The 70,838-nt window shown below is 50.7% G+C and overlaps 1 protein-coding gene across 8 annotated transcripts; it reads left to right on the plus strand.

Moving 5' to 3' along the window:
* The first annotated feature begins 19,013 nt into the window (after positions 1–19,013).
* Positions 19,014–59,052, plus strand: LOC117015735 (tyrosine-protein phosphatase non-receptor type substrate 1). Of its 8 annotated transcripts, none has more exons than XM_033094458.1 (9): positions 19,014–19,032; positions 20,337–20,424; positions 38,738–39,103; positions 41,181–41,501; positions 42,074–42,403; positions 44,505–44,615; positions 47,657–47,681; positions 53,879–53,930; positions 56,457–59,052. In XM_033094458.1, exons 2-9 carry the CDS (start codon positions 20,346–20,348, stop codon positions 56,709–56,711), a joined length of 1,539 nt encoding a protein of 512 aa, XP_032950349.1. In that variant the 5' UTR covers positions 19,014–19,032; positions 20,337–20,345; the 3' UTR covers positions 56,712–59,052. The 8 variants fall into 8 exon arrangements, with proteins under 8 accessions (XP_032950349.1, XP_032950344.1, XP_032950348.1 ...); XM_033094453.1 differs by lacking the exon at positions 19,014–19,032 and adding an exon at positions 19,055–19,323; XM_033094457.1 differs by lacking the exon at positions 19,014–19,032 and adding an exon at positions 19,434–19,452.
* The last annotated feature ends 11,786 nt before the right edge of the window (positions 59,053–70,838 follow it).

The raw sequence follows: 70,838 nt of genomic DNA on the forward strand, positions 1-70,838 counted from the left end.
CCAGGCAGGCTGCTTGGTGCTGGGGACCCAGACATGAACAAGGCCAGCCGAGTAGGAGAGCACACAGCCCAGAGAAGCAGACAGATGCTAAACACATAATTACAAGCATGATGGATGCCACAGAAGAAAAGCAGAGAGAGCCCTAGGAGGGGACAAGAGGGGGGCGCCAATTTCTCCCACTTGTACAACGTTTTATAGAAGCCTTGACGGGGGCGGGCAGGGAGGGTGCGGTTCTTCCAGCCCCCTGCATCAGAACCCCCTGGAAAGCCCGGTCCAGCTCCCAGGCCTGCAGACTACCCGGGCATGCTTCCTCCTGAACACATGCCCAGGGAAGGCCACTCGGAGGTGTAAGAAACACAGCTTTAGAGGCCTGGAGGGGGTGGGGGTAAATGTCTAACCATCCACCATGTCCTGAGCTCTTGCCAGACCTCTGCGATAGGGAGAATTAGCCCCAGTTTATAGGCAAGCAAGCCACGGCCCAGAAAAGCCCAGTGACCAGTGAGGGCAGGGCGGGGAGAAGAACCCCGGCCTGCCAGACCCCAGATCTCCAGGAAGGTCCTGGAGATGGCCCCGCTCCCAGTTACCCAGCACACAGCCCCGCTGAATGTGAAGGGGCAAACAAATAACCAGCACCCAGTGAGCCCAGGGCTGCTGATTATAAGGTGCCTCCTTACATGTTACATGTTACATCTTGGTAACATGGTGATAAGAGGCTCCGGCATCAGAACGAGTGGGTGTCTGGCCAGGTACCTGCGTTATCAGCCGCATGGCCTCAGGCAAGCTGTCTAACCTCTCTAAGCTTAGTAAGATGAGGATGATGTAGGACCACCAGCGGCAGGGTTGTGAGGAGTTTCACCCCCCTGGGCTTGTTGGATCCCTCTATGCCAATCACACTGGCTTCCAGGATCTTCTCAAACGTGCCAGCTCCTCTCCCGGCTCACAGCTTTGCACAGGCTGTTCCCTCTGCCTGGACACTTTTCCTCCAGATAGCCACATGTCTCTCTCACTTCACCCGGCTCTTTGGGTCTCTGCTCAAATATCACCTTTTCCGAAAGACCGTCATCCTGGCAAAACGAGCTCCTGCACCATCACCTTGTGTCCCTGCACGCTGCTTTATTTTTCTCCCTTGCGCTATCTCCAGCTTTTACTCCCATCTCCCTGCGCAAGAACAGGCTACATGGGTGCAGAGACGTTGTTTTATTCACTGTTGTTTCCCCAGCCAAGGCACTTGACTAGGGCCACACAGGCCTTCTGTATCCCTGTGGCAGTGCAGTCCCCTAGCAGCCCAGGGAATGTGTCTGTGGGGGGCTAGTTCTAAGCGTTCTGCTCTTAGCCTGGCAGAAGCAAGGCCTGGGCAGTGCACGTCCCCTGCTCTGCAAACCTGCTCAGGCCTCCTCCTTGACCACAGCCAAGACTCTGAAGAGAGGGGCAGTGAATGCCTCTGGCCCCTCCCCGAACACCCTGGAACTGGCAGGCAGTGGAAAACCAGACCAGGCTTGGCAGGGGCTTGGCAGGGGCTCAGTGCCGAGGGGCAACAGCTTGCCAACCTCCCTCCCCCAAACAGCAACCAATTGTTCCAGCAACTCCCAAGTGCCCTGAAGACCTCCCAGCGGCCACTCTTTTGCAGAGACTATCACTCTCAAAGGGCCCGGCAGCCTGGCTGCTTCCGGCCACGACAGGGCATGGTGGTCCCGGCCTCGCAGGAGGCCCTGGGACTTCCGGGCCTGTTGGGAACTCACAGCCTGGTGCTTGGCGGAGAGCAGGCGAGGACAGATCCTGAGGGCCGCCTGTCCTCTTGGCATTTGTATGCAGGTGGAGGCCCCGAACATGAGCTGGAATCTATCATGAGAAAATAAAACACTCAGGGAGAGCAGGCCTCAGAAGACAAACGGCTGCAGGCCGAGGGTAATAGCCACGCTTGCTGAGCCTTCACTATGTCTCACTCTTGGGGGCAGATCCACATGGGGACTTATGCACCCCTCACAACAGGGAACTTGGGGGTTCTCCACTTCTCAGAGAAAGGAATGGGGCACAGGGAGGGGAAGCCACCTGCCCAGAAGAGAGAAATCAGGGTTAAGACCGAGGCCTCCTGGCCCCAGAGGCAAGGCCCTGCCTGTTCTGTCACATCCTGAACCTTCCTTGCAAGGACAGCTGATGTGGGGGAGCAGGCCGGTCACCGGAGTCACGTTTCCATGGCAAAGCCCTTATTTGATGCACCCTCCCCACCTCCCAGCTGTGAGTATGAGTCTGGCCTTGGACCACCCACATCAGAAGGGGCTGCAGGGAGCTTGCTAGAAAGCTCGTTCCCAGGCCCACCCTGGACCTCCTGGGGCTGGATCTACCTTTTCCCATGAGTCTAGTTGATTCTGATGCTCACCTGAGTTTGGGAGCTATTGGCTTAGAGACAATTCCGACCTATACAGAGCTAGTTTTTTGTTTGTTAGATGAATAGGCCTTTATAAGAGCTGTCAAAGTGGGATCTGCAGATGATAATACGAACTGTTTATTGATCATTTTCTGTGTGGTACGTAGGTCGTCTTCTAAGTGGCCCATGTCCATTTCATCCTCAAAACAACCCCATAGAGGAGGTAATATAATTGTTTTGCCCATTTCACAGATGAGAAACCTGAGGCATGGGGAGCCTAAGTTCTCTTGTACAAGATCCCATAGCTAGAAAGGGGCAGAGCCAGGATTTGAACCCAGGTGTGTTCAGGTGAAGGTTCCAGAGCCTGTCCTCTTACTGCTAAACTAAAGTCAGGGTCCTATCTCTACCCACTCAGCCCACCCACCTTACCCCCATTCTGGAACCCCCAGTCTAGCAGGAAAGGAAGAAGCGTGCACAGGTTGTGAACTTCATGGGGACGTTCACTAAGGGAGGGGCTGAGGAGACACAGGAAAGGGACACCTGACCCAGAAGAAGGTGCTCGCTGGAAATGCCTCCTTAGAGGAGGCCCTTTAGGGTCGGGCTCTGTCTGACAATTAAACAGGAGTATGCCAGGCAGACACCTGGAAGCATGTTCAGAGAATTGTCATGAGACAGCCACATAGGGCTGAGGGAGCACTTGGTGACCAAGAAAGGCCTTCAAGTCCTGACTGAGGCGTCAGATGGCATAGGTGCCCCTGAAGGGCGGAGGACACTGTCTTTGCATTTGGAAAGCCCATCCTGTGGCATGGGCGGGCTGGGTTGGAGGAGGAGACACTGGAGGCAGGAACGTCCATGGTTCAGGTGACAGGTGAAGCTGAGAGAGGATAACAACACTGAGAATGGGAGCAGACCAAACTGACGGGAGACACACCTGTGAGAGAGACCAGACAGGACTAAGGCTGGGTGGCTAAGGAGAGGGAGGGAGGGGGAGGCAGGCCAAGGGTGTGTGAAAATTCTGGGAACTGGTGGGATAAAGGCACCCAGGAGGAGGAGAGCAAGTAGGGAAGATGAAGAGTTTCTTTACAGGCACGTTGAGTCTAAGGGCCAGCGGGGCATTCAAGAAGGGTGTCCAGGAAGAAGTCCTCCGACTTGGGTGGGGGTCGTCAGGGTGGGGTGGAGCTTCAAGTCTGAGGGTGGCTGAGGTCACCTGCTGAGAGGTGACGTGAGAGGGACAGCCCCTCCATCGCAGGCTCCCAGGCTTTGACCACACTAGGTGTCCTTCCTTGACCAGACCTCTCTCCTGCCTACGGCACACCCATTCTCTCCTCCCCACGTCCTCAGCTGGGGGGTGACGGGGAGCTGCCACTTATCCTCCTGTCCTCTGAGACTCAAATAATCACTTGGGGGAAGTCCGTCTTCCCTCTGAGTGACCCCAGCTCCTTCCGGGTGCCCTGTACATGTTTGAGGCACCACACGTGAACTAAGCCAGGCACGTTTCGGTGGTGTGGGGTCACGGGTGGAAGCTTCCAAGGGAGCGAGCTTTGGGAGCTCTCTACTTTCAGTGTACCCCCCGCCCCCACACTTACATATCCACCTTCCTGGGCTCCCTGGCAAGGGCAGAGTTCCACTTATCGCCAGTGTGGCTGTAAGCAAATCACCACCCTCCTCATCTTCATCTGTAAATAGAGACGTTAATATGTAACTAAGAGGGAATGAGCGTCTAAAGCAGGGGTGTCCAAACCTTTTTCAACAGTTTTCACCAAGGGCCATATGCGGTAACATACACAAACAGCCGGGCCGCTCACTCGAGGTGAAGTACGTATTGCCTCACCTGGTTTATTTAAGTAAACTGAATATATTTTTGGAATTTGCTGCGGGCCAATTAACAATGGATCGCGGGCCGCAGTTGGCCCGCAGGCCGCAGTTTGGACACCGCTGGTCTACAGGGATCACATGGACGAAGCCCTAAGGAATGGCTAGGGGATGGGTCAAACCCTGGAGTCTGTGCCCAGACCCCACTGGACCCCCATTTGAGGGCAACACAGACTTCCATCTCCATGGCTGCACGAATGGGGATCAAAATTGAACACAATCATGTAACAATTAAATATGCAAAAGGTCTGCACACAGTGGGCAGTGCTGTAAGGAAGGTGGGACAAGGACAGGGCCTTCCTGGGCCCCAGGACAGCAGGGGCTGCTGCTGAGGGTGGCCAGTGCCCTGGCCTGGCCCGGGCTGGAGCCTGGGTTGGGAGGTGGCCAGATCTCAGGGAGATCTGAGCTGTGGGCTGGCGCTGGCAACAAAAGGTATTTGCATCAGACAATGGGTAAAGTGTCTTGTTATTCCATTAACTTATGTAGCAACGACTGACTGCCGCAGAGGGAAGGGAGCACTGGAAACCCACAGGGTGGCGGAGGCTGAGATCGCTGACCAGCAACCAGACTGGGACTTCCAGGGGGCTTGGCAGCCTGTACAGGAGCTTCAGGGGGTGGCCTTTGGGTGGAGGGGTGTGGGTGAAGCCAGGCTTTATCGTAGGTCCCTAGTCCCCAGCCTCAAGGCAGGAGATACAGCTGGGAGCAAAACAGAAGCACATCCCTGGCACCATGGCACCAGCCGTCAGAAGAAGGTCTCAGGAAGAGGGAACAGCAAGCACAGAGGCCCCAGATTGGACTTGACCACACACGGAGGACAGAAAGGAGGCCAGTGTGGCTACAGCAGAGTGGGCAGTTGAGGATGAATAGGGAGGGAGAGCAAGGAGGGACCGGGCAGATAGAGCAGTGTCAGCTGTACGATTTGGGTTTGATTTTAAGCGCCATGGCAGCCCCTGGAGGTGCAAAAGCAGGGGAGGGACATGGACTGATGTAGATTGTTTTCAAAGACCTCCTGGCTGCTGGCTGGAGATGGTTTGCAGGGGCCAGGATGGAAGCAGGAGAGTTGAGAGGAGGCTAGTCCAGTGTCCGGGTGCAAGCACGGATGGTGGTCAGTGAGGGTAGTCCTGGGGGAGGTAGAAAGAGATAAACGGACTGGAACTGCGTTTTAAAGGTGCTGTTGACAGGACTTGAGAATGGATAAGGGGGTGAGGGAAAAAGAGGAGATGAGGATGACAGAGATGACATGGGATTATCTATGTGGGTAAAGGGTTTATTTAGCACAGCACCTTGCACATGCTCAGTAAATACTGCCCCTCTTAAGAGCAAAGAATTCTGCACCAAGGCCAACCGTCTACTAGGATAAGCCCTGAAGGTCTTGCAGGGTGCCGTTTCTGGTCTCAGTGTCCTGGGTTGGGCCAGATGACCTCTGCGGGGAGAACAGGGGACTCTCCACATGGGGAGGGTTGGGCAGTCATCCTTTTCAGTGTGTGCAGTGATAGCATGAGCACTAGGCAGGGACACGCCCGGCGTCCCTGGGCTTGTCAGGAGCAGAGCAAGAGCCACGAACCAAGTCCCTGGGGCTGTAAAATCCCCTTGGGGATGTGAAAGTCTGATTTCCCACATGGGAATTCCAGCAGCACCTTCCTTCAGCATCCGCTGTGACACTGGCTCTGAAGTCTGTTTCCTGACCCTTCTCGGGAGCCCTAGGCTTCAGCAGTGCCAGCAGTCCAACCTCATAGCCTTTGCACTTGCTGTTCCCTTTTCCCGAACCTTCCCAGGACTGTTCCTTACCCTCTTGCCTCAGCAGTCCTGCAGAGGTCAGCCTGCAGAGTTGACACTGGCCTCCCTGGGCCTGCAGGATTTCCCCCCGCTGGGCAGCAGCTTAGGCAATCCAGAGGGTCAGGTCATTAGTATTGTCTCACTTGGAAAGCCTCCCAGCCCTCTGGCTGCCAGCACCCATTTTGTGGCACTTCAGGCCCCCACGCGACTGCTGCTGGCTCCTGGGGGCCAAGCCATACAGGATAGACCCACCTTTCCTGCTGGGACACTGCCCAGGCGGAATCTCCCTTTCTTCCTTCTCTCCCAGCTCGGATGTGAGTCAGGGAAGATCCCACTGACATTTTTCCTCTCTCCTTCTCCCCAGCGCACAAGGGCATGCATAGACACAGCCTTACATGGCAGGGAGCAGAGGTGGCACCAGCTGGAGCCAATGCCCAACCTGCCTTGCCTGGTAAGGCCATCCAGGAGCCTCCAGCCAGGGTATTCCTCCCTCGTGTCCCTGAGGCTCCAGCCTTATACTGGCCCCAGACTCGGGATATGGGTTTTATACTTAACCTCAGTGTGGTTCCTGCCTCACTCAGGGCCAAGTTCAGACAAGAGGCAATCAGGGGCTTAAGTGGCTGCCAGAGAAGGCTAGCTGCCTGGTTATTAAATATTAAGAGGCAAGAGCTTGGGAACGTATAATTGCAAATGAGACTTTGAAGCAGATGTTGCCAACAGCTTGGACCAGCGTTCACAGTTGGGACCAACAGGAGATTTCAAGTCCCCAAGCTGGACTGCTGGCAACCACCCTGCATTTGCTGGACACCTGCTGGGTGCCAGGCTCTGAAACGGATGCTACAGGTACAAAGATTGACCAGACATGGTCTCAGCTTCAAGGGGTTCCCAGTCTGGTAAAGAGGACAGATTAATCAAGCAAAGACCCATGGCCTAGGGCGGTAAGTACTGGCTCACAGGTAACCCTAGGGGTGGTGCAGGCCCCAGGGAAACACCTATGCGGGACTGGGGAGCAGAGGCTTCATAGAGGAAATTTTGAATCTGTTCATCACTCAACAAGCATTTATTGAATATCTATTATGTATCAAACATTATCATAAATTCTAGGAAATAAAGTATTAAGTAGTCAAAACTCTTCTCTCATAGCTCTTACAATTGAGTGGAAGCTTGCAGTCTACAGATGGACAAGAGTTTGCACCACAGAGAAGAGGTAGAAAGGAAAAGCCCATGCAAAGATTTGGAGGCACAAAGAAGTGAAATATATTGAGGTGAGTGGGGAGTTCAAGTGTGGCTGGAGACATGTGAGGGAGAGGGATGGGATGGCTGGTAGGCAAGGCCTGAGAAGCTGCCACCCTGAAGAGTTTGGGTGAGTCCTGGCAGAGGTCAAAGCACGGTGGACTGACCTCTCTCAGGGACAGTCCATGGCTCCTAGGATCCCTGGGATAGGACGAGTCTGGCCTTTTAAGCCACCAACCTGAGAAGCCGTGAGAGGAAGGAAACACCCCGGTGGACATCCTGGGGGAGGTGGCTGCCTGGTTAGACGCCTACCCCACCCCAGGATGGGTTACTATACTTCCTCTGCTGAGGGCCTCGGAGGAGGCCCACCCCGTGGCCGTCCTCACACCTGCAGTCTGTTATGCCCGCTCCTGAATGGCTGAAAACATATCCTGGGAACATAAGCACCTTTGTCTCCGTCCCTGCAGAAGGTAGAGTGGGTAATATGAGAGCCTAGACCAGTCCGGAGACAAGTTTTTGCCAAGGAAAGATTCCAGGTCAACATCCCCAAGAATGTCCCAGCTGACTGGGCCTCTCTCTCCACTGCCCTGCCCAAGCCAGAGGGTGGCCGGGATGAACTTTCAAGGTCATTCCCCGGCCATCATTCTATACAAAGAAAGGCAAGAAAAGGGGGAAGAAGAGAACTGCATTTGAAGATGTTAAGAGCACAGGAAGATTTGAGGCCTTGGATGTGGTCCTAAAAGTCTAGAGTTACAGGAGGCTGAGATTCTAGAGTTCTCTAGATCTAAAATTCTAGGATTCTAGAATCCTGCGATTCTAAGACTAGTTTGACTGGGGAAGAAAAACATCCCGGCCATCACATCCTCTTTGTAGAATTCATGCCTCTGGAGAGAACCTCACACCCTACCTCCAAAGACAGCCAGGCTTGTGTCCCCCTTTTCTGCCTCCTTGTCTTCTCGCTTCTGGGTGTCAGTTCATCTACACACCTCTCCCAGTCCCTCCTCCAAGCTTGGCAGCTGCACATTTGCCATCTGCATATAACCCCGTGATTAGCACAGCCGAGCAGGGGAGGAGGCGTATGGAGCCCTTGCTGCCTGCTAGTCAGACGGCCTTAAGTCAACCAGGCTGCAAGGAGTCACCCCCGAAAGGGCTGAGCAGGAAAGGGGAGACACACTCATGCAGATACACACACACACACACACACACACACTCACACACACACACACAGAAATACACAAAGAAAGGCCCCTGGCACACAGACATACAAAGACATACAAAGAGAGAGAGACGTGTACACCACACATGGACATCTGTACATAGCACATGCAAGCAAACCAAACACATACAGGCAGACACAACCCCACAGTGACACCCCCAAACACACCGACATGCAAAGACCCAGGGAAAGACATGCACAGTACACATGAATATTTGCGGTCCAACACACACAGGCGCACACACACCCATAGAGACAAAGCCACATGGAGAAACACACAGTGGCATGCACACATACACATATGTACAGACAAGCACATGTAAATAAACCCAAACAAACAGATGCATGTTACATAGACTAACACACTTCCAGGAGGACACAGCACTGAGTTGTCAGTGTATCTTCCAAATGAGAATTGGCAGGAAATTCACCCTTTTCATCCCCTTCTCATCCTTCTGCCACCCCACTCATTATTGAAGGCCTACTATGCATACAGCCTGGTGTTAGGCCCTGGGGACATCCCAGAGCTATGACACAGTGGAGTGGGAGGGAACAGTTCAGTTAGGCCATGGCAGTTCAGAAGCAGCTGCAACACATGTAGGCAGTGAGTTCAGGAAACCGTTCCCAGAGCTGTACAAAATGGATTGCCCTGAAAAGTAGTGAGCTCCCCATTGCTAGAGGCAATCTAGTATAGCAGAGAGGTTCACTCCTTACATAAAGAGGGAGTACTGGAGGGAACTGAAAGTCTTTAAAATCCCTTCCAGCGCTAACATTCTTTCTATCAATTCCACTGGGCTTCAAAAATTTTTTAATCATGTTCCCTATCAGCAAAAAATTGTAAACATGCACTCCCAGTGTATGCTTATTTGTTTTTTTATAAATGTATTATATACTTTGGGACTAATATGTACTTCATAAAACAGACACAAAAATTGAAAAATTTAAAATAATGAGATGAAAATACATAGATGGCTCCCTTAAACAGGGGGGAATTGGAGGGAGAGTGATCCAGTGTTTACTGAGTACCTCCCATGTGCCAGACTTCTGATAAATATGGTTTCCTGCATCTTCAAAATAGTCCTGAAAAGAGCTGTTGTTTTTTCCTTCTTAAAGATGAGAAGCACAGAGTGGCAAATGTTGTTTCCCAAAGTCACACCGCCTGCAGCTGGCAGGGCTGGAATCTGGATGGAAGCAGGCTGGTGCCACACCCCATGCTCCCAGGTTTTGCAGGGAAGGGGTGGGACTTGCAAGAGGGTGGAGTGCGGGGAGACTCCTTCGTTTCTCTGGCAGGCAACCTTTGCAAGGTTCCAGCCCTCAGTTGAGTGGGAAGGGCTGCAAAATTTGTCGAGAGCCACTCACGACATCCCCAAGGATTTGGGCTTGAAACTGAGCAGCAGGTAGGGTTCTCAGGCCACAGGCACAGTTGGGCAGGACACAATACCTTGCTACTCAAAGTGTGCTGTGTGGGCCAGCAGCTTCAGCTTTACCTGGAAGTTTGTTTAGAAATGCATGAAATACGGTATGGCGAATATAATCAATAATGTTGTATAGATTATGTAAGGTGCCAGATGGGTACTGGGCTTATCAGGGGGATCACGTCATAGATTGTGTAGATGCCTGAGCACTGCACTGTACACCTGAAGCTGAAGTAGAATAATATTGTATGTCAACTATAATTACATATATATATGTCACAGGATATAAAGTACAGCATAGGGAATATAGTCAATGGAATTGTAACAGCTATATACGATGTCAGAGGGGTAGTATTGGGGGGGTATCACTTTGTGAGATGTGTAAATGTCTAATTATTATGCTGTTTTGTACACCTGAAACTACTTAAAAAAAAAAATAAACAAGAAACGCAGAGTCTCAGGCTCCACCCCAGACCTACTAAGTCAGAATCTATTACAGAACAAAGTTAAAGTTTGAGATGTCCTGGATTAGGTCTGTGATCCGATCTCTTTGGGATGAAGGGAAGCAAGCCCAACCTTGGTCATTCTGCGTTTCCCTCATCTCCAGAGTTTGCTCAGTTCCAGAGTCAGAGAATCCAGCAAAATCTGCGGTGGCTTCCAGGAATCTGTCTACACGGTTTTCCCTGTAGCTCCTGGGCCCATCTTGCTCTAAGAAAAGTCGAAGGCCGTGCCTTGGCCTGTGAGGCTGAGAGGACTGGGCTGTGTTTCCTCTCCTAGCTCGCCTGCCCCCACACTCCCCTCGCTCTCTCTGCTCTAGTTTCCTGGATGCTCCGCTGTCCTTGAACAGGCCACCCCAGGGTCTTTGCACGAGTTGTTCCTTTCGCCCATATTCCTGTGACTCTCCCTTTCACTTCCTTCGGGAAATACCATTCCCTGAGCAAGACCCTCACTGTCACCCTGTACAGAACAGCAGCCTCCCCTCACCCGCCACCATCCATCTCTGTCCCTCACCCTGCTTCCTTTTTCTCAGCAGCTATCACTGCCTACGTAGTATATACACCATGGTGCATAACTCGTGTTTATGTTTTCATCGCTCCCACTAGAATGTGAATGCCTCTGGCACCCAGCACAGCCCCAGCCCATAGTAAGTGCTCAATAAATATCTGTAGACTGGATGAAGGCTGTGCCCATTGTCCCCCCCGTGGGCTCCCACTGGCTCAGCTGCACTGCAGAGGCTCTGGGGCCTGTGGTGAGGCAGAGGCCTTGGAACCCAGGTCTGATTCCCTGGGGACACCATGAGGCCTGACCCAAGGCCATGTCCCCACGCCTCGGTGGAGGGTAAAGGGCAGCATTTCCCTCCAATCTGGGACCCTCCGGCTTCTCCAACATGTGCTGCCTCCCACCAGCCTCTCCCAAGTCTCACCGATAATTCCTTCGGTACCAGACTTGACCAAAAAAACTAAGAGGGCCCTTCTGCCAAAATCCCCACAGCACCTATTTACTAAACACAGTTAATTGCTTGAAACTGAGGAGAAAAAAACACTAGGAGAACAAACACACTAACATGTTCTGATTTGGCCAGTCACGCTTCTAGGCGGTGAGTCTTGGGACTACCTTCTTTCCTTCTCTGTGCCTCAGTTGTCTTACCATTCCAGGGGACAGTTACTGCTGTTTATGCAGGGCAGGGAATGAGACTCAGTGAGAAAGAACTCCAGTGGTGGGATGGTTGGTGTAAACCACCCAGAGCCCCCAGGCATTTGTGGGGTGGGCCAGGGAGGAATGAGGATTGAGGATAAAGAGGAGGAAAAGGAATTTGGTATCAAAAGATCTGGATTCATCTCCCTTGCTTGCCACTGGCCCAATATGTCACCCAGGCAGCCCCTGTCCCTCAGAAGCCTCTGTTTGCTCATCTGTACAATGGGTGGACGTGAGTGGCACAAACTCTAGCCAGGCGAGGCTGGCATCCAAGCCCAGGCTTCACACAGCAGGCTGTGAGGCTCCTTTGAAGTAACAGACCAAAGAGCTCTGGAAATGAGCTCAAGGGAGAGGGGCACTCCACCTTCCTCCTTTCCCAGTGGCAGTGGCAGCATAGAGATAGGCCTGGCCGCCCACTGCCCCCAAAGCCCCAGTGCTGTCTCCTCAGAAGCTGGGTGCAGAGAAAGTGGTTTGTGTTGCTTTGGCTTTCCCTAACAGCCAGGCTGGTTGCTGCCCTGGGATAGATACTTCCTCTCAGGAACAGGAATGAGGCCAAGTGGAGTCCTGGTCTCCCTGCCTGGGAAGGAAACCCAAGTTCAATGAGGACGTGTATTCCTCCAAGAAACACAAGCCAAGCCGAGCCATCAGGGCAAAGGTGCCTGCACCCTCAGTCCAGCTGCAGGCACCTCCTGGACAGAGCTGCTCCCTCTCAGCTCCTTCTTTCACCCTGTCAGCAACCGTTTACTGAGCCTCTGCTCTGTGTAGGCATGGCTGCAGGTGCTGGAGAACAAAGACATTGCATGAAGCTCACATTTGAGTGAGGAAAGCCACAGCAACCGAGAAGTATATCATATTTAAATGCCATCAAGAAAATAAAGTAGGGTAAGAGGGTAAGGAATGACAGGCCACTTTTAGACAGAGTGGTCGGGACAGGCTTCTCCAAGGAAGGGACATTTGAGCAAAGATTCAAAGGAAGGGACAGGACAAGCCATGCAGCAGGCAGCCAGCTGGGAAGAGAGGGTTCTGGGCACAGGTTGCAGCAAGTGCAAAGGCCCTGAGGTGGGCACCTGCTAGGCTTGTTCAAGTAGAGTGAGCTGGGGAAAGAGTGGGGAGGAAAGGTCACAGAGGGCGTGGTGGGTAGGATCACGCGAGGCCCTGTGGGTCACATTGAGAGCTTGGGGTTTTATTCCAAGAGATGAGAGGCAAGGCTATTGGGAGGTGTAGGCTGTAGGAGGGACAAAATGGGAAGTCCTGTGAGGAAGCAGGAAGGTAGTGAGGAGGTGATTGCACTAATCCAGGTGAGAGATGGAGGTGCGTGGGATTAAAGGGGGATACAGGTGGTAAGGGGTGGTCAGATTCTGGGTTTATTGCGAAGGTAAAGCCAAGAGGATTGCCTGGCAATACTGTGAGTGGAGAGGAAGAAAAAGAGAGGGCTCAAGGAGGATACCAAGCGATTTTGCCTGAGAACTGCAAAGGCGGAACTGAGATGGAGAAGATGGGACAGAGGCAAGCGTCAGCCATGGTTCTCAGCTGTTGTCTGCGTCTCTCTCTCTCTCTCTCTCTGTCACTCTCTCTTTATCTCTATCTCTAGCTCTCCCCTGCCACTCTTTTTATCCATTAATCCTGCCCCCAAGCTGTTTTCAGAGAAGGAAACGGAAGCTGAGACCCACCCAAGACTGCACAGCTAATGAGGGGCAAGCTCTCAGCCACTGGGCTCTGTTGTCCCATCACCACTGGGAAGAGTTAGATCCATCTGTTCATTCATTATGTCATTCACCCGATCCTCCCGTGCCTACAGTGCATCAGCAAGTGGGTGCTGAGCCTCAGCGGGGCCTGGAAATCATCAAGCCAGCCCCTGGGCGGTGAGGGAGACTCAGAAAAGGCACTGCGGGGCCACCCAGACTCATACACAGCAAAGCAAAAGTCAGAATGTGCAGAGGTTGGGAGCAGAGACTGAGTAATGAAAAAGCCTGGATTCAAAGCCAAACTCTGCAGCTCGCAGGCTGTGTGCTCTTGCACAAGCCCCTTAACCTCTCTGTGCTTCAGTTTTCTCATCTGAGAAATAGGAATAAGAATTATGTCCGCATAAAAGAGGGACTATTGTCACCCCAATAAATAAAAAAAAAAAAAAAGAGGGACTAAGAAGCATGAGCGCATCTGCTGAAATCCTTCTGGCTTGGGCTTAATAAGCGCTCCTACATTTTTGCTATTATTAGCATTAGTATCAGGCAGAGACAGCACTTGAACTCAGGTCTCTCAGTGTACGCTGAGGCAGTCAGCCGTCTGTCCTGACGACAGCAGTACCCTGCAGGGACCCCACACCCAGGGCTGTGTGGGGAGCAGCAGCTCTGCACAGCTGGGCTCAGTTTCTGGCAGAGCCAGATCCCCAGAGCCTGAGAACAGTGTTTAGGGCCTGACAGCGCAGTCCCACCCCTGACAGGCTCGAAGAGATGCTTGTTTGCCTGCTGAGTCACTGAGTCGCTAACTTCCCCAGGAAAGCACTAATTACAGCATGGCTCCCCCCCAGCCCTGGCTCTGTGATCTGTCACTGCCTCTCAGCTTCGGGGCACTGGCTGCTGTTTCTGAGCCAGTGCTGTCACCCACTTTGCTTCCCCTGGTGAGGTGAGGACAGAAAACAGAGGGATCCACAGATCAACCAATGATCTGGGGCTGGGCTCATGAACCACAGTCTGTTCAGCGGTTCTCAAAGTGTGGTCTCCGGACCAGCAACATCGGCAGCACCTGGGAGCCTGTTAGAAGCACTGATTTTCAGACCTTGCCGGAGACCTGCTGAATCAGCAATTCTGGGGGCGGGGGCCCGGAAATCCCTGTTTAACAATCCCTCCAAGTGACGCTCATGCCTGCTCAATTGGGGAACCACAGCTTCGAGTCCTGTGCGGCTATGGTGGAAGGGGTCGTGCTGTGAAGAGGTGATTATAACATGGGGTGCATCGAAGCCCAGGCTCAGAGAGATGTGTCTTCAAATCCAGGCTCTGCCAGTGTCTTGTGTGATTTTGGGCAGGTCATTTTTTACATTGAATACCTATTTATTGACAACCTTCTGTTTACTGCTGAAAGCCCTAGGCTTCAGTGGTGGAAGAAAACAGTGGTGATACCCAACATCTTTACTTATATTCACTCATTTAACCCCTACAAGAAACCTTTAGGTACCGTTCTATCATTACCTGAATCGGGTGGGTGATGCACAGATGGTCAAAGTAACGTGCTTTAGGGCTAGTCCGAGGCAGTGCTGGGGTTTGAGCCATAGGTGCGCTTCCAGAGTTAGGCACTGAGCCATTGGGCTGGCCTGATTTGTGGCTAGTTAAGGAAAACAGACAAAATGCAATAAAGACACATAACACTGGCAGGTGGTGATGCGTGCTTTGAAGTAAAATAATGTAGGCAAAGGGATGGAGTCCATTGGGGTGGGTTGGAGTGGGGGTGACTATTTTAACAAGGAGGTCTGGCAAGGCCTCTCTGAGGAGGTGACCTGTGAGCAGAGACTTCTCTAAGGCAGCGTTCTTGTCTGTAAAGCGAATTAATGGCACCCCCTCCCAGGTACGGTGTGAACATGTCACGAGAACATGCCTGTGAAAGTATAGTAGATGTTCAACAAATAGGAACTGTTGTTATTTGAAGAACAAAGTTCAAATCCTAATTGGCTCGGCCCCTCACTAGCTGAGTGTCCACGGCAAGTGACTCCATCCTTCTGAACTTCGGTTTCTGCAGCTATAAAATGGCTGCCAGGAGCCTTGGCGATAACCCACATACAGATCAGAGAACAGCGCCGGGGTGCGGTAAGGGCACTCCCTCCTCCTGTCCCCACCCCACTTTCTCTCTAGCCTGTCAGCAGCTCCTCTCTGGGGCTGTTGGTTCCCTGGTCCAGGCCGCCCAGGAGACCTTGCTGTTTTTATTTTTATTGTTCTGGCTCCAAAGCTGAGGCCTCTCACTCCAAATGGTTCCTCTTGCCCAGAAAAATAGGTCGTTGGCAGCTCCAGCCTCCTGACAGGCCCTACACAAAGGCGGCCTGGCGGGCCTGCCTGCTGACGCCAGTCCAGGGTTACGGGAAGTGAGGAGCTGAGCCCAGGCAGGGCTGGTGCCAGGCAGAGCTGGGTCCCTGCAGGTTCCAGCATGCCCTGGCAAAGTGACCCTGGTCGAGTTGCATTCTGCCTCTGGTCTTGTTTCCCCACCTTTGACAACACAGTGAAGTTGCTGAGGCTTCAGTGAGACAATGCATATGGAGGGGCCTGGCACACACAGAGGAACCATCACCCCACCTGCAGAGGCAAACTCCAGATATGCTCCCGCCATGGTTGCTTTCACACCTGTGCCACTACTATCTCTGGGATCAGGGTAGACCTGGTTATTCCCATTTCACAGATGAAGAGACTGAGGCTCATTAAAAAAAAAATTTTCCCTAGTCACAGAAGTTAAATTGGCAGCATCTTGGCTTCGAAACCCCTGACCCTCCCCTCCTTGAGCTCATTCTAGTCTTCTTCCCAGCAGGTCTTGGGCAACAGGAAGGGATATGATCTGACTTCTATCAAAGGATCCCTTCTGGTTGCTGAGTGGAGAATAGATGGAGGAAGAGGGGGGAAACGTAGAAAGAAGGTGCCCAGGTGGGAGATGGTGGAGGCTTAGACTAGGGCGGTAGCGGCAGCAGAGACGCTGATAAGTGATTTGGTTCTAGACGTGAAGACAAGGTCCAGCCAGTGGGATGTGCAGCTGACAGATTGCACACGGGGAGTGACAGAAGAGTTGGGAGCCACGCAGGATGGAGCCGCCTCTGGCTTTCCATCTCAAATCTTTCAGGTCTTCACTCAAACATCACCTCCTCTGAGGCCTTCCCTGACCCTCTCCCCTCTCATAGGCCCTCCTGGTCCCCTTGCCTGCTTTATTTCCTCATATAGCTTTATCCATGTCTGACAGACTAAATATTTTATGTACTGGTTTGTTTATTCGCTCCCACTAGAATGTCAGCTCCTTGGGGCAGGGGGTTTTGTCTGTTTTCTCTCACCTGCTTCATCCTCAGTGCTTAGCTCAATGCCGGGAACATAGTAGGAGTGTAATAAATACTGTTAAGTGCATGAATGAATGGTATATGTATGAAGGCAATTCAGTTTTAATCCAGGGCAGCCCAGGATGCCTCCTATGGAGGTGGCTGATTCTCTTCAATTATCTGCCATAATCTCGCTGTGTGACCTCAGACAAATTGTCCTCCAACCTCAGTATACCCAGCTGCCGAATGGTCTCGGTGACCTCCCAGGCATGATGGTCAGCCAAGGGTGATTTTTCTGTGGACTGAATCAGGAGAACAAGGCCCAGGCCTCCTTCTGGGGTGGAGGTGAGGATGAAAGGGCCCTGGTGTTAAGAAGCCCTGCTGGGTGCCTGTGCCCAAGTGCTACATATAAACAGCAGGTGGTTCAATAATAATCCTTCCCTAATCCTCAGTTTCCTAATCCCAGGCAGGTCTCCGTGTGTGTGTGTGTGTGTGTGTGTGTGTGTGTGTGTGTGTGTATCCTGGGAAATAGTGAATGGATGGCAGAAACTTCTGGAAGCCCAGGCCAGGTGCCTGCCTCATCGCTGACCTTCACCAGCTGCCCTTGCTCCCACTCCCACCCCAGGTGGATTCCAATGATGGATTTTCTCAGGACTCTCAGCTGGTCACCTTCATGGTCTTGGCCAGACGTGGCCTAAAGAGTTAGAGGTTCCCTACATCCCACTTCAAATACTAGGAGGACCCCAGAACAACCTCCTCACTGTGCTGATTTTACGCTCCCCTTCCTGCAGCCCACTCTCCACTAGCAGTCAGAGTGGCCTTTTAAACGCATGAATCAGACCATGGGGCTCCCCTGCTTAAACCCTTCAATGATTTCCTCCCTGCAGAATAAATGCAGGCACTTTACCAAGGCCTGCAAGGCCACCCAGCTGAATCCCTCTCCCCCATCCATCGCACATTCCCTCCAGCCACACTTGCCCCAGGGCCTTTATATGTGCTGTTCCCTCTTCCCCAAATCCTCACCTTGCTGCCCCTTCTTACGATTCAGCTCCCAGCTTCTCAGGGAAGACTTACCCTTATCTAAATGAGGGTGCCCTTCTCACTCTCTGAGCTCAATCTTCTGTTGTTCATTAATTATTTCTACTTGTCGACTTATCTGTCTTCCCACTAGAATGTAAATGTCTCATGGACAGGGACCTTGTATGATTCCCTGCTGTATCTCCCACACCTAAAGAAAAAAAATTTTCCCTTGTACTTCAAATACTGTCCAGAATCCTGTGGGCTCCCTAAGGACTGTTGTCAAACACTATACTTATTTATCAAATATTATGTAGCACTTAGGACATGCTAGGCACTCTTTAAAGTGTACAAATATTAATTCATCCAATCCTCACAGCAACTTTTTCAGGTTGATACTCATGTTAGCCTAAGTTCAGATGAGGAAACTGAGGCACAGACAGGATAAGCCATTTTCCCAAGTCTACACAGCTCATAAGAGGTAGCTGGCCGGATTTGAATCCAAGGAGTCTGGCCCATGCGCTCAGCAGTTGCGCCCTTCCTACCTCCCTGTCTTAATACACCAGGACTAGGCATCTGACAGGCAGGCTGGGGTGGGAGTGGGGGTGTCACTTTGCAAAAGTCTTCATTTTATTTAGCCTGGGAATCAGAAATTCAAACCTCGTTTCTACCCCAGGCCTTGCTCTGTGTCCTTAGACAAGTCCACTTCCTCTCTGGGCCTCAACTCCCTTTTGTTGCTTCATTCCTATGCTCTTAACAGACTCGCGAAGCAAAATTGGTTGTTGTGTATTTCCAAGTCCCAAACCCTCCAATTAGCAGAGGGTCTTGGACTCCTTTCCCTCCCACAGTCTGGAGTTACCTTTGGCCGGGTAACCAGCACTCCCACTGCCTATCACTGACTTGGGATGGTAGGTAGGTAGGTAGGTAGGTAGAATGTTGGATGGATGGATGGATAGATAGATGATAGATAGATAGATAGATAGATAGATAGATATAGATAGAGGCTCTGTCCTCTCCGAATACTCCAGGCCTCTTGCCTCTGTTCCCCTCCTTTCCTCTCACCTTCTTCATTATCTGTCATTTTCCCAGAACCCAGGCCTTCAAATCCTCTCTCTCCTCCACCCCCCAAATCTGCCACCCCTGAAAGAGGCACCTGACAGAGAGAGCCCACCTCCCTAGGGAGGCCCGACCCTTCCCCTGTAGTTTCCCGGGCCACAGCCCCTCTTCTTTCTCATTCTCCTCGCTGCGCCTCTTTTCCAGGCGGCACCGAAGTCCTTCCTACACACACGCTATTTTTGTATGATCACTCTCTCCTTCCTCTCCCCCTTCCCCCTACATTCACTTACTTCCTGCTTTTCCGTCACCTCGGCCCAGCTCTGAAAGAATCGGGGCCTCTTTGGCCCAAGCCCACCTCCAAGAGCGGCCTTCAGCTTTGGGGCACAGGGTCAGGGCCACTTGGGGAGGGGAAAAGGCAGACACCCCCATCCCCCCTCTACTCCCCCACTCCTTCGCGGCTTCCAGCCTCTCGCTAAAGGGAAGCAGGGACTGACCGCGACGGAGTCCGGAGGCAGGGGAGGCCGGGCGCAACTTCCCCAGTCCACCTTAAGAGGACGATGTAGCCAGCTCGCGGCGCTGACCTTAGACAAACAAGTTTGCGCAAAGTGGAGCGGGGGGCCCGGCCCTGGGCAGCCCCAGCGGCGCTTCCACAGCCTTCCAGCCCTCGCTGGCGGCGCAGGTCCGAGCCGGGCAGGCAGTGGGAGGGGGACGGGGAAGGGAGCGGCTGGGGACTGGTGACAGCCGCTCGGGCTTCTGAACTGGCACATTGTTGGAGGCGGAGGCTGGTCCAGTCCCCAGCCCGAGCGCGGTGGGCCGGCGGCGGGGGCGGGCGGGCCGCCTCCCGGGGCTGCAGCCGTGGGCCCGGGAGGGGGTTGGGTGCCCGGGCGGCGGCACGGGCGAGGGGCAACGCTGGCCTCCTGACCCGGCGCTCGACACCAGCCCTCGCTCCCTCCCTCCCCGGGGCGCGCTGCTGTAGGGCGCTCTCCAAGAGGGTGCCGGCGCAGCCAGAGACCTGCAGCCCCCCCGTGAGAGCAGGAGCGAGGAGAGGAACCGGGAGGCGGGAGGGGGCCGCGGCCGGGCGGGTGGGGGCCGCGGCTCGGACTGTGGCCAGGAGAGAGGCGAGTCGCCGACGCCGCTAGGAGCCCGGGCAGGGCAGGTGGGCAGCGGTGGGGGCGGCTAGCGGGGCTGCCGTCCGCCCTGGCTCGGGGTCCTCCTCTCTCCCGCGCTGTCTGTCTCGATCTGCGCGCCGCCTCTCTCTCTCTCTCTCTCTCTCTCTCTCTCTCTCTCTCTCTCTCTCTCTCTCTCTCTCTCTCTCTCTCTCTCTCTCTCCCCCCCCCTTTCTCCCCCTCTCTCGCCTTTCTGTGCCTCTGGCTCTCTCCCTGGCTCCCCTGGCTCTATTTCCCTCTCCTGCCGCCCCTCTCCGGCCGCCCGGGCTTTCTTTCTGGCGCGCTTGGGGTCTGTCCCCTTCTCTCTCTCTCGATCTTTTCGGGGGGTGGGGGGACGTTCTCCGAAAATCGCCGCCGTGACGGCAGCTCCTAAGCCGCTCCGGGCGCTCATTCCGGTGAGGGGGGGAAGCCCGGCCAGTAGGAGAGAGAGGGGAGGAGGAAGGGGGGGAGCCTTAGTCATTTCCCCGCTCCAGCCCGCGCCCGCCCGAGCGCGCACTCACGGCCGCTCTCCCTCCTCGCTCCTCAGCCGCGGCCCATGGAGCCCGCCGGCCTGGCCCCCGGCCGCCTCAGGCCGCTGTTCTGCCTGCTGATCGCCGTGTCCTGCTTCAGTACAGGTAAGCGCCCTCCCACCCTGCTGCTGTCCCCTAAACTGCGGAATCAGGCCCCTCAGCCTGCCACCGGGAGCCACTCGGCAATGTTAGCAGTAATAGGGGTAGAGATGCCTGCAACCAGGGTTACAGGAGCGGAAACCGAGGCCCAGAGAGGGCCAGCGACTTGTCCAAGGTCACACAGCCAAGGGTAGAACCCAGTCTCTCCCGACTCTGACTGTGTGGCACTGAGCTGGGCACTGGGACAGACATACCCAGATGAGTTGCTTCACCCAGCCCCTGCCCAATCTGGAGGGGGAGGCAGGCTGTCAGCATCTTTCAGAGCAAGGCACCCCTGGCTTCCCTAGAAGCTCTCTCCCTGGACTGATGCTTTCCACTTGTTTGACTTCAGGGTCTGAAAGAAGGGGGTGGGGGCAGAGGTCTTCCAGGTACTGCCTGGGATGGAACAGAAGCAGACTTGCAATAAGGGAAGCAGGAGCATTCCCTCTGGTACGCAGAGTAAAACAGTGTGAGTGTGTGTATCGGGAGAGAGAAGGGAGGCCACAGGTAACCCTGGGGTAAGCTGCTGTGGTCAACAGATCCTGATATGAAAACACTGAATTTTCCCCGGAGTTGCCAGAGCCTCTCACTGGATGGCCGTGCTCCTTGCTCCTCTCCTGCCCCACCACACCACTTCCTCCTGCCTTCCCCAGGCTGCCAGGCAGCTCCCTGCTGTTCAGGGGCTCTGTGGGGCTATTACCTGTGGCTCTGAGCATGTCTTTTTGTTGGCCTACATCAAACACCTGTCTCTCTCCAGCAGGCAGGCACTGAAAGCTAGCATGTGTTCACCAAGGGGTGAGGTCATCATTCAGGAGTCCTGCTTCTTAAAGGGGTTTTGCAAAACCATGGGTCTCCTGGGAGGGCACGGAGGAGGCTGAGAACTGGCGTTGAAGGAGTGGGGGGGGGGGGCGGTGGGAGAGAGAAATGGGGATCTTGTTTTTTGGTTTATTGAAGCTGTGTTGTCGTTGGCAGAGGGGTCTCTGCGCCTGCCTCTCTTGAGGAAGGAGGCAAAAATAAGCTCAGTGTCTCTCCCCCCACCCTTCCATTTGCCTAGAGACTGGTAACCATCTGAAAGCAGTGAGAAAGGGAGAACTAGCAGAGTGGGTGGAGGGAGAAGTAGGGCTAAACAGCTGCTTTTCTCTGCTCTACAGTTTCCCCTGAACCCGGGGATGCACGTAGGCATCCCCCCACTCCATCCCCGGGTCCTTCAGTTATAGTCAGGTCCTTGCTGGGCAGAAGGAAGCACGGTTATATTTCATATCTCTCTGGTGAGTGGCATCTCCTATCTGCTCCTTCCTGTCTGAGCTGGCCATGTACACCGTGCACAGTCCCAATTCCTGCCTTAGCATTCATTCTTCCAGGCCTGGAAATTCGTGAGTGTCTCTCACAGGTGCTTACTTTTCCTAAAGCAGGGAACTGGGCCCAAGCTAATTTCTAAATATCTGTTCCAGACCCTTCTCCAACCAGGACCCTGTGGTTCAGTTTCTGGCAAATGAGCGGTGACACTGGTTAACAAGTGTTCAGATGGACAGCCTGCCTTTCCCGGGGCGCTGGCTGGGAATACCACCACCCTTCTTGTGAGCAAATCTCCCCCTTTTGTCTATAAAAACAATCTATAAAATGGTAAAGATTAGGCCATAAAACTTCCGTTCCAATCCATTCAGCATCAATAGCCTGAAAAAGTGGGAGCAGCAGAGGGGCCAAGATTAACTTTGAAATAAATAAATCTTAGGAGGTGAGAACAAATTTCTTGGCTGAGTGTGGTGGGGAAGGGATAGGGTGTCGCCACATAGCTGAAGCCTCCCAGCATCCTTCACTTCTACGGGGTCCTGGTCATGCTCTGGGCTCTGGCCTGGAATTCACCAGGTTTGGCTAACGGATGGGGCTTCAGGCCCCTTCCTCAGTTGCTCTAAGTGTGGAAATTATGACAAAGCAGAACAGGCAGGACAGAGGGTAGGAAGGTAGAAGGAGGCAGTTGTCCAATTTTCTAAGAAAATGGATTTGTTTGAGTGAGAAACTCAAATGTCAGGCTTAGGAAGGCGGCTCTGGATTGAATGACTAGTACTGTCTCAGCCAGAACTGTCAGCTTGGGAGGTGTCACATGACTGCTGTGGCTTCACATGGTCACTCTTTAGAGGGGGCTGGTCATGGGAATTATCTTGGTTGGGGGAGGCAGGGGGAAAAGTTTCTAAAGATTGCTTTTAGTACAAATGCCGCCAAAGGGAAATTCTAAAACGATGCCAGTGAAGTCACCAACCTGTGTCTTGGAGTCAATGTGAGGTCTGTTTCTTAAAACAGCTTCACTGAGGGAGATTCTGAGACTGGGAGAAGGGAGGGGACCAGGGCTTGGGGACACCTGGGCAGCCTGATTCTGCACGAGCAGTAGCACCTGACGTTGAACCTGCTGGCTCCTGGCTTAGCCCCACCTACGTCTTGGGATGTAGGAGTCATCGAATGGGCCGAACCTAGATGAGCTCCCGTTCACTCCTTGCCCTAGCTTGGAGAAGGCCAGGCCAAGCTGGAGTTCAGGCTTTGGGGGACAGCTGGGCCCTCTGATGAACCTTCTGACTCTTTGGTAGAGGGTAGCAAGCTGGTGGCTCCCCTGTACTTTCCTAAGTGGTAAAGTTAATCTCACTTCCTCTTTCACAAAAAGAGAAGGGCGTGGGGGGGCTTTGGCTGTGATAAACTCAGGCTATTGGACGGTCCTTCAAGCCATGTGTTCTCTGGGTACTTTCTGGCCATTAATGATTCCTTTACCAGCCCCGTGGAGACTCAGGGTGTGATTCACTCCTCAACTTGCAGTCACTTGGCACGTATGAAGTCCTGATGTGAACCATGTGTTAAGAGAAGCGAGGAGCCCCAGTGTTCTTTGACTGTTAACTGTATTCCTGGCTGTGTGCTGACTGCCTAGCTGTGGAATCTTACCCATCAGCAAAGCACATCTTGAGTTGGCTATTATCCTCATTTTGCAGATGAGGAAAATAGAGTCCAAAACTGGAGAAGTAACTTGTCCAAGGAGTAAGTGGTCGGGAGCCTGGATTTTGAATCCCAGCCTCCTAGCTGGGTAGCCTCTGAGAGAAGACGTTCACTAACTTAATCAGGATTACTTAGTCCAAGCTGGAGGGAGTGAGAGGAGGGAGTCCAGGCTTAGATGGAGGTTTGTAGCAAGGTTCCTTCTGGAACAGAAGTTTTCAACTGAGTCACAGTCGTTTCTCTGAAAATACACTGAGGATGGAAACACTGACCGCCCCTTGGCCCTCACCAATGACAACTCATGGGAATGATGTGGCTCCCGTCAGAGCCCCCGATCTGGGCTGCTGAGCTCTGGGGCCCCCAGAGCTGGAATATTCCTCCTTGCATCTATCTTCCTGGTGCCCTTTGCGACAGATGGCGAGGGGGGCGTATGAGAGGAAGGCAGTCTAAAACTGTTGCACAGATCCCACACTCACTCGCTTGCTGCTTCCAATGGCTCCGTGCGACAGGTTATTTTTTTATTTGTAGTCTTAGACTGACGGAAGGTTCCCCCACCCCCCTCTTTTTAAATGTGCTCAGATTTTTTGGCCTGTCAACACAACTCGGATCATGTCAGTACCCTGCTCAAAACTGTTGAGTGGGTCCAAATTTTCTTTAAAGAAAAAAAAAATGCACCAGTGCCGGAGCTTCCTCCCATGACAGGACTTATTTCTCAGCCACATGTTTTCCAAAGAGCTGACCTATTGAAATGCTGCAAGATAACCAGGCTTCCTCCCTGCAGGCCATAGCTTTCCTGGCTACTTAAGCTCCTTCGTACCTAAAAGACCCTGAGAAGTCCCACAGTTGTAGAATCTCCAGTCAGACCCTATTTCCTCCCGTGTTCCCCAAACATATGACCAAGATGCATTTGGTTTGTATAACACCCATCAACATGCAGCCTAACGCATTTGGTGAATGCTTTTGTACAAATCCATGCCCTTTGCTAAACTCGCTCGTGTCTCTGCCTTCGTTTATGCTGTTCCTGCCATCAGAGAGGCCCTTCCCTGCATCCCCTTATCTCCATATGCCCCAATCCTACTCATCCTTCATGCTCCAAGGGATCTCTTCCTGCTCTGAATCCTCCAGCAGGATTGTATCTGATCCTTCCTGAGGCTATGTATGGCTTTCCCTTTGTTTTATCACCCATAGGTATGCATGTTTAACTCTGTCACCTGGTTGGCATGGTTTTCCTGCAACGTGGTGGTCTTTTAGCCTCTCCACGTAGAGACACAGCACAGCCCAGGGAGTCACAGGCTTGGGAGCCAGACCCCTGGGGGTGAGTTCCCAGCTCCACTATATACTTGGACAACTTACTGAACCGCATCTCAATTTGCTCATCTCTAAAACAGAGGTGACATCAACAGCTGTGTATCGAGGATTGGTCAGTGACTGCGTGTGTGGTGTTTGAGGCTGTGCCTGGCGCATAGTGGGCACTCAGTGCACGTTAGTCAGCGTCATCGTCAGTTTTGTTCTGCTTGGATTTCCTCATCTGTAAAAGCGGGACTGACTCTAATGCACCTACGTAGCACAGCTCCTTGCACAGAGTGGGTACTCAGAGAACAACAAAGCAGATAGGGGAGTGAATGTCATCAGCCTGAGGTTTTTCCCTGTAGCTTTCATGCCAGCGGGAGGTAGACAAGTTGAGCAGAAACCCAGGCTGTGTGATTTAATTGTCTGTTAGTGCAACTGAGCGCTGTGGACACAGCCTGCCTCTAGGTGTCTCCGTCCTGATCCACAGGTCTGGAATTGTGGATTCCCAGAGATGGAAAGCTGGAGGGGGCCTGAGAGAGCCGTCAGTCCTCTCATCCAGGGCAACACTGAGAATACTGATGCCTGAGGAGAGGAAGGGACAGGTGGGCTCACACAGCAGATCCGTGGCAAGGCCCTCAGTCCGGAGAGATGCAAAACAGCAAGGGTGGGATGCCAAGTCCCCTGTGGTCCAGGGCGAGGCTTGTTAAAACTGGGGTGTACTGTAAGTTTCCATTATTAAAGTTAGAAATCTGACAGGATGCCGAATTGCATGGGAACATACTAAAGTAATAATAATGGGAGCCATCATTTCTGGCCACTTATCTGGCCCGGCACTTGGCGTGTCTGATCCCAGTGGGACTGCCAGTAACCCTGGTTGGTGTGCACAGTTACCATTAGATCCCTTTGACCAATGAGGAAACAAGACTCAAAGTAGAGCGACTTGCCCAAGGCCACGCAATAAGTGGCAGAGTCAGAACAATTGCACAGTCCACGCTGTTAACTAGACGTCACTTAACCCTGTTTGACAGGTAGGGAAACTGAGGCCCAGGGATGCTGGCATCCTGCCTTCTTGGCACGCCTCATATTTCTGTCAATCAGTGTATCCTCCGGGGAGGCAGAGGAGGCAGGTGTTCCCAAGATGTGTTTCCGTCCCACGCTGAAGAAGGAAGCATCTCTTTTCACAGCTGAAACTGCTTTCCTGTTAACTTGGGTGTTCCTGGGCAGGTCTTCTGTCGGAGCCCTCTGCAAGGTGGATTTTCTCTGCCAGGTGTCTTGCCAGGCCTTCAGTCCGGAGAGATGCAAAACAGCAGAGGTGGAAGTCGGAAATGATACAGAATTGGATGTTTGTGTCTGTAAGATTTCCTGGCACATCCATTTGGGGGCGCAGGGTGTTAGATGGCTGCAGAGCCAAAGGAGATCAGGTGTCAGATCAGGAACAGGAGGCAGACTGGAAGCAGGGAATGAGCGAGGAGCTTCTAGCCCGTGGGACAGCCGGCGTGTGTGGGTGCTGAGGCCATGGGCGCAGGGCCATCTCTAGTGCCCCATTCTTCAAGTGCACAGTGTCCTTCAGAAATGGAAGCTCGTGGTGGGAGGAAATAACTCGCTGCGTGCGAGGCACAAAGCTGGGCCTTGAATCTGTACTGTCTCTTCCTCATCGTTTTATTTTAGAAAATTTCAAACATTTGCAAAATGAGAAGGAGTGGTGAAAGGAACCCCAGCTTCAACACTGACCTGCCATTCTTGTTTCACCTGCCTACACCTTGCTGGGAGTAGTATTGTAAAGCAAATGCTAGACATCGGGTATCATTTCATCCATCACTACTTTGATGTGCATTGTTGTCTAATCCTCTCAATGAGACAAAAAGCATGGAGTCTTTCATCCCCATTTTACAGACAAGGAAACTGAGGCTCCCAAAGCCAAGTTAGGCTCCTCCCAAGGCCACATAACCAACTAGAGTTAAAGTCTGCCCCAAGCCTTGGTTTAACTTTGCTGTCCTTATTGTGGTCATTTTAATTATAAATATTCATTCAACAAATATTTTTGAGCATCTTCTATGTGTCAGGACAAGCTCTAGGTGGTGGTGATACCACTGTGGATCAGACAGGCAAAAACACCTGCTCTCATGTTGCTGATACTCTAGTGAGGAAATAGAAACAGACCCAATAAACATTACATCAGGTAGAGATAAGTGCCATGAAGAAATCTACAGCAGGACTAGGGAATAGGATGTTAAGTGGGGACAGCCAGAAGGCCTCTCTGAGGACAAAGGCCTGAATTAAAGAGGGAGCAGCTGTGGGACTATCAGGGGAAGAGTACTCCACATTGAAGGAATAGCAAGTACAAAGGCCCTGAGACTAAAATAAGTTTGCTACGTTTCAGGAATAGCAAGAAGACCAGTGAAGGCTGGAGTGAAGGGAGACAAGGGGTGAGGAAATGAGGAAAGGTCAGGGCTAGAGCAAGTAGAATCTGGTTCATTGAACACCTGACATTGAACACATCGGGACATGTGATAGGATCATTACTTTGTACATTATCTCATTTAATCCTTACCACAGTTCTTGAGATGGAAACTATTATTATACCCATTGGACAGATGAAGAAACTGAGATTCAGAGAGGTAACGTGACTTGCCCAAGGTCACACACCTTGTAAGTGCAGAGCTAGGATTTGAGCCCAGGCCCGTAAATGCTGCAGCACCCTTATCACTGCTTTCCTGCTTCCACTCTGGCCCTCTTCAGTGGTTCCCACTGCCCTTAAAATAAAATCAAACTCCTTACTCATAAGGCACAGCATTCTCTGAACCCCATCTTACTCTGCAGGCTCCTCTCCTACCACACTCTCCTTCCTCTGTGAGTTGCAGCCATAGTAGCCTTCTTTCTGGCCCTCAGCCATACCAGCTTCTTTCCTACCTCAGGGCCTTTGCACTTGCTGCTCTCTACTACTGAAACACCTTCCCTGGCCTTTGCTTCCTTCATGTTTCAGCTGCAATCTCACCTCATCAGAGATGTGTTTCCCAACCACCCCAATCTAAAAGCAGTTTCCCCTTATTCTCTATCATGGCACCAAATTTGTTTCCTAGCACTCCTAGCCATTTCTATATTTGTTTCATTACTTTAGCCCTGTCTCCCCCACTGGGATATAAGCTACATGACAGTAGGGACAATGTCTGTCTTACTCACTGATGGGCATGCTGGGACCTTAGCAAAGGGTCTGGCAACAGTGGGTGGGTTAATACATATTGGTTGAATGAGGGGAACAGAGGGTACTAAGATCCCCATTTTAAGGTAGAAGCTCAGAGCTACGAGGTCACATAGGCAGTTACCCTGGTCCAAAAGCAGAGTTGTGCTCTAACTGCTATGTAGTACCTTTGTGGCCAGGGCCATAGCCACATCACAAATCTCTGCCCATCATGCTGACATACGGTCCTTGGAATATCAGGAAGTACAAAAATAGTGTCAGATGGGGAGAGAAACCCCAGAATTTGTACTTAAAATTGTGGCCACACAAAATGAGCAGACAGACCATGAAACATGACACAATCAGTGCCACACTCAGCCAGGGTTTGGTCTGGAGGGTCTGACTCAGGGTCAGGCTCCCCCAAACTGGTCCTTCATTGCACAAGGCCGTCTGGTACTGTGGGTGAAGACACAAGTGAAGTCAGACCATGACCTTGACCAAGTGGCTGTACCTCCCTGAGCCTCAGTCTTGTCCTCTGTGAAATGGGGGTAGTGACAACCTTGTCTTGCTGGTTCCTGTGGAGATTTGGAGAGGCCTGTCACGTTCCTAGTAATGTCGGTACTCGATGCTTGTTAGCCAGTATTACTGTTACTGTTATTGTGTGTGACCATCATTTCATGGTTTGGGTTTAGAAAGAGCAGGTGGAGCTCTGGCTCCATCTCTTACAGACCAGGAGACCTGAAACTTACTACGCTGCCCCTCTGGGCCTCTGTTTCCCATTCTGTGAGAGCTTGACTGTTCTCCTGCAGGTCTCTTCCAGCCTTAATGCTCCAGGCCAGATACCCATCTCGATGACACTCCAAAACCCCTCTCTAGCAGGGAATGCAGTGAAATGGGTACACACTTTGGGTTACATTCCTGAATTATGAATCCAATATGTGCTGCTTACTGGCTGTGTGCTCTGGAGCAAGTGTCTTCCCTGCTCTGAGCCTCAGTTTCCCCATCTGCAAAATGGAAACATTACCACTGTTTCCTCCTGCGTAGGAACTATTGAGGGTTAAGGGAATTAAGAGCCGTAGAAAGTGCTTTTGCAAGTTGCAACAAGTGCTATAAAAGGCATCAGTGAATAGTGTCAGGTCGGGGAAAAATCTCATCCAGAGACTGTCTGCTGTCGGCAGCAGAGTGTGCTGAAACCTTGGCAAATGCCATTTAATAAATGTGTGTCGCTTTTAAGGGGGCCTTTATCTCGGCTGGGAAAATGCGTGTGCGTCCTTGGCAGCCTGAGAATCCAGAAGCTTGAGCTGGAGGGGACCCCCATCGCAGGGAGAAGTGATCACACACGAGCTCTGATGGCAGACGATGGTAGTGGCAGATGTCTGTGTTTGAGTCCTGCCTCTGCCCCGTCCCTGCGTCTCAGCGTCTGAGCTTTCTCACCTGTAGGAAGGGGATGGTGACAACAGCCCTTGCCTCACTTGGCTGTGGTGACAGTTAAATGAGGACTTCCCATTATCTAGCCTGATCCACACCTTGTACCCACAAGAGCATGGCTGGGCAGCACCAGGACCTGTCCTAGAGGAGCAGTTGAGCCTAGAGGTTGGAAGAGCACCACCTGGGATCTCAGTCTTTCCAGGTCTCAGTTTCTCCCTCTGCAAAATGGGGAGGTGGGAAGATGCTCCTAAGGTTGTCGAGGCACCAAGTGCAGTGCATGGTGGGTATTAGTGTCCCTGCATGCTCTCTCATCCTCACCTGGTCCCTCTAGGCCGGGTAAATACAAAGGCCATTTACAGCACACACACAGAGGTAGTAGTTGTTTCCCTCCTATGTTGCAAAAAAACCACATTGCAAGCATTTCTGCATCACCTCTGGGTCCAGTCTAAACCCCACCAGCATCCACCAGGGCCTTTGGCCCTCCCTGCCAACGGCATGCTCAGCCTGCTCACACGTCCTGTTCCGAGTGTTCTCATGCATACGTTGGGGCAGAGCTTGTTTTGCCTCGGAGAGAATCCTCAGCTCCTCAGGCTTAAAGCTTTGATCATGTGTCATCCCCTTCATCCTGAAATATCTGCTACGTGGTACATAACAGCTGCCCTGCATTGAGTGCTCTGTGCCAGGCATAGCGCTGAGATCTTTACGTACATTGGTCTGTTTCATCCTCAGAACAACCCCAGTTATTAGTGTCATTCTCATCATCATCCCTGTTCTGCAGATGAGAAAGCAGAGGTCCAGAGGGGTTTAGACATTTCTTGTGGTCGTGTCAAGTGGCAAAGTTGAAATACAAACCAAAACTATATTCAACAAATGCCAGGCACTGGTATAAACCTGGAGGGTACCACAGGGAACAAACCTAAGTCCCTGTTCTCAAAGGGCTCATAAGTAATCTAGCTTGGGAAGATGGACACTAAAGAAATTAACAAATACATAATATGTTTGGTGGTGGGTGCTATGAGAAAAATGAAGCAGACCAAGGGTCATTGAGGGGGTAGTATTTTATACAGGGTGACCAGGGAAGACCTCTCAGACACGACTGAAGGAGGTAAGGGAGCCAGCGTGCAGATATCTAGGGGATGAGCGTGTCAGATAGAGGCAATGGCAAGTGCAAAGGCCCTGAGGTGAGTGGAGAATCTGGCATAACTAAGAACAAGGCTGTGGGGTCCTGGAGGTCACTGGGAGGATTCTGGGTCTCATTCGCAGTGCAGTGGGGGCTGTAGAAGTGTTTTGAGCAAAGGAAGGATGTTACCTGGCTCAGGTTTCAGAGGCTCCTCTGGCTACTGTAGGCGTATGTGTTGGAGAGAGGGAGAGGTGAAGTGGAGGTGGGAGGCCAGGTTAGAAACTGAGGTAAGGATCCAGGTGAGGAATGGTGGTGCAGAAGAGGTGGTAAGAAGAGGTCAGAGCCTGGCCAAATCTTGGAAGTTGAGCTGGCAGGATCTGCTAATAGATGGGACATGGGGGGGAGGGGAGTTGAGGAAATGCATGTAGAATTCTCAGCCCAGCTTTTCTGTCACTGACTGACCATCTGATCACTGAACTCTTCTGGTCACTGTGCGACCCTGACCTTGGGGAAGAGATGGTGGTATTCCTTTGTTTACAGATGAAAAAGTGGAGGCTTAGAGAAAGGTGACATTGCCAAGTCACCCTGCTAGGGATGAGACATATGGGTCTTTTGGCCCCAGAGCCCAGGCTTTAGACTGTGTTGGTATCTTAGAAGTTTTCTTGCTACCTTGAGGGGCTACGAGGGTCTAACCTTTCCCTGCAAGCATATGATGCACTGCCCAGTTCCCTGAGTTGCCTGGTGTGGGGGTTGGGAGAGAACACCCCCACCTTATTTGCAAGGCTCCATGCATCCTCTTTTTTGCTGGCTCCAATGCAGGTGGTAGCTTCTACCACAGCACCTGGTGTGTCTCTGCATGATGGGTTTATACAATGGTAGCAGTAGACTGTTCTTCAGATGGCAACGGAGGCCATCCTTTAATGTGCCAGGTTAGCCCAGTCCCCGGCTTGCCGTATCCCAGCTTGCTCAAGTCAACAAGCACATCCCAAGGACTCTGTCCTGGTCCTTGGATTGTCCAGAGCCCTTTTCTCTCCTCTGCACCTTTGCTCATGTGGTTCCCCTCTCCTGGAATGCCTTCCCTCCTCCCCAGCCTCTGTCAGCCTTCAAGTCCCAGGTCAGGGGCCACCACCTCCAGGAAGTCTTCTCAGGTTCCACCCTTTTTCCAAGACCCCATCGCCAAGCCTCTACTTGCTCACTGATTGCTCTGCATGTGGTTATTGCCCATGTTCAAGACAAGGGCAGGGATTCATCTTACTTGGCTCTGTGTCCTGCGGTATCTAGGACAAGGCCTGGCAGCAGAGCGCAATTTGAGAGGGCATGAATGAATCAGTCTGACTCCAGAGAAAAAGCAATGCCTGGCTGCGGCTGTTGGAGCCCCAGTACACCTGCTTTGGAGCCCTGAGCTCGCTTGGGAACTGCAGAGTCCTCATAGCCATCCACCTGTGCAGCCCCCTCCAGGGTCAGCCCAGAAACCATCTGTCCCCCACCCAGGGTCGTGAGCTCCAGCAGAGCAGTCTGGGCTGGCCTCTTCACCACTGTGCCCCGTGGCCACACATAGTAAGTAGGTGTCAGTAAAGGTTTGAGCCTCCGCAAGGGCAGGAGCCTGTGCCAGCTGCCATGCAGAGCTGTGCCCACCAGGACCTGATGACAGACTTGAGGGAAGTGTCACTCCTAGCCTCCTTCTTCTCTACACCTATGTGCATGGAAACTCACATGAGCCAGGCATGTTCTCAGCTGGCTGTGGACACGCAGGATGTACAGAGACGCTGTCGTCCCTGCTCCCCAGCACTTATGCCAGCGTACCCTGTCACATTCACACTCATGCGTATACCACACCCATGGCACACATGCCCTCCCTGGCCCACACCCTGTACACACACACACACACACACACACACACACTCTCATGTACACATCCCACCACGTGCTTGTCTCTCCTGTACTCCCCTTCCCCCACACACGTGCATGTGCACCCCAATGCTCACATCCCTCCCAGACATCTCGTCACACCCTCAGGCACAGACACCCCCTCTCATGCCACTGACGTGCTCACACACCCAGGATGCCTTGGTTCAGATATGCTCCTTCACACCCTTCAGCCCTATTCACTGGCGTGAAGACGCCCTCTGAGCTGACCTGTCACACATTCCTGCACACATGCATACGCCCACTGTGTACACGGCCCCCGAGGGCCCCCCGTGCACATGTGTGTGAATGCTTGCACGCGGCACTCTCAGGCACGGCTGTGCATACTTCCACATCTGCTCTTTCACTCCTGTGTGCGTACTCTCCTTCACATTCCTGCACTCCCCACTCTCACCCACAGCCATCAAATCATAAGCCAGAAGACACCAAAGGCGGCACCTGATGAGGAGCTGCTGTGCTCGTGAAGTGATAAACAAGCAGCCCCCCTGGGATGGCCAGTGATGATCATGACTGTGGTCAGGGAACGGGGTGCCGAGCTGCCCCTGCTGTGGGGGCCGGGGTGTCATCTGAACCATCTTGTGAGGCCGCGCCTCGGGCACTGCCAGAGCTCCAGCCATAGCCTCCCAGGCCCTGGGCTCCTTGAGTTTGTGGAAACCTGATGGGTGGCCTCCAGCCTGTCCCTGTGCCCCTTGCTCTCGTGGCTCACTGCTTCTGGGGGATGGACAGGTTCCCAGATGAGTGACAGTGAGTGCCATCTGGGCAAGGTTGGCTCTTGGGAAATGTCCATCTCAGCTTTGCTCTCTGTACCCCGATGAGGCAGGCTTCTAGAGGAATCCCACCCAGGGATCACAGAGAACCTGTTTCCCTCCCAGCAAGTTTCAGTTCTAAGTTTGTTATTAACACTAGAAAAGCATCCATGCTTGTTTTTTCACTTCTAATGAAAATTGTTTTCATCTTTTCTTAACTCAAAAGCTACACATGGACATGGAAATTTTTATATATATATAATTATATATTATATTTATATATATATAATATATATAATATATATGTATATATAAGTACCGGGGATGCCAAAAAAATGTACACAAGTGGACACTTTGGTCAGCGTTGCTCAAGCAGTAGTTCGCCGTAATCAGAAGTGTCTGGACGCTGATGGTAACCACTTTGAGCACCTCTTGTAATTGCAGAAGTCAAATGCGACTTGTATTGATCTTTTGTTATCGGTATTGAGTGTTATATCGATATTGAGTATTATAATTTTAATACAGTTTTTTCCTTTCTTAATATGTGTATACTTTTTGGGGACTCCTGTGTATGTGTGTGTGTGTGTGTGAGTGTGTGTGTGTTTCGTGGAAAATGCATATATATTTCCAACTGATGGTCAGTTCTCAGCCCCCATCTTAGTGCAGCTCTCACACCCTTCTTGGCCTGTCTGAGGAAGACACAGGAGACTGGGGTGGTAGGAGCTGGTCACTGGGAGAGGGTGGGAGATGGAGTCAGAGATGCCAGCAGGAGCCACTTGTTTAAGGCGTTGGTGTTAATTCCAAATGTAATCACTTGATTTATTTCCTTCAAGTCTGTCTTCGCTCGTGGGCAAGCTCCACGAGGCCAGGGACACGGCCGTTCCTCAGGGCCTGTCGCACAGTAGATTCCAGTAATTCATCACTGCCCGGCCCTGTGCTGTGGGCTCCCGCATCCTGTAGACACTGATTTCCTCTTACAATAAATACACTGGGCAGGTACCACCCACTCTGCTGACTTCTCCCATTAGAACACTTACTCATAGATTTTATTTCATTACTTTAATTTTTTTCCAAAGCAGTAAATGCTCTCTGAAAAAAGAAAAAAGACTTCAATATATTGTTCACTATAAAGTAAAAAGAAAATGTGCCCACCCTTGGTCCCATTTCCCAGATGTAACACACCTCAACGTTAGTTATGGTGTTTATTATTCTAGACCTTTTCCTCTAGACATTTGATTGGTCAGTCAATCTGCAAATATTTACTGAGCATCTACTCTGTGCCAAGCGCTGTATCAGGAGCTGAGGAATAGCTCCTCAAAATAGTGAACAAAACAGACAAACTTGGAGGGGAGTCTCATTCAAACAATAAGCACATATGTAACATACATATTGCATGTATAGATGTGCATATTACACAATGGGATACTGTACAAATTCTTTAATATTCATGCAGTTTAGAAAATGAAAAATCCCCAAAATAGAAAGATAAAAAAAGAAAAACCCATCAGCTTTAGATTCATGATCCGAAGAGAGTTGTGTTTTATAGCTTTGTATAATTCCTTGTAGTTGTGTATTTGCATATAGTTTTATTTTATTTTACAAAGTCATGATCGTACTGAAAGTATAGTGTTTCCTTCTTTTTTATTGCACAAGTAATGCAGACAGAACATATAAAAACAAAACCCCTTGTAAATCTACTACTTACAATTAATCACTGCTAATCTTTAGTATCATACATCACTTTTTTAAAAAAAACTATAGAGTTTGGGATCATACTGAAAATGTCACTGAGTAACTGACTCTGAATTCCTAATATATCTCTGCATCGATAATTATAATTCTACACCGTCATTTTCATGGCTTTGATCATCACGTGGGTTCAACATCACAGGATCAAACAGTCTCCTTTTCTTGAACATTAGGATAGTTCCAATTTTTTATTTTTATAAGAATCAAATGAATGAAGCCAAATGTTTGTACATATTCTTAGTTATCTGAGTATGATTTTACATTGCTTTTATTCACTAATATTGTAACTACATCAAAATGTTGATCCCAGTTGTCTTTGATGGTATTCTATAAGTTCATTATTTTGTTTTTACACTTTTTTGTTTTCTCTACATGCTTTGCAATGAACAGGTTTTATTTTCATAATCACAACATCATTTACAATTACACCATGCAAAAATTTCCAGATCACCAGTTTTCATGGTGACGGCTTTTTATGGCTACCTGTAATTCCATCTAGGGGATAGGCCATGATTCACTTAACCATCCCCTGTCTTTGGCTGTTTGGGTTCTTTCCCAACTTTTTCAAGATTGTTACACAGGATCCCCGCTCCAAACAGCTTTCACACCTTTGGTACATCCTGCCAAACAGCTTTCCCGAAAGGATGTTCCAATTTCCACTCCCACCAGCAGCGTGTGAGAATGCCAGCCCAGCTTCCCTTCTCTCCTGGAGACGGACAGTTCAGGCCCCTGGACAGTCGCTCTTTCTGCCAGGAGGGCAGGAGAAAGCAGGAAACGGTTTTGTTGGCAATGCCAGCGTGATGACCCCAGGGGCAGAACCGCAGGAATAAGTTTTAACAAACCAGTTTCCCAAAGCAGAACCTAGAGAGAAAAAGAAAAGCAAGCAAGCAGGGGGAAAAAAAACTGCTTGAAAAAACACACATGTACACAGATTAAAATAATATTTGGCACTTATGCCGCACTTTAAAATTCTTCAAACACTTTATAAACACTAGCTAATTAATTAAGCCACCTAAATCTGGCTGCAGTTGGTGGAGAGAACTTAAAAAAAAAGGGGGGTGGGGACAGCCCTACACAGCTCCAGATTTTATTGTCACCTGCCCGGGTGTGATTGCAGGCCTCCGGCTGCACCACGAGAATAGCCCTGCTCCGACACGCCGCACGCACGCCTGACTCTGCAGCCTCCTCTCCTGCTCACACCATGCCTCTCACAACTGCTGACTCACAGCCCTGTGGGGTGTTATTGATAAGGATAATAATAACTGCCATGTTTTACAGGCGTCTTCTGTGGGCCAGGTGCGGTCCCAGGCTGCAGGCTGCCTGTGGTCTGGGTGTATATGCCTGTAGCAGCTCCATTAACAGACGAGCAAAGAGGCTCAGAGAGGGCATTTGCCCAGGAAAAAGTAAAAGCCCTCCTTTAATCATTCATTCATGCATTCTTTCAACATGTATTTATTGAGGGCCTGGTGTGTGCCAGACACTGGTGTAGGCCAGGGGTTAGAAACAGTCCCTTGTGGATCCTACATCCTCGATGGGGGAACATGACAATCTAGAGAAAATCAAGTAAATAATATACCTGTGATCACAATGGGAACAGAATCTAAAATTTAACCAGTACCTCTGCGGCAGGCACTTATGTCCAACTGTGTCACAGTCCTCATGACTGTCCTGGGGGGGTGGTGGCACCCCACTTTATGGAAAAAGGAGTGGAGGCCCAGGGAGGGCAGGTGCTGAGCTGGCTAAGGGGGAACCCGTGCTCTCCGCAGTCCTGCTTGTTGCAGCCTGGGCTGCCTCCAGGAGGCATTTCCAGTTCGTCCAGTCTCCACGCTGGAATGCAGACCCATTGGGAGTGTTCCTGGCTGGATGCTGTTGGCAGTGGCTGGTGCCGCCTCAGATGTCTCTGGGTCACTGCCGGCCTCTTTTGGCCTGTGTGCCTCTCACACACTTGCCCACTGGCTCCACACGAGCCCCTGTCCTCTGTGAGCTCTGGTTTCTTCCTGGCACTGTGAGGATTGGACCATCCTCAGGCTGCCGCTCCGAGTCTCCACTCATCTGCCCTGAGAACCAGGTGGCCCCAGCCTGGGAGTCAGGGCTGAGACAACAGGCCTGGGGGTGAGGGACCTGTCCTGAGGCCCTGGGCTTGCCCACAGTGAGGGCAGACTGGAGTCCAGGGCCTCCCTTCTCTCTGGTGCCCTGCCCCTGCCAGTGGGTGGTCCCCGGCCACAGGCTGGTGGGCAAATTCACAAGGTCTCTCTTGCCCTGCCAGAGCCAGAGGGCGCTGCTCAGGGCCTCAGCTGCAACCCTGTCTGATGTACAAGGCGAAGGTGGCCTAGGTCAGGACAGGAGTAGGGCACATCATAGGTCAGTGGAGCACCCAGGTCACACGGCCTGTCTGCTCCTACCCCAGGCTGCCGCCACTCCACGTCTGTCTCAGTTTCTCTCTGTCTCTGTCTGCTTCTCCCACAGCCTATCTCTGTGGTTCTCTGTCTCTCCCTCTCTCCCCCCACCTCTCTGTTTCTCCGAAGTCTTTATGATGTCCTTTCTCCCCACCCCCCTCCTTGCTCAGAATTGGGGTTCTGGCTGTGCCTTGCTCTGAGCACCTGCAGCACATCTCACACAACTTCACCTGCCTCTTCGCCTTCCTCTATCTGTGTCCTCACCTCCTGCCCCATCCTCCCTACCCAGAGCCCCTGTCTTATTTGCTCTAGTACCATGCAGTTTGGGGCTCAGGCCCTTCCCCTCCACTGACCTTCATGACTCCTTCCAGCTGTACCACCAGGAGCCCTTGAGGCCTGAACTGGTTCTGTCCCTGTGTGTCCCCAGCACCCAGCACTGGCCTGGCCTGCAGGACCATCAGCAAGGGTTGGAAGAAATGAAGTTTGAACAGAAGACCCTCCCTCATTTATTCATTGTGTAATGACAGTAGCTTCCCTGTGCCCAGCTTGGTGCTAAGTGACTTAAAGCAGAGGGCTAGGGGATATCCACCCATCTTATAGATGAGGAAACTGAGGCTCAGAACCAGTGGATAAACTAGGTCACATATGACTAGAGGTGAGCCAGGTTTCAAACCATGTCAGACATCTCCAATGACCAGCCGCTTCTTTTGAGGCTGTCCTAGCCCAGGCTTGTCGGTTGGTCCTACCAGAGATCCATGAAGACAGGGCCAGATAACTTTGGACAGATGAGACGGAGGCTCAGAGGGCAGTAAAGGGACCTGCCCAAATAAAGGGCAGCACACACATGTGGTGCTTGGCAGTACTGAGCCTCAGTGCTGAGCCTCCAATGGGCACACGCGGGAATGCCCATTGGATCTTCTCTGTGGCCCTAGCGATGGCCAAGTTCACACAGCAGTAAGCCCTGAGCCAGGACTGAAACCCAGCTCCTGCTTCACTCTCCACAGACTAGATGAGGCCCACCTGCTGAGAACAGCTTCCCTGCTCAGGGCTTGCTTCCTAGGCCAGCCTGAACCAGAATCGAAACTCTCATAGAACTGTCCACACATCATGCACCATCGACCTCTGAGCCTTTGCCCAGGCTGTTCCCTCTGTCAGGAACACTGTGCCCCTTACTACCTGGTAAATTCAAATTTGAATTCAGAGCCTAGCTCAGACATGACCCTTCCAGAGTGGGCTCAGACACACCCACTCTCTGCCACATCACTTAACCTCTCTGTGCCTCAGTTTCCTCACTTGTTACAGGGTTTCACTTATAGGCTTGTTGTGAGGGTTACACATGATGACACATGCAGTGTGCTGAGCTCAAGGCCCACTCACACTGTGGGCTGTCAATAAAAATGGTTATTGATAAACACTTAACAAAACCTACAGGATCACATAAGGATGAATAAATCACTGCTTTGTTTCCTTCCAGGAGGGGCAGGTGAGAAGGAGCTGCAGGTGATTCAGCCTCAGAGGTCAGTATCGGTCGCAGCTGGAGAGACGGCCACTCTGCCCTGCACCCTGACCTCCCTGCTCCCTGTGGGGCCCATCCGGTGGTTCAGGGGGACAGGACCAGGCCGGGAGCCAATCTACAGTTTCAAAGGAAATGAGGGAGCCCGCTTCCCTCGAGTAACAACTGTTGCAGACACCACAAAGAGAAACAACACGGACTATTCCATCCGCATCAGTAACATCACCCCCGCAGACACTGGTACCTACTACTGTGTGAAGTTCCAGAGAGGAGACGCTGACGACGTGGAGTTTAAGTCTGGAGCAGGCACTCGGCTCACAGTGAGTGGTGAGTACGGTGTGGGATCCTTCGTCACTGATGTGTGACAACAAGCAATAACAACAACCTCCATTCTTAGAGAAACAACTGAGAATCAGGGGCCGAGAGGGAGCTTGTAGTCATGATCTGACTCATGACCCGATTTCACCCCTTCTACAGACCAGGCACACTGAGGCCTGGAAAGGTTGTGCTGTTTGCTCAGGCCCCACAGCTGGTAAATGGTGGGAACAGTCTGGAACCCCCATCTGCCTGGCTCCACAGCCCATGCCTTTTCCAATCCCATCTAGCCCCTTGGTTCCAGGGATGAGGGAACCAAGAGATCTCGTTTGTGTTTTGCAAGCCAATTTGCCAAGCTTGTTTCCTGCGGGGATTATTTTAGGAAGAGGGAGAGAATCATAAGTCGGTGGTTTCTCTGCTTCTATCATTTGGGTTTTTGCACAGCAGCTACTGGGAGAAGGATTTGAGACTCTTCTTTGTGTTTCCACTATGCTTTTGCCTTCTTACTGCCTATAGAGCAAACAGGTAGTTTCAGTACCAGTAAGACCAGATCTTACGATAACAGTCATAGGTGTTACTTATGAAGCACCTACTATATGCCAGACTCTGAGTTTTACATACATCCTCACTCATCGTACCAGGGTGGTGTTTTGATCCACTTTGTACAGAAACAGACACTGAGGCTCATGGATGAAGAACAGAGATGCTAAAGTCAGTCAGTCCTGTGTGCGGTGAGATGAGCTCTGCGCTTTACTCGCTATGTGCTCTCGGCCAGCCGCGTTCCTCCCTGAGCCTCATCCATAAGTGGGACCACACAGGCCTCCCTCAAAGGATGGTGGGAGGATGAAGAAGCTGAGCGGCATGGAGGGTCCAGGCGAGTGTCAGCTCCTGAGACGTTCTCAATAAATGGTAACTGATCCCAGCGTCTCATCCCTTTAGGGAAGTCCAGCTGCTGGTGCTTTTTATGGCTTGACTTATTCAAGTGACAGCCCCTTACTATGTCCTCCAAATGTTTGATGAGTTGTAGGAAGTACGTGAAATATTTACCATGCAAATATTTGTCATAGTTGCTGTCTGCCCACTGTTACAGAGGTGTTGGGTAATAATGAACAATTTGGACACACCCTACAGAACCCTTCCTTCTACAGGGAGAAACTTCCCTCACTGTTGATTCATTGATGTGTGGATGCTTTCAAGACTCAGGAGTCCTGTCTGCTTCTAAGCCTGTGTCTGCGTCTCTTCTACTTTAATAATGATTAAGAAATTATCCACCTTTGGCTTTCTCAGCACTCAGTGATCTTTGTTTTCAACCCAAAACTGAGTCAAGAGAAGAACCCAGATTCAGAAAAACATCCCTTCATTCACTCCCTTCAAATTCAGGGATTGGCACAGATTAGCTCCTACTGGAATATCTGTGGAAAGGATGAAAACTATGGAGTAAATCAATAAATTCCTAAGGGAAGAGTTCTGGATATAAATGAAGTCTGGGTTCCAGATACACCTGTATTTGTTTATTTTGGGGAAGCATCTTCTGTTTAACTCAAAGCAAAAATGCTTCCACTGCCTGATTTACCCTCATTGCAGCCCCAGGAAGGAGAAATGCCTGCTGTCCCGTTTCACAGAAGGAGCTGGAATGTGCCCCAGTCACCCCTCTGGTCAGCTGGCCGGCCTGGTTCCCGCTTTCACGGTGGCCCCGCATGTCACTGCTTCCCTGCATTTACTTCTGTAAACACTTTCTCTGAAGTTGGAAGCTTTCCAGGGGAGGCCACCTAGGAGCAGTTAATACAAAGAGGGAGATCGATCAGTAATTTTGTTCCCGTGTCCAGATTGGTGTGAAATCACCCAGCAGAGAAAAGAAGGTGGATTTTGAACTCAGGCCTGGAATTGCATGTCAGCCCTGCCCCTCACTCAGAGGTGAACTCTGAGGACCTGTGTGTCCTCCTCTGTAAGATGAGAATGTTGACATTGCCCTCCCAGCGTTATTAAGGATTAAAAATAATATATGTGAGGCTTCTTTAACAGTGTCACATCTTATCCTTAGTGGTGATAATCACAGTTATGGTTACTGTTCATTTTGCTCCTTTTGTAGCCAAACCCTCTCCCCCCGTGGTATCGGGCCCCACGGGGAGAGCCCCGACTAAGCAGACAGTGACCTTCACCTGTGAGTCCCACGGCTTCTCCCCCCGAAAGATCACCCTGAAATGGTTCAAAGAAGGGAATGAGCTCCCAGCCTCCCAGACCACCGTGGACCCAGAGGGAGACAGCGCTTCCTACAGCGTCTCCAGCACAGCCAGGCTGATGCTGGCCCCGGGGGACGTTCGCTCTCAGCTGGTCTGCGAGGTGGACCACGTCACCCTGCAGGGGGGCCCTCCTCTTCGTGGGACTGCCAACCTGTCTGAGACCATCCGAGGTAGATGCCCTCCCACCCAGACGAGCCCACACCTGACCCCCAACCTCCAAGCCTGCTCCTACCCCTGCTTTTGCTCCAGGCCTGGAATTTCCTGGGAGCAAATTCCCGACAGTCCTTCCCACCACTAGGCACCTGGGTGAGCTGGTCACTCACTACTGTTTAATGGCAGCTGTCATGTAACACCTACTATTGTGTAGGTACTTTCATTGCTTTACCAATAGCAACTCCAGTTACTGAGCACCTACTGTGAGCGAGGCCCCTGTGTGCTTGGAGATTTCATTCATTTCGCCACAGTTAGTACGATCTGAATGCATGCAGGGCCTGTGTTTTATGAATTCACTCATATTACACTAATAGGATCTACCAGTCCTTGAGTACCTACTGTGTGCAGGCACCATGCTTAGCAATTTCGTTCATATGCAGGGAGTACCCTCAGTGTTTGAGCACCTGCTGTATGCCTGGCAGTGTCCTGCTTGGTCCCCTTGCTGTGGGGGGAGGAGCTAAGTTATGGAGCCCTCCCCTGTCATATGTCTGTTCCATGAGGTCAGAGCTTCTGCCCTGTGCTGTTTCAGTTCCGCCCACCCTGGAGGTGACCCAACACCCTGTGGCAGGGAACCAGGTGAACGTCACCTGCTGGGTGAAGAAGTTCTACCCCCGGCGCCTACAGCTGAGCTGGTTGGAAAACAGAAACTTCTCCCGATCAGAAACGGCCACGACTCTCACAGAGAACAAGGACGGAACCTTTAACGGGATGAGCTGGCTCCTCGTGAATTTGTCTGCCCACAGGGAGGACGTGGTGCTCACCTGCCAGGTGGAGCATGATGGGCAGCCGGCGGTCACCAAAAACCTTACCCTGAAGGCCTCTGTCCACCAGAAGGACCAGAGCACAGATGAACCCCCTGGTGAGGCCTCCATTCCAACTGACCCAGCTTTTTAAATTATTATTATTTTTTTAATGTTAACAGCAGTAATTCATGCTTATTATAGATTAATCTAGAAGTCTATAGATAAAAATCAGAAGTTTTCAGTGAGCTCCAAGAGTCATCACATTCCAAGAGTCTCCACCAGTAAGAGTTATTGTGTTTCCCCGAAAATAAGACCTAGCCAAACCATCAGCTCTACTGCGTCTTTTGGAGCAAAAATTAATAAAGGACCCGGTATGTTATTATATTAAAATAAGACTAGGTCTTATATTAATTTTTGCTCCAAAAGACGCATTAGAGCTGATGGTCCGGCGAGGTCTTATTTTCGGGGAAACACAGTAGTACACATTCTTATCGATCTTTTGATATCAATATACATTGAAGAAAGAGAGAAAAGCGGAGGTAGATAGCTGTTCACAGCACCCTGCCTCTTGCTTTCTTCACCTAACAGCTACTGTTTTCACTTTTCCACATCAGCCCACCCTCTCCTCCTTGCTCTTTCTAACTGCTGTCTTGTCTTCCTGGCTGCCACTACAAGCCTGCCCCAGTGGGAGTGCGGCAGGGGCTTCAGGATGTTTGTGCTTTTCTCAAGTATAATCACCGTTTCAATAAAGGCCCTTGTGCACATTCTGTTACATGTGCAGCTATTTGTGTGGGACAGTTTCCCAAAGAGCATGTCTGGGCCAAAGTCTATGCCCATTTAAAATGATGGTAATGCTGCCACTCTCCTGGGAAAATAAAAGGTGTCAGAGTGTCATTTTCTCTGCCCCCTTCGAAGCTGTGGTCAATATCTCTCTCTTCTTTCTTCAAAATGGCAGCACTAGTTGGCATTTTGGTGCCACTGTGGAATGTTCCATCACCTGTCATTAGTGTGGCTATGCCTTGTACATAGCAGACCTGAATGGATTAGAATAGAGGCCATTTCTTTCCTTCATCCATCCTTCAAGGGAACAGGGAAACTCTAAAGCCTGTGGTCCTTTCTGGGTGTCGCTTTGATGTCACCAATGCCTGCTTTTTATAGAATGAGCAGTGCACTGGGAGATAGGACCTGTGGATAAATCTCTGGCTCTGTCAGACTTGCTGGGTGACCTTGAACAAGTCAGTGCCTCTCTCTGGCCTCTTCACTTGCTCATGGCGGTGTTGAAGGACATGAGCTTTCTGACCCTCAGCTTTGAGTCTCAGCTGCTGAGGAGCATGGCTGCCTTCTTCAGCATCATAGCTTCAGGACCTGGCACACAGACTGGCACATTGGAGGCACTCAGGAAATACTTTTAAAAAGGATGAAAGGATGGGTTAGTTGGTTGATTGGTTAGTTAGTGAGTTAATCCTCAGAGCTATCCAATGATGTAGAGATTATTTTTGGCTTCAGTAACACGAGAAGAAGCCAGTGTGTGGAGCGAGGTTTAAATGACTTGTTCAAGGTTACACAACTAGGGGCATTGATTTGAACCCACGTTCCCCCGGCTCAGAGCCCTGCTCCCGACTACCCGCTCTGTTCTAGTATGGGATCCCCTTCCTGTGCCACCCAAGTGCTTGTCTCCATTTCAAGTGTCCTGGTTCAGAGCTCCTATGCCCAGGTGGTCCCGGGCACACATCCGTGGACAGCCCCTGGGAGCTCTGCAGAGTCCATTAGTCAGTTCTGCATCTGTCATTCCTCAGTGTCCCTTCCCCCACGCCTGGTGTGACACTGCTGTGTGACACCCAATCGAAATTCAGAGCTTTGGATGGACCCGTGCTGACACGGTGGCCATCGGGTTCACTCAGATGAGGAGGAACACATTTCTGCTCCTCAGGAGTGAGAGTTCTGCCCACACCCTGCAGCCAGGATTCCAGCATAGCTGTCAGCACCAAGTTTCCCTCCTGGCACCTCGGCATGGTTTTTGCACTGCCTGGGGGTGACTCATGTGGGAAAGTGTGTGCAGACCCATCACCGTGCCCACGTGGCTCGAAACCTCTGAGAAAGCCCAGCCAGATAGTCTCAGTTAATGATGCCCGCCTAGTGGTGAAAAGAGGTGGCGGGTTCTGATTTTCTTTGTTTTTAATTTGCATGCATGAAGCCTCTCTTCTGTCTGATCCCTAGGTGAGAGTGGCAGCTTGAATAATATCTTTATTGCCGTGGGCGTGGTGTGTGCCTTGCTGGTGGCCTTGCTCATCGCAGCCCTCTACCTCCTCCGAATTCGACAGAAGAAAGGTGGGTGAATTCCCTGCTTCCTTCCCGAGAGTTTGCCTCTGAACTATCCTTCCCGGAGGGAGAGGCCACTCGAGTTCTTTGAGCTACACGTAGCTTAAGCTGGAAGGACGTCCAGTTACTTCCAGTAACAAGAAGTCCACAGGTAGCAGTGCCATGGCTGGCATGGCACCTTCACCAGCCTTCCCCTCATGGTGGCAAGATGGCCATCGCTGCTCCAGGCCTCACATCCTCACGGGACGCCTACCGAGGCGGGAAGCAGGGAGCTGTCAGGGTGGCAGGAGGGTCTCAGGAGGAAAAAATATTTCCCAGCAGCCCTCTGGAAAAGTTCCGTTTTCTTCTTAGCTGCCCAGGTTACGTGTGCAGCCCCTAGGCAGGAGGCTAGAAGGGAGTGGGGATAATTCCACAACCTACCTGCAAGGCTGTTGGGAGGATTAAGTGGGTGACTACATGTAAAAGGTTAGGAAAGTACCTGGCACACAGCAGGTACTCAAAAAATGTTAGCTCCTGTTGTCAGCATTATATAATATGTGAGGCCATAAATATAAGCCACCTCCCTGGGAAGCTCCCCTCACAGTGGCAAGGTGTGCAGTCTTTGACTCCACAGCAGGAGGGTACAAGTTCAAATCCAGGACATCTTGTGTGTGTGTGTGTGTGTGTGTGTGTGTGTGTGTGTGTGAGAGAGAGAGAGAGAAGAGACAGAGAGAGAGAGACAGAGAGAGAGAGAGATTCCTGCTATGGCAAGGCCTCTGACTTTGAAGTCAAACAAACCAGGGTTGTTATAGGTTCTAAACAATCATTTGGCCTCCACAAGCCTCAGTTTCCTCACCTGTAAAATGGGTATAGTGATGCCTATGTTGAAGGATAGTTATGAAATCAAAGAAGCTCATGTGAGATAACAGCTCTGACACATTCTCAGACTGCAGAAAATACAAGTCCTCTTTCCCACTCTCAGAGGAAACAATTTTAAGCCAGTGTTTCTGAAATTTACTTGACTACAAGTGATAGAAATACATTTCACATCTCAACCCAACACACACGCATACACACACACACACACACACACACACACACACACACCCTATAGATAAAATTAGAACTCTGATATTTTCTTTTTTGTCATATTCTATACTAAGTTGTCTTAAAAATGCTGTTGGGAAGTACCACGTGCCACAGCCTGCAAAGTGTGAAGCACTGTCCTGAGCTGCCGCCCGACCCGCAGGCTCAACTCGAGTGGGCATGTGTGCATCAGTCACATGTCCCTTCTGCACCCCCCCACCTCTGCCCCGCAGCGCTCGCTCCCTCCTGGGCTGGCTGGAAAGACTTAGCTGTGAATACTGACCGAGCCGCAAGCTCCCCGTCCAGGAGGGCTAGAGTCAGGCCCCACGTCTCTGGAATCTGGAACAGGATCTGCCAAGTGGCCTACCTGGTGGTTTCTCTAAAGTTCCTGGAGAGCCCCTGCTTGAATGGGAAAGCAGGGTCCTTTGCCTACCAAAGGTGACAAGCCAGCCTGTCAGATGGAGCGTTCACGGTGGCCGTTAGTGAAATCTCAGTCCCCTTTAGAGGCTTGTCCCTGAGCACCAAATCCCTCCCGGTGCGTGTGAGCTCATTACTGTGGACTTAGGCACAAGCAACCGGGTGTTCCAGAGGAAGAATGGGGGGTCTGAGAGCTGCAGACACGGGTACGAGCCACCCAGCCCCTGAGTGGCGGGTCTGGATATGCGCAGAGCCCGGCTCTCACACATAGGCTCTAGTGACAGTGATAACTAGCGCTCACTCGGATCTGATGTGCCAGGCACTGTCCTCACAACAGACCTCTGCAGTAGTATTACTAACCCCATCTACCTATGAGGAAACTGAGGCATGGGAAACTTATAAAACTTGCTCAGGGCCTCACAACTGGTAAGAGGTGGGGCCAGGATTCAAACCGTGGCAGTGGGTCTCCAGGGACCCTCATCACTGCACGTCACTTCCACCCTAATGACATACCCCTCTTCTCCCTTGTTGGTCCCTGGATGGGTCTCCCCATCCTCTACCTCAATACTCGTAGTAAAATACCCTAGTTTCAACTCTGCCACTTACCGGGTCTGTGACCCTAAGGAGTCACTCAGTCTCTTTGGTATAAAACGGGAGCAATCAGTGTCCTGTCATCAGACTCCCTGAGACGACGCATGTCCTAGCACTTTTCAACTTACCAGCCTCCATTCAAACATTAGATGCTGAGCTGCAGCCTTCCCAACGGGTACCCACTTCCCTAAAAATCCAGTGAGTGCCCAGGCACCACGCGTTAACCTGGCAGTGAGAATTCTTGCATTGTAGCAGCCCCCAGCCTGTTGACATGTGGTGCCGAGCACATGTGAGTGTGCATGTTGCTTTTTAATTACAATTTTGCAGTGAACTTTGAGTCAAATGGTGGCTGAACCCTGTGGTTTCTCTGCAAGATGCCCCGTATCACAGGTTTAAAAATCTCTGAACCAGATGAACCCTTTATGTCCTCCCAAGATCCTTTTTTGGAAAGTGGTCACATGAAAATAAATGCATGTCCAGCACAATCCTGTGAGTTAGAGAGCTGAAATCCAAGCTCAGAGAGGGAAAATGACCCACCCAGGGTCACTCAGCAAGAGAGTTGGTGATAGCAGTGGGAGGCATACCTGCTCCCCCAGCTTGCAGCCCTGCTAGAATATGTTGTCTAGCAATCAACGGCCCTGACTGGGCCCCAGGCTTGCTCAGGTAAGGCGTGTGGTGAATGGAGATGAGGCCCACACAGGGGTAGGGTAGGTGGCCCCTCCCAGGCTGAGGGCTGCTTTTGGATCTGACCTTTTGCGATTCCCAGAGGTGAGAATGCAAGAAGGCCCAGCCACTGGTCTTTCTGGATGGAAGATAATGGACCACCTCACTGGGGTTTCCTATGGTTGGAAGGATATGATTTCAACAATTTCTCCCAAGGTCACTGTAGGCAAAACTTTGTGTTCCTCCAAAAAAGTTACGTAAGAAAAGTATGTGTCTAAGTTAAATAACCAGCTTTTGTTTCTTTTCACTTTCAGCCAAGGGCTCCACTTCTTCTACAAGGTAAGTGCATCTCTGTACTAGGATGTTTTTGCAGTTGTTACTTCGTTGTTTTGACAGCCCCCAACACTGCACAGCATAAGCCACACCCACTGACCCGCACACCTGTACCAGCCAACCTTTCTATGTCTTGCCTTTGTAAGCTCCTCATGCCAGGCCCGTTTTTAATTATGGTCTCAAGTGAGGGGACTTAAGGGGATTTACATGTGTGCTGTCCACAGACAGCGCGACTCTTATCAGATCCTGTTTGGACTGTGGCAGAAGCTGCCTCCTTCACCGGCAGCCCTCAGAGCCAAGTTGTATACTTTGTTCTTTCCTCCATTCATTAAATATTTATTGAGTACCTTGGCACGGGTGGCCCTGCGAATGCCGAGTGAGTAGGATAGAAAGCATGTGTGCCCTCCTGAAACCCATGCCCTGCTTAGAGGCTAAGGCGATGACATTACGTCACAGATGGTACACTACTTTGTGGATTCACATTGTCAGTGATTTTTACTGAGTCCCTACTATGTGCCAGCTCTGTTCTGGGTGATGGGGATACAGCAGGGAACAAGAATCGGTCCGGGCCTAAAGGAGGCTCAGACATCAGAGAGAGAAGCAGCAGGCAGTAAGTGTAGAGGCAAAAAGATACATAGTGCCATGTCAGGTGGCGACAAACCAAACACAGCGAAGGGATGGAGATTTATTGCATGGCTACCTGAGGCAGGTGAAGGGTCCTGAGCTAGAGAACTATGATGCAGAGGTGAGTGCTGGGTGAGAGAGCAGGCGTGGCTAAGGCCCAAGATGAGATGTACCGGAAGGCACAGAGGAGGCCGGTGTGGCTGGGGCAGAAGGAACGAGGAACGGCAGGGGATGCGGGCAGGGAGCTGCACCCCACAGCCTCTTAGTTGAAGCCCATGCAGCCGGATGTGTGATTCATCCAGACTTTTCAGCTTTTAGGAAGGCCCCCGATATTCACCCCAGTAGAGTAGAAGCAGCACCCCATAATCTACCACGTGAATGTGCCTGCTTGGAAATATACAAACATCCATACTAAGGGCGATTAAAAAAACACACAAAAACTGTGACTAGCTTCCTGTTGGTTCAGATTTTGCCACCAAATGGGTTTTGTACATCTTTGAATTTTTTAGAGCTTTGTGGAGTTCCAAATTCCAGAGCAGGAACTGAGAAATCTAGAGTGAAAGCCAGTGGTCTAGCGCCTGTGGCAGTTAGAACTTGGGGTTTTATTCCCAGCGGGATGAGGAGCCGTAGAAGGGAGATGATTTGACTTTTGTTTTAAAAGTACCACCTGAGTGCCGTGTAGGGACCAGGCTGTAGACGGTGAGGATGGAGGCAGAGAGGCCAGGGCAGAGGCTGCTGTAATGGTCCAAGCGGATGATGGTGGCCTGGACCAGGGTGGTGGGAAGGGCTGAGAAACGGTCAGATTCTGGATACATTTTGGGGCTGGAGCCAAGAGGACTTGCTGGTGGATTGGATGTAGAGTCAAGAACAATCCCAAGGTTGGCACGATGGAAGTGCTGTGTGCGTGTGTGCACAGCAAGTGCACTCTTTTCGAAGGGCAAGACGTGGCTCCATCCTCTGCCTAAAAACCTTCAGTGGTTCTCCTGGCCCTCAGGATAGTCCAGATACCCGCCTGAGATCCTCAAACCCCTCGTGGTCCAGCCCCTGCTGACTTGGACAGTTTCACTTCCACTCCCCAGTATTCAAATTCTGTGGCTCAGCCATGCGGCACTCCCTTCACTGCCACGTGCTGCAGCCTCCCTCTCCTCCTAGCCCTTGTGCCGCTGGCCCCTCTCGCTGAGATGTGCTCCCCCACCCGTGCTCAGGCACCACCCAAGGTCTCCACCACTGGGGGGGGCAGCAGTTCCAGTGGGCTCTGTGAACAGCGCCCCTTGGAGTTGTGAGACTTGGAAGCTAGAGCAGGCACCACTCCTTTCACCTGGTTCCCTCCTGCTCTTCCTTCTGGGCTCAGCAAGGGCGTTACCTCCTTGAGGACCAGGAACCCCTCATGTGAGCTCTCCTGGGGCCCCTGCATTGACATCCTGATGTGTTCAAGCTGTCTCTGCACTTGTCCCCGGGTTATAACCCATTCCTCTTGAGGGCAAGGACCATTTCCCTCATGTTCACTGCTCACAGCTGCTGAACAAGGCACCGTGCCTGGAATGGAATAGATGCTCAGTGATGAACAAATGAATGAATAAACGAATGAATGCCATGCCAAATGACTGCAGCAATCTCCATCTCTGAATCCCTAAAACTCTCCCTCTCAGTGGCTTCACAGTCCCAAATATTCAAATATCTTTCTTTTGTGTTTTCTTTTTATTGTTGTCATTAGTTTTCAGTTGTCTTATCTCCCCAATTAGACAATAAGTTCTGGAAGAAAAGGGCAGTGTCAGCAGTAATAATGACACCAGCATCAGCAGCTAAACATCTGTCGAGGACTCACTGTGTTCCAGGAACCAACTTATGCTTTTACTTTTTCAGCCCATTGGTGATTTTAAATGATTGCAAAAGACCCTATGATTTACTGTTATCCCAATTTAATTGAACAGTGGGTCTCAAACTTCAGTGTGTAGCAGAATCCTCTGGAGGGTCTGTTAAAACTCAGATTTCTGGGCCCCACCCCCCCAGAGTTTCTGATGCAGAATTTGTATTTCTAACAAGCTCTCAGGTGGTGCTGATACCACTGCTCCCTAGCCAGTTTTTTGAGAACCCCTGTTCTGGAAAGTTATTATTGTCCCTGTGTGTGGTTGAGGAAACTGAGGCTCAGAGAAGTCGTGTGACATCCCGAAGGTCCCACAGCTCATAAGTGCTGGCACTGCAACTCCCACCCAGATTTCTCTGACACCGAAGCTGACAGTGTTCGTCTGTGCCCAGGCTTCTGGCTGCCTGTTTCTTCTTCCCCAGAGAAGCCAACCGTTTTCTGCCTGTTATTTTATTTTTCCAGCGTGAGCCTACCCAGGGAGCTGTGAGATCGCTTGCTCCCTTTCATCTCTCTAAAGCAAAGCAACAGCTAGTGAGCGGTAATGGTGGTTTCCCATGTAGCAGCTGCTTCCGCTCGGCTGGCTGGGATCAGACGCTTTCCAGAGGATGGTGGCGGTGGCATGGGTAACACTGAGCACCACGGGGAGGGTGCCAAGGGGGGGGTGCCGCGGCTTTGAGCTCAAAGGGCCCTTCCGGCTGCAGGGCCAGCGGAGGGACTGGCTGTTTCCAACTCGTGGGGTTTGGAACGTACAGGCAGAACATCGTCTGTAATCTTCCCCAGCTCAGACGACAGAAAAATGTGTCTGCTCCCTTAATTGGGCACTGGGGTTCATTCGGTTGGCTACTTGTTCACTTGTCAGACATTCACTGCGTTTATTCTTGGAATATTTAGGGCTTCCCTGATTCTTTCATTTATTATCTGATTGAGCCCAGCTCAGCGCCAGGCCTTAAGCTGGGGGATTGCAAAGAGCAGCAAAAAAGACACAAGCCCTGGTCTCAGGGCACTTTTGATGCCATGACAGAGATGTTTGTTCATTCATTCACTCCACAAATATCCATGGTGAGCTGACGAGGCGCCAGCCCGTTACCAGGTGTCGGGGCTCCAGTGGTGAAGGAGGTGGCCTAGTCCCTGCCCACACTGAGGGCGGGGGTCCATCATGGTCCATCGGGAGGCAGACAAGCCAGGAGGTTAATATACAACGTGATGCAGGTGCTGACTAAATAAAATAAAGCTGGGTACGGAACAGAGCAGGAGGTGGGGTGCAGTGGACGATCAGGGAAGGCTTGTCTGGGAAAGTGACATTTAGAAGATAGCTGACGGGTGAGAAGGCTCCAGCCATGCGGATATCTGGGGCAAGAGTGGACGAGGCAGAGGGAACAGCCAGTGCCTCGGCCTCGAGGCAGGAGCAACTGGACACGTTGATGAACAGGGAGGAGGCCAGGGCAGCTGGAGTGGCGTGAGCGAGGGGAAGAGAGACGGGAGCCCAGAGCAGGTGGTGGAAGCCGGTCATGCAGGCCTCGCCAGTCAGGAAACGGAGATGGACTTCAGGGTGTGGGGAAAAGGGGTTAGGGCTTTGAGCAGAGAAAAGATGTGACGTTGCTTATGCATTTTACATGTGGAATGGAGCACAAGGGGGCAGGAATAGAAGAAACAGGGACACAGGAAGGCACCTCGGGAATCCAGGGAGCTGGGATGGTGGAGGTGATGGAGTGGTGGGTTTGATGTGTACTTTGGAGGCAAAGCCTTGTGGTGGATTAGACATGGGTTGTGAAGGAGGAGTGAGGAGACGCGGGGAGGGTTCCCACTTCCTTAGCCCGAGCACAGGGGTGAGTAATAGCAGTGCCACTCACTGAGATAGGAGAGACCAGAGGAGAAACAGACACGAAAAAAATGGACAGTTTCTTCCTGTCGGAAATATTGCTCTGAAAGAAAGGAACCCAGTGTTCTGAGAATGGAGCATGGAGGTTCAGTGAAGGTTTTCCCAAGAAAGGACTATTTGAAACAGGATCTGAGGGAAGAGGAGTGAACTAGATGAAGAGGTAAGGAAGACTGGGTGTGCAAAGGCCCTGGGGCAGTCTGACTGGTATTCATTCCTAGTTGCGTTTGAACACTTTTTGAGCACCCACGTGGTAAAGAAAGAAGCATGGCAGGCAGACAGACAGACATATAAACCAGATGAGAAAATATGCAAGGAGGTTCGAATTTGTCATGGAGGAGCGGCCCGGCCAGCCCAGCACTGTCAGAGAGGCCTCCCCAAGGACGTGACTCCATAGTTGAGACTTGAAGGGTACACGAAAGTTAACCAAGAGAAAAAGTGGTCAAGAGGGTCATTCAAGGTGGTTGTTGACACATAAAAGCATCGCATTAAGTAGCCGTCTTGAAATATTTGGTGGGTGGATAAGTAAGTAAATGAGGGCAGAGGAGTGGGTGGCCTGGGGGGGTGGGGGAGTCGGCAGAGGCCAGACCACATGGGGCTTACAAGCTGGGTGATGAGTTGAACTCAATGCCAAGGCACTGAGAGTTCCAGAAGGGTTGGAAGCAGGAGGAGTGTATATAGATCTGCATGATCTGCCTTACCAGACAGTGTCCCTGCTCCTGGGGGGCCATTTCTGTGGCCACATGGGGCCGGTCATGCCGCAGAACTGCTTTCTGAGCCAAGTACTCGTGCCAAATCCATTAATAACCCCGCTGCCAAGCTCCATTGCTCATTTATGACATTATCCAGGCTCACATCTCTGGCGTGGCCGGCTGGAGATTTCACACAGCTCCCGCAGAACCAGTGGCTCTGGTTTGCTCGCCACCTTGACCATGAACCCGCAGTGAGCCAAGCCACGGCTTCCAATTACAGAATCAAACTCATAAACAGCTTCTTTGATTAACCAGGGCACTTGGTTCTTCCCTTTTCTTTTTCTAATGGTAACACTTAGATGTGTAGAATATAGACCATTTGGAGAATATGGGAAATTGAAAAAAAGAAAAGAAAAAATACCACCCAAAGACCACGCTGTTAGCATTTTACTGTGTTTCTTTCCAGTGTTATCTATACATTTTTCATAATTGAGATCATTCCACTGAGAATTTTGCTTTTCCGTTCATCTTTTAAATGTAATCATTTGTAATAAAAAAAGAAACCTCTTCATAAACCTTTTAAATGTTTATCTATGAGTCTATCTCTCCTAATTTCTTTAACCAGTCACAATTGGCAGAGCTATAAGATGTAGACGTCCCTCCCCCACCCTGCCCTGGAATAGATGCCTCTGCGCATAAAGCTTTTTCTATATTTTGAATCGCCCCCCACCCCCGTAAAATACAATTATGAATCAAAAGATGAGAATACCTTCCAAGTCTTGATTTGGCTGAGTTGCTTCCCAAAGGATTTGTACCAAAGGTATGAGCGTGCCCCGCCCACCAGCAATGCATGAGTGTGCCAGTTTCACCATACCTTCCCCAACACCAAGTATTATAATTTTAAAAGATCCTTGCCGATCACAGTAGGTTAGAAAAACCAAATTGATAGTGCATTGCTTCAAACTCCGTTTTCGTGAGCCTGACCCTTTCGTCCAGACATTTGATAAGCGGCTGCCTGTCTGTTGTGAACCTCTCCTCATGTCCTCCACCCATATCGGAAGTGGAGCCTCACTGTTATTCTTACCAATTTCCATGAGTGCTTGAGATAGGGAGGATATTTTTATCTCTGTGTCTCTTTCCTTTTTAGGTTGCATGAGCCCGAGAAGAACGCCAGAGAAGCAACCCAGGTACAATCTTTGGTGAGGTGCCTTTCCTGGGAAACGCGATGGTGTGATTTTCTTGCATCCACCAGAGTTGCGGATCTTGTTCTAAATTAAGACTCATTCCTCAGGGCGGGAGGGTGCGGAGGGTGGAGGATCTCCACATTCCTCCTTTTCCCTTGTTCTCTGCACATTCTCTCCCTCTGCTCCAGCCAGGAGAGTCTGTCTCTGCCTCCTTGAGTCAGCACCACCCATCGCACAACTGGGGGCAGGGGGGAAGGAGGGCGGGCGCCCTTCACAACGTATTCTGTGTAAATGGAGTCAGGCTGCAGCCTTGCTTAGTGTGGACTGTGCCATTCTGCCTCCATGCATTTGCCCAGGCTGATCCCGCCACCAGGAGCAACCTGTCCAGCTCGCCCCTACCTCCGCCTTGTTCCTTACACGGAGTACACTCAGTGCTGCCAGAGTCTCTCTTGCCTCTGCTGATGGAAAGACCTTGTGTCATTAATTACCTCCTGCAAGGACACACTCCCTCCAGCTGGCAGTGTCTCCTCATCATTGCTGAGGAGATTTCACAGGCAGCATGGTTGGCCTGTTTCCGAGAAACCTAGCCTTTGCTCTGTACCGGCTAACGTTGTCAGACCTCAGAGGCAGAGGGCTCCCCTCCGTCTTGTAACAAGACAGGACCTGCCCTGAACCTGGAACAAGAGAGCGCCAGCTGTCCTTGACATTTCCCTGGCTGTTGTCATCGTTTTAGATGTAATCTGTTGAAGAGAGTCAGGGCTTGTAAAAGGCACAGTGCTTGTAGGCCAAAACACTGGCCACGCTCCTGAATCAGTGCGGCCCCCCAGTGGCCCTGACCGTGAACTCAGGAGGTAATTAGAAAAACAAGACAATTTCCAATTATGGGAGAGGGGGACCTTCTTTTTAGTCATTTTACCTCTGGACTTCTTTCTGGAAGTCCAGTTCATGCTTTCCAGGGAAAGCATGACAGTAAAAAGAACTGGTCACTGAAACCTGTATAAAATTCAATCAGCAAAGACTTACTGAGCACCTACTATGTGCACGGCCCTGGGCAGTGAGCAGGGCAGTCACAACCCAGTTCTTGTGGCACTTATAGCCGTGTCTGAGATTCCTGATACCAGGTGCCGGCCCTTGCCAGGGAGAGGATTTAATGTTGTTGGTGTGGTTTTCTGAGAGAGAAGTGTGAACGTGCACGGTTTGGGACAAAGGAGCTATGTGGTCAGACCACAGCTTTAGCGTCTAACTGACTTTGTTTCTTCTCCAGCTGTGGGACTTTGACCAAATTATTTAAACTCCCTGGGTCTCAGTTTCTTCGCCTGTAAAATGGGGTACAAAATTCCTACCAAGCAGCGTTGTGACAGGTGCTAACTAAGGTGATCCAGGTGATAGCATGGTGCTAATAAGCTGTTGAGAACTGAAATCTGTGGTTCTCATTGTGCATCAACCAGGAGTTCCCATTGTCGGTAGCTCCTCTCTGCTTCTGCAGCACAGGTGCCCGGCACAGAGCGAGCAAAGTTTATCATTCCTGATGGGTAATTTTAAGGCTCAGTGGTGGATGGCATAGATTAACACATAGGAGATAGATGTTCAGGGTCACTGGGTGGCTGTTGATTACAACCATTTATGGAACACACGTGCTCTCTCAGTAGGTGCCAGGCTCCATTCTAAGAGCTTTCCCTGGATGATGTCATCTCACGGAGACCCTGGTGATAGATACGATTATTATCCCCACTTTACAGATGGGGACACTGAGGCCCAGAAAGGTTAAGTGAATTACCCGAAGTTCCTCAGCTAGAGAGAAGCACGATTCAAACTCTAGTCTTCTGATTTCAGGACCTCTACTACTCTGCTAACTGGTGTCTCATTCTCACATGTCCCTATTCTCTGTCTCCCAGTCCCCAGTGGGACTGAGATTGTTGCCATTCATTCATTCTTTCTTCATTCAACACTGATCAGGCTTCTTCTGTGCCAACCTTGGTTTCTACAACATAACAAATGCCTAGTGAATACTTGTTGAATAAATGAGTAAATGGAAGCATGTCCCCACCCACCGGGGGATCAGCGTCTACTCAAACCCCCAACAAACACAGTCCTAGATGGTGGCTGCTGTGATGGAGAAACATTGGCTGAGGAAGCACAGAGAAGGAGCCCTGAACCCAGACGACGGGAAGGTCTCAGGAAGAAGTGGTGCTTGTGCTTAAATGTACAGAATAGATTGGGTGTCATTGTGAGTAGAAGGAGGAGAGTGGATGCTAGGCAGATGGAGGAGTGTTGATAAGGCAGGACAGAACTGTGGGAGGAGGTGACGCTGCGTCCGGGCTTTTGAGGTGACTAGCATTTAGGAAGATCCTTCAGGCTGTGTGAAGAGGGAGGTGGACTGGAAGGATAAGGCTGGAGGAAGGTAACCTTGGTCAGAGAAGAGCTGGGCGTGAATTAGAGCTGAGCCGTGAAGGCCCAGAGGAGACAGAAGCACCCAGACTTAGTACCGAGAGTGGGTGAGAGGCTGGGGCTCCAGAATGACCTTCTTTCTGCCTCATTTAGATCCAGGACAACAATGACATCACATACGCAGACCTGAACCTGCCTAAGAGGAAGAAGTCGGCCCCCCGGGCTGCTGAGCCAAACAACCACACGGAGTACGCCAGCATTCAGGCTGTCCCGCCGCCCAAGCCTGAGGACACCCTCACTTATGCTGACCTGGACATGGTCCACCTCAACCGGGCCCATAAGCAGCCAGCCCCCAAGCCCGAGCCATCCTACTCAGAGTATGCCAGCGTCCAGGTCCAGAGGAAGTAAACAGGGCCTGCGTTGTCTCTGGGTCTGTGCCCACGAGCCTTCCTGTCCCACGTGGGGCAGGCGTAATGAGGACAGCTAGCCCAGTTTCCAGAGGGCCAGGGTGGCACAGGTCCTGGGACCCAAGGATGAGGCTGGCTCTTATCTCCCCAACCCACTTGGCTCTCTAGCATTTCCAGGGTGACCACAGCCCCCCACATTGCCACACATGGAGACTGATATTGCCAGACCAGCCAGGAAATTGGCCAGAGCCGCCAGGGAACCAAGAACTCTCATGCCTCTCTCCATCAATCATGGGTCTTGGTCGTGTTCTTGGTGACCCTTGACTGCCTCCTTCATGCTCTGTAGCCTGATCTTCCAGGATGAGGAGGGAGAAAAACCCCACCTCCTCCTCCCACCACCGCCACCCAACTGTGGTTTTGGGAAAACTTTTCTCTTTCGATTGAACTGCCCCATCCATGGAGAAGCTGGAACGATAAAAAACAAAATCTGAGACCGCATCCCGGAGACTCGGTGAGGTGGCTGCCCACAGCCCTGGCCTCCCCCGTCCCCGGGAGGAAAGGACCCTCCGAGAATCCTCCACCATCAGAAGGACTGAGTAATAAGACCCTGCTCCTCCTGCCCTCTGAGACTCCTTGAAGACCCAGCGTCCTGACGGTGACATTCCACGTGGACCTGCCTCTCCTTTCTAGACCCGAGCTTGCCTCCTCCAGCTAGCACTAACTCAGCAACATCTCGCTGTGGACGCCTGTAAATTATTGAGAAATGTGAAACGTGCAATCTTGAAACTGAGGTGTTAGAAAATTTGATCTGTGGTGTTTTGTTTTTTGGTTTTTTTTTTTTCCTTAAAACAACGGCAGCGTTAGCTTGGCTCTTTGTCATGTGTTGAAGTACATGGTTGGGTCTTGTGCCGTTTAAGGTTTAGCAGTGGGTTTCCTGGAGAGAATAGCCTACAGCAGAAACTGACTTCCTCCATGTCCCAGAGCCCCGAGGATGGGGAAGAAGGTTCCAGTTTGGCTGCTCCATGGAGATGCTTAGCCTTCTCTCCAGGACTAAATTGGCCACGTTCTCAGCTGAGCCTCGTGGCTGGTACTACTGCCTTCCTGCCCCCAGCATGGTAAGTGCAAACCTGCCAGTGCTTCTCCGGGCTGCCTCCTTCACCATGCAGTCTTGTCGAGACCTAATGCCTCAGTCTTCTCACCTGGAAGGAGGGGAGAGGAAAGATGTCTTCCCCCCACCCTTCCCCCACCATTGCTCACAAGCACTTTAGAGCCACACAGGGAAGGAAGCCCTGCCTGGCCATTTCTCCCACTCCTTAAGAGACCTTCTCCCATTCCAGCTCTCTGAGCTGTTCTCTGCAGGAAGAATCCTGTATTTCTGCTCTCAAACCCTATTGGGATCGAACTGGAATAAATCCAAGACAGCCAGGAAGACTGGGCAGCTGTGAAGCCAGGACTGACCTGTCTTTCTGTCCCTCTGTCTCAGGAGGTTGAGCAGAGGCTGTGACCCATTATCCTCTGACCCCTACCCTTCCAATTCGGTGTGGGGGCCTGGCTGGGCCGAGGGCAAGCAAATGTTGCACGCTGTGTGTGTCCAGTCTTCACCTATAATTGATCAGCTCTTAGAGCTGAGACACTAATCTTCACTGCCCCACCCTCCTACCCACCCGGGTCCAGCCATTTGGTACCCACGGGATGATCAGAGCGAGAAGCTGAGCCATCCTGCCTGTCAGCACGTCCTGCAGGTGGAACTCCGGGAGCTTAGCATAGACCCGGCTCTCTGGGGGACAGTGATTTGGTGTTTTACATGATGACATCCAGGAATGAGCTGAGCCAACAGGCCATGTGGGCAGCTTTGGCCCAACGAGCCAGAGTTTCTCTGTGGCATCTGGGAGCGCAGTGGCCCAGCCACCTGGCTCGGGCTATTTCCAAATTCCAAAACGTTGGCTTGTAAACCTTCATCTCCCTCTCGTCTGCCCAGAGAGAGCACATGTGCGTGAGCACGCACACGCACATACACACATGCACATAGGATCTTAAAAGAATGTTTTCTTGGTGCCATTTTAATTTAATTTTATTTTGCATTTTGGAAGGGGAGTAAAGGAATGAGGCCGAGGAAGCCGAGTAGATTTAGCTCCAGCCTGGCAGCCTGGAGATTCTCGTACCTTGTGTATCGAACCCCAGGAAAAGGAAGAGGTTAAAACAACAGTGCGGAAGGAGCATGGTTTGGGGAGTTTATTTTAAAACTGCTGGGAAGGAAACAGGCCCCATTTTGTATATAGTTGCAACTTAAACTTTTTGGCTTGCAAAATATTTTTGTAATAAAGATTTCTGGGTAACAATGACCCCTGTGGGTGTTGAGTGTCCTTGTGTCTGTGAGTGTGTCACCCTGTCCCCAGAAGCCTAGGAGAGGACCACCTGTGGCCCTAGAGCTAGGCAATGATCTCCGCGTTCGGTCCTCTCTCTTGGGTTTTAAATAGACACAAAGACTGTTTCTCTGGCTCAGAGGGAGTCGTTGTAAGGAGTCCAAGACACCTTCGTAACTAGAATTCTGACAGACAACCGAGTTTGAATCAGCTCTACCACTTTGTAGCTGTGGGAATTCAATCCACTCACCTAGAGTCTCAAGCCTGTCACCAGTACAGTGGGGACAATAATATCCCAAGCCAGGGTTTCTGTGGGGATTTAAGGGGGTCATGGGGCCCCAAGCCCCATGCGTGGCACATGCAGTCCTTCGCTAAACATTGGGTCTTTCCTTCCCGCCCTAAACATTGCACATTGGGGTCTGGTCATGCCTTACAGCCCATGGGATCTTGAACAAGCAAGACCTCACTTTCCTCCTCTACTGAATGCAGAAACCTAATGTGCTTGTCCTAGAATATCCTTGCCAGATGATTCATGTCGAGTGTTAGTATATAGTAAGTGCTCAATAAATATTAGCTTCCTTACCTCCTGTCTGTTAGTGTATAAATAATATAAATGACAATCATATAATATTTGATATTTACTATGTGTTGGTCCTTTTCATTGATTAACTCCTAAACCTCACAACTCGATTATTGACTTCATTTATTATAATATTATTGACTTTATAATAATATTATTGACTTCATTTTATAGACAAAGCACAGAGATGTGGTGTAATTTATACAAGGTCACACAGCTAATGAATGATGTTGCTGGGACTCAAACTTTAGCTGTCTGACTTCAGTGCCCAACTTTTAACCCCTGAATTAATATCAATACATCATGTATTGTTACTGACTACGTAATATGCTAAGTGCTTTACAGTTATTAGCTCATTTAATCTCCCAACCACCATGTAAGGTAGGAACTCTTGTTATCCCTATTTTACAGATGAGTAAACCGAGGCACAGAGAAGTTAAGTGATTTCCTCAGTGTCCCATGGCAGAGCCAAGGATTGAGCCCAAGGAGTCTGGCTCTTCCCCACCACACTGTACTGCCTCATTTAATTCTCATCGCTGTCAGCGGTGTTCATGCCTATTTTGCAGAGAAGGAAAGCTGAGGCTCAGGATGTGCACGTGACCTGGCCAATCTCACACAACAAATCTCTAGTTGAGCTGCGACTTGTGGTCTGTTCCACAAGCGCACCCAGGACCATCACTGAGCCCTTGGCCTGGTCCACGTGATCAGAGACACCTGAGGCAAGGAGCCTCCTGCAGGGCTGAGAGTTCACCTGCCTCACAGGCCAGGACCTTGGCTATCACGGGGAACTCAGCTCTCTGTGAAATCAAGTGTGCCACTTGTGAGGATGAGGTATTCAAGGCATGGATCCAGGCTGAGTGGGCGGAGAAATGCCTTCTGTTTTCTGGGAAGGTGGGGGAGGAAGGACTCCATGTCCAAGCAAGGAGACTTGGGGACGTATTGCTTGCAGCACCTGGGTCCGGCTCCTCCATGGCCTGAATCCCCAGGGCTGCAGGTTGGCAGGCGAAATGAAAGTTGGTAGAAGCCAAGTGACCCTCTTCCTGCCCGCCAGGAAATCAGTCAGGCACTTGGCATTTATTGGGCATCTCCACTGGGTTCCTTGGGTATCGAGAATGATAGGAACCACCTCCTCCATGAGGCTCCAGTTGCAGCCCCCGCCCACTTTACACAATGACCAGGAAAATCTCTGCCCCCTCCTCAAGATCCTAATGCCCAACTGGAAAAGCCCGTGTCTTCTAGCATATTCCCACCGGCCAAGATTGGATCAAATTTATTTATTTCATTTAATTTTTACGTAAGCGCTTACTATGTATCAACAGGCTCTTAAATTCTGTACTAATATGAACTTACTTAATATCAATTCACTCCATCCATCCTCTTAACAAACCTGTAAGGTAGGACTATAATTATCCCCCGTTCAGCAGACAACGTGAAGCACAGAGAGATTACCCATCTTGTTCAAGGGCCGCCATCGAGGAAGTGCTGCGTCTGTGGGTGTAAGTGAGCACTGGATGGGCAAGACGGGGGTCTGGGGATTGCTGGAGAGACAGTCTACAGACAGTGCTGGGGTACACTGAGCTCCATAAGGAGCCAGGAAACACCACGTGGTCTCACTCCCAAAGTGTGAGCGTCAGGGCAATCCTGGTCACCTGTGTGGTCACCAGCCAGAAGATGTACCCTTGGGCCTCCCCAGGGCCCAGCCTGCCTTCACTTGGGTCCCCACTGCACCCACCCCTTAACCCACAGCATTGTGCTTGACCAGGGTCTGGGTTTGTTTTCTGAATGCAAGGTTGTGAAATTGAAAATGCTTTCCCCAAACACATGTGCCCCAGATGTTCAGAAACAGGCCAAACCTGGTGGCAGAAGGAGGCCAGCCTTGGAGGGAGCAGTGACGGCGAGTAGTCAGAGGGGCCCTCTGGACAATGGAATGTTCTGTTTGTCTGAGTGGTGGTTACGTGTCGGCCTACAGGTGTAAAAATCCATCAGGGCAGACTTAACATGTCTGCATCTCCCTGGGTATAAGTTTCACCTCCAAGTGTTAAAAAGACTGGGAATTCAACCCCCCAACTTTGATGCCTGCCCCAGCCTGACAAAGATGGTGTCCATGCCTCACCTTTGGGTCCCAAACCCAGCCCAGGGCCTGGCCCAGGTGAGGGACGCAGGGAGCGTTGCCTAGTTCATTTGAAAGATAGCATTCCAGCGACCAAAACAGCACATAAAACGGTGAAAGAAAAAGTGCCGAACTGGGCATGAAGACCAACGCTGGCTACAAGGATAAACCATTTATCTGTCATCTCTTCATTTACTGTGAATCTCCCCCACTTCCCACTCACCCTATACTCACACCTCTCCACCCTCTACCCAGCGTTATAGAGGCAGCTGCACACACAGTCCTCACCCTGTGACCTCGGGCAGACTGCTTCACCTCTGAGCCTTGGTTTGGTCACCTGGGAAATGGGTCAGTAGATGTCTTCACTTCGGATGCTTCTAGTGAAGGTTAAACAGAGACTAGATCTAAGACTGCAACAGAGTGAGGCAGGTAGCAGTCAACACACACAGACATACCCACACACAGTCACTCACACTCACTCTCACACCCACACACAATCACACACATGCAAACTCTTACACCCCACACACATTCACACATACACACATTCACACCCCCACATTTGCATACATTCATGCGCAGTGATACACATAACTACTTCACACATTCACATCCACACACTTGCACATATTTCACACATTCACACACATTTGCACACAAGCGCTGTGGGGACAGAGCCCCAAAAAGCAGTTTCCAGGCTCTCGGCCTCACATAGAAAGGTGCTGGCTCGGGTAGTAAATGGCCATCGACTGTGATCAAATGGCCAGCAGCTGTGGCTAGTTGGCCGTCAGCTGTAACCAGTGAGCCATTGGGCACTAATATAACTGCCGTGGCTAGGCTAGCAGAAAAAGGGGGAGCTAGCAAGAAGATGGTGGCTGAGTCTGCAAGCGGCACAGTAAGGGTTGAGAATTGTGTTGCTCCTGGTTCCTGTGTCTCCAACCCAGCCGCCAGCGAGAGTATAGTGGTGTGACTCCCCTACCTATGGCTCCGTGGGTGTTCCTTTTTGGCCTCACCATGTCCTGCGTTCTTGTGTGGGGAGCGGGAGCAGAGACCCCGCCTGACACCCCGCACGACAAGCGCACTCTCGCATTCACACCCACACACTCACACATTTACACGCACGTACTCATACATACATTCACATGCACACACCAAAGCTAGGTTCTCAGAGAAGCTCCAACAATGATAGATCACCTCTCCTGGCTGAAATCCTGTCATCAGGTCCCTCCCTCCCTCCTTAGCCTGGATGGCTCCCTCTTACTAACTTTGGAGAATCCAGCACCCCAGCCTGGTTTTCAGGGTCCTCTGACTTATACCCCACCTGACCTTTTAAAGGACGCTTCCTGCTCCTCCCCAGCTCAGACTGGACTCCCTGTCCAGGCTAATCTTCATATCCCACCAAATACCAGGTGGAGCCACCTGTGAACATCCTCACTCCACAGGGAGTCACCCCCCAGTGACTTAGTCACGCTCCCCCCCAAACCAGACCACAATCTCTCAACACCAGAACTTCATTTCCTACCTTTGAGATCCAGCCCCTGGGGAAAAGGGATTGAAGCCCACCATGTGCCAGACAGGATCCTGGGCACTTGAACTCTTTACTTCACTGAACCTTTACATCCTTTGAAGATGGGTGCTCTGATGTCCATTTCACAGATATGAAAACCGAGGTAAAGAGATGAGCTCAAGATCTCTCATTCCACCCATAATTATTTCTCAAGAGCCCACTGCGAACCCGGCCCTGTACAAAATTCTGAAGATTCAGTGTTGACAAACGAGGGGCCCTTGCGAGCTCATGGGCTGTGAGGGAGCCAGAGCATCTGGCACTCCCAACATGCGCACGAGTGCTGCTAGGACAAAGCGGGCGTCAGCGTGTGATTTTCAGGAAGTTATAAAGCATGATACATACAAATACAGAATGAACACATTAATGAGGGCGCCAGCAGGAGGCAAAAGCTGATTCCAAGAATAAATGGGTATTTACAGGCTTTTGGAAAAAGAATGTGAGAATAAGATGTTTAGGTTACATGTAAAACTGGTTAATGTTCTTCAGGACAATTAAACCATACTTTTGGAGTTAACTTTTCTACCAGACAGAAGTCAGTTGTACCTCTCCTAGACAAAAATCTACAAATTAGCATGTAACTTTATAAAACCTGGGCCCTAATCAAATAGCAAAGTCTAATTCAGGTGTATTCTCCATAAAATTAACTCTAGTGGGCCTTTTTAAACAATGCCCCATTATGGCAACGAAAGGAAGTGCCACTTCCTTTTGCCTTTTTTCTAAGTTTTGGATATTTTTTCTTATTAGGAGAAAGTACATTGGCCTCACTCAGCCCACATAGGGCAGAAAAGTCTTTCTGAAAAGGAAATCCCTGAACTGAGACCTAAAGGATCGGTATGAATGAGCCAAATAAAGAGTATGGAGGAGGCAGTGCCAGGCAGAAGCAAGCCTTCCCCCTGTGGGCTGGCCCCTGCCAAGTTCTGCAGCCTTTTCTTGTACTACTCTCTCCATCACTCCCTGCAACAACAGTGCCCTGACAATTCCTGGAATGAACCACAGGGCCTTTGCATATGCTGCTCCCTCTGCTTGGAACACTTGCTGGGTCTTTCCTGCTTGTCCTCCAATGCAAAGACTGCGCCCTTTGTTAAACACCATCGTAACAACCCTGCCCAGAACTTCTCGTTTGTAACCCTTGTCACCATGTGTAATTGTACATTCACGCTGTGATTACTTGATCTCCACTGCCCTGGGAGCTGACTCAGGGCAAGGAAGGCGTTGGCTTTGCTCACTTAATCCTGTGCGCAGTCCATAGGATGCATCCAATAACTGTTTTTTGGATAGGTGAGAGGAGGAATGGAAGGATGGGAGGATGGAAGATGAGAGGATGAATTAATGGGAAGATGGATGGATGGATGGATGTGAAGGAGGGAGAGAGGTTGGCTGGATGGATAGATGCATGGGAAGATGGGTGGATGGGTCAGAGGGAAAGAAGGAAGGGAGGAAGGGAGGGAGGGAGAGGAGGAAGGAAATGTGGGAAAGAAGAACATGAAGAGAATGTAAAAAAGCATAGAAGTTGAGGACTGTGTGGCATCTTAGGAGAACTGAAAGTTCCCCAGCTGGCAGGTTTGGAACTGGGATTCAAACCCCTGTCTAACCGACTTTCTCCACTGAGACAGTCTGTCTTCCGTCATGATCCTGGGTTCAGAGCTGTCATTTTTTGGAAGTTGATGCCTGCTCCCCAGTAGGCAAGGAGCCGTTCACCCTTGTCTGAGCCTTTGATGCCATACTTAGAAAGCAGGACGAGAGACTATGAAGGCCTTTCTCTGTCCTGAAATTGCACAACCCTGCCGTCCCTGGTCCATGGCCTGACTTCGAGAGCCAGTGGGGCTGGACCACTTTGCAGACATGTTCTCTGGGTCCCGCTTCAAGGACAACAGGCCTAGACCTCATGGTGGAAGGTGCCGTTCCCAGCCACCCCGGCCTTCTGCTCCCGCAGGCCACCCTGAGCAGGGTCAGCTGGCGTGGCAGCTGGTCGCATGGATCTGGGCCACAGACCTGTCTCCAGAATGAGGCCGGGTGAGAGTTCAGTGCCGAGAAGGCTGTGGCCTGACTGAGGCTGTCAGCTCCGTTCAGCCCCGAGTCCCTTGGTGCCAGTAAATGGACCCTTGTACATGCAGATTAACACATTACCGCTAATATTATGTGCAGAACGCAAAGGCGCTGGGGCGGCCAGGCCGGGAGCTGCCATTACCACAGGACCTTTCGCTGGAAAATTTTTCTTGGGGCAATTAAATCTTCAGCTGTCTCCTCACAGGGAGTGCCAGCTTGCATTTTAATTATCCGTAGAAGAGGGAAGTAGGGGAAAGGACACAAGGCAAAGTATTAAAAAAATAACAGTCTGCTTTATAAACACGGCCATCATCTCGGCCTGTGCATCTATTCACGAGGTTTCTGCCCCCATCAACTCCACAAGGCCCTGAGCCTTTGGGCCCCAGGGTCCCTAGAACAGGGGAAGGGGCCCTTCTCAGGGATTGAGGGGGCGGGGGTGGGGAGAGCACGCTTGAGTGTGGGGTGCCGGGTCCTCTGTGGGGGAATCAATGTGGCAGCAGCATTATTCACACTCCTGTTGGTTCTTCACCACATTCTGCGAGGTGGAAATTATTAACCTCATTTTACAGATGAGGAAACTGAGACTGAGAAAATAATTGCTAATAACATGAGTTACAGCAATAAAAAGGAACAAACTACCGATACACAAGCAACGTGGGTGACGCTCAAAAACACATTATGCTTGGCAAAAGCAGCCAGATGCTACAGAGTGCACACTGTGTGATTCCGTTTATATGAAGTTCTAGAACCGGCAAAACGAATCTATCATGACAGAAAGCAGAGAAGTGGATTGACTGAAGGGGCAGAGGGAACTCTTAGGAAGATGGAAATGTCCTTTATCTTGATCGAGGTGAGGTGGTGCTTACAGGGTGTATCTAGCTATCAAAACTCACAGAACAGTACTCTTAAAATGAGTCCATTTTATTGTTTATAAGTTATACTTTAATAAAGTTGATTTACTCTTAATTAAAAAATAATACAAGTTAATATTTATCTAGGCCTTGCTCCATCCCAGTCCTTATTGTAAGCACCTTCCATGTGTTGAGCCGTTTATCCTTCGTGCAATCTTTAATGTAGTCACAGATTCCTAGATGAGGAAACTGAGGCACAGAGAAGTTAAGAAACTTTCCCAAGGTGACACAGCTAGTAGGAGACAGAGCCTGGGTTCAAATCCAGACAGGTTGACTCCGGAGTCTTATAGCTTTGAAAGCAAAGGTCAAAGTTACCCAGATACTTAGTCCTAGAGCTGCAGAATTAAATCCCAGGGCCTTTCTAATATGACGAAACTGGCAGAAGGGGAAACTTCATTCAAGAGCTATTTACCCAGCATCTACTGTAGGTCATACCGTGGACACATGGGAAGCATACTATGGACAGAAGGGGGTGAAGGGCAGGTGGGAACAACATCACCAAATAATCACAAAACTGAACGTGAACTTGCAGTCGGTAAGGAGTGCTCAGAAAGGGAGGTTACAGGGAACCCAAAGGCACAATCCACAGCCCAAGACCACACCCTCCAGCGGAAACAGTGCTGCCCTTGCTTGCATAAAATTCCCAAGCCACCTGCTTGTTAACTTGATTTCCCTTCCAAGCTGCCGTTCTGCTGATGCAGGACAAGTTTTAAAGTCTTGTCTTTCACAATGTGGCAGAGGCCCTTTGAAATTGTGCCTGCCCTGCTCTTAGCACCTTGAGCTTGGAGCTCAGCTATTTCAGGAATGCCCCCTGTGCATTCCCCTGCTGGGCCGCCCAGGGAGTCACATTCCTCTGCAGTTGGAGCAGCATGCTGGGGACAGCTGGCGGTGCCTGCGGCCCTGAGGAAAGACCCTTGCCTTGAGCCAAGCACCCAGGCCTTATGGAGACTCTGTGTGGCCTCCGTTCCGAGAAATGGAACAGGGTTTCAGGCAGAGGCGTGTAGGCCTATTCCCAAACGCTTCACAACCCTTGCTGAGAGCTTCCAGGTGTTGAGGACCCGAGCTGGGCACTTGGATTCCTAAGTAATTTATTCCCTCTCAGTAGCTCCGGACCACCACCTGGGCTCCCAGGTAAGCACAGAAAAGGGCGGTGACTTGCCCGAGATCACACAGGGCTGTAAGTATTGAATTGGCATCTGGCCTCTCCCCCGAAATCCAGACCTCCTGATCTCACCTCAGCCTCTCTCCATCCCCTGAGGTATCACTCTACACCATTTAGTGAATAGATTTTTAGAAGTCAGACTCTGGATTCATTTTCTGGCTGCCCTACTTTCCAGCTGTGTGACCTTGGGCAAGTTTCTTAACCTCTCTGTGTCAGTTTCCTCCTCTGTAGAATGGAGCCTAGAACATCTCCCAAAGAGTTGCTGTGAAGATCAAATGAGACAAGCCAATCAATGTAAAAGTGGTTACAACCGGGCCCAGATGATTGTGAATCCACACAAACTGGTAGCTCTTCTTATTGTATAAGCTTTGTTTTTACATAAATAGGCTTATATCCAACTACTTTATATATTTGGGGCACCTTTCTAAGTAACACAGAGAGATCCACCTCATTCTTTTAAAATAGCTTCATAGGATTCTTAATTCATTCGTTCATTCATCCATTCATTTGCCAAACTTGCATGTAGCGGCAGCTTCTCTACACCAGGCAAGGACACACAACACATTTAGTCCTTGCTCTCAGTTCCAGTGGGAGAGGCAATTAACAAATGCACAAATAAATAATCGAAATCATTTCACCTTCTGCTGAGTGTTATGAAGAAAATAAGATGGTGCAAAGTAATGGAGAGATACCGAGTAGGGGAGGGAGAGCAATTTAGATAGTGTTCTAACTCCCTGAGGAGATGACATTCATACTGCCACCAACAGAAAGAGAAGGGGAGGGCAAGGGAAGAACCTGGGCTATAATATTTCAGGCAGAGGGAAGAGCAAGGGCAAAGGCTGGGAGGCGGGACCAAGCTCAGTGTGACTTGACTGGAGGTAGAGAATGAGTATTTTTGAAATGATGGTGGAGAGGCCAGCTGGGGCCCCAGGAGGTAGGGCCACGGTGGGGAGCTTGGCTTTTATCCTGAGAGAAATAGGAAGACATTGGAGCAGGGGAACCGCCTGCTCTAATATGAATTTTTACAACCCATTCTGGCTGCTGGGTAGGAATGGATTGGAGGGGCACTAATGGAAGAATAAGGGAGGTCGTGAATTCCCCATTAAAGGAGGTTTGAGCTGTTTCTATTTTTTCCCTCTTTGCAAACAATTTTGCAATAAACATCATTGCACAGAAATTCCTAGAAGCGGAACGGTCGGATTTAACAGGCGAACGTTTGTTTTTTTATCGTCTCCTTGTTGCCCCATTGCCTTCCAGTGTACTCCTGCTGTACATGCAGGAGTTCCAGTTTCCACTCTGAACTTTCTCCACCTGCTTTGCTCCTGGGAACACTTTCCCCAACCTCAACAGTCCTGGCGCAAGCCCACGAGTCCTGAATGCATTCATATTTCTTGTTGCAATCTGAAATTACAAGTCGTTAAAAGGAAAATCTCAGAATCAGGCTAAGTGGCTAAAAAAACTGCCCAGGGGCTGCCTTTTCCAATGGGAGTCAGAGAGAGGCCTCCAGCGGTCCAAAGATGGCCAATTTACCCCTATTCTTCCAACCACCGTGAAGTTGCTTTTTTTTTTTCTTTCTTTTCTTTTCTGTTCAACTGTGAAAATAAGGCATGGCACTGAGATGGCAGTGAAAACAGGCCCTGAGTTTACAAATGATGAAGGGCCAGTTGGAAACCCTTCTCTTTATCACTCTTTGAGCACGAGGAATGGAGAGAGCTGCTATTTATCCTCTGAGCCCTTTGCCTCCCGTCCCTCTGGGCCCCCTCCTGGCCTTGTCAGGGTCCCTGGTGGTGGCCACCACCACCTGCAGGCCAGCCTCCCAGCTTCCATTCCACTTCTGCTCCACTGGCCAGACTTTCCTTTCATGAGTGGCCTTTTCAAAGAAAGTGTTTTCTTTTAATCAGCAACCATAGCATCTGCAGCAGTGTTGAGGCATAATTTTTACTATTTTCTCATCACTTAGGCTTATTTGTGTTGTTATTTTGGAGAAGAGAAAGGGTTGCTGAAATCGTGGAGCTTTATAAACTAGTGTGCATGTGGTATCTGATTTAATCTTGGCATTTAGAGATGCTTTGAAGAAGGTTTATGGTTATCTTTCCAAGACTGACCTGGTGAGTTACTTAATTGGGAAAGGACTTTGCAACATACTGTTTCTTAATATTTTATCTTTAAGACACGTGACTTTTTTCTTTTTCCCATAGCAAAATAGATGGATAGCAAACTCTTTGAAACAAGTAATCATTATTTTTCATTAACTGCTGATGAGGTGTCCAGCTGTCAGATTGGATTCATTGTCTCATTTTATCTTTTCAGTAATTCTACCAGGGAGGTATGAGTTTGTAAACATTTTACAGGTGAAGAAACCGAGGCATTGAGAAGTTAAATTACCCAAGATTGCGGAGCTAGTCAAGGAGCAAACCCAGTACTCCCTTCCTTTGTAATTGTGGTTTGCGCAGACGACAGGGCTTTAAACTGTCTCATCCTAGCCAAACTGGAGCTGCATGTCCCAGAATCCCTTTCCCATATGTTCTGGTTGGCATTGGCCATATGCAACATTTTACTTCAGGTTTCAAAGGCACAAGTGACGACACCACCATCGTTTTATGCTCTGAATGTCGCCAGGCAGAGAGACCACTCATGCTGTTCATCTTGTTGGCGTGGGTGGCAGCGCTCAGATCCACGCTCCCACGGGATCGCTCTCAGCTTCCCTGAGTCCTGGGTCAGGTACGCACGCGTGCAGTGCCGTGGGAAGGGCCTCCGGTTCTCCTGCAGGTCATTGCAGCATTGAGATTGGAGATAGAGACAGACAGACGCTGATTCCGGTTTGTCCTGCTCTTGCCCACAGCAGCTCTCCTTTCCGACTGCTGGTCCTGCTGACCCGTAGAAACTTCCAGCTCATACTATATGCAGGGGCAACAGCTGGCACACATAGCCTCGCCAGCTCCCTCACTGCATGAGTTCACACAGCCCGGTGAGGATTCCTTCTTTCCAGATCCTTAGGCTCCTCTTGTCTGATGGGACCCTGACAGATGATGCACAGGGGTTTGAATTTTATATAGAAAGTGGCCAGCTCCCCTCCACCTAGTTTTGACAGAGTTAGCAAATAAAAATACAGGATACCCAATTGAATTTGAATTTCACACAAATAATGAACACTTTTTTAGTGTAAGTATAACTCATATTTGGGACATACTTATGCTAAAAATGTATTTGTTGTTTATCTGAAATTCAAATTTAACTGGGCATGGGCATCCTGGATTTTATCTGGCCACCCTATTTCCACCACCCCCCCGCCCCCACCCCCAATAGATGCCCTTCCACGGAGACCCACATAACCAAGCCTCTTCTATTTGCCAGACATGATAAGAACATTCGAGTAAACACTCGATCAG

The sequence above is a fragment of the Rhinolophus ferrumequinum genome, chromosome 23, assembly GCF_004115265.2.
Source record: "Rhinolophus ferrumequinum isolate MPI-CBG mRhiFer1 chromosome 23, mRhiFer1_v1.p, whole genome shotgun sequence".
Lineage (NCBI taxonomy): Eukaryota > Metazoa > Chordata > Mammalia > Chiroptera > Rhinolophidae > Rhinolophus > Rhinolophus ferrumequinum.

Bases quoted from the DNA above. Each gene is read 5' to 3' on its own strand.
- LOC117015735 (XM_033094458.1), top strand. From the start codon at position 20,346: ATGGAGCCCGCCGGCCTGGCCCCCGGCCGCCTCAGGCCGCTGTTCTGC. The intron at 42,404-44,504 runs GTGAGGCCTCCA...TCTGATCCCTAG, and splicing joins GAGCACAGATGAACCCCCTG to GTGAGAGTGGCAGCTTGAAT. The intron at 44,616-47,656 runs GTGGGTGAATTC...TTTCACTTTCAG, and splicing joins CCGAATTCGACAGAAGAAAG to CCAAGGGCTCCACTTCTTCT.